This window comes from Quercus robur, chromosome 1 (genome assembly GCF_932294415.1).
Source record: "Quercus robur chromosome 1, dhQueRobu3.1, whole genome shotgun sequence".
Taxonomy (NCBI): Eukaryota; Viridiplantae; Streptophyta; class Magnoliopsida; order Fagales; family Fagaceae; genus Quercus; species Quercus robur.
Genome location: NC_065534.1, coordinates 49,782,929 through 49,855,017, shown reverse-complemented (window position 1 = coordinate 49,855,017; position 72,089 = coordinate 49,782,929). Strand labels below are relative to the sequence as shown.

The 72,089-nt window shown below is 37.4% G+C and overlaps 1 protein-coding gene and 1 long non-coding RNA gene across 2 annotated transcripts; both read left to right on the top strand.

The window, feature by feature from the left end:
- The first annotated feature begins 6,152 nt into the window (after positions 1 to 6,152).
- On the top strand, positions 6,153 to 6,941 carry LOC126691194 (uncharacterized). Its single transcript, XR_007644791.1, has 2 exons — positions 6,153 to 6,648; positions 6,682 to 6,941. It is a non-coding gene; the product is annotated as an uncharacterized LOC126691194 (long non-coding RNA).
- A 36,146-nt stretch (positions 6,942 to 43,087) lies between these two features.
- Positions 43,088 to 44,961, top strand: LOC126691187 (photosystem I reaction center subunit XI, chloroplastic). Its single transcript, XM_050386251.1, has 2 exons — positions 43,088 to 43,335; positions 44,351 to 44,961. Exons 1-2 carry the CDS (start codon positions 43,174 to 43,176, stop codon positions 44,840 to 44,842), a joined length of 654 nt encoding a protein of 217 aa, XP_050242208.1. The 5' UTR covers positions 43,088 to 43,173; the 3' UTR covers positions 44,843 to 44,961.
- Positions 44,962 to 72,089: the final 27,128 nt, after the last annotated feature.

The window sequence follows — 72,089 nt, the reverse complement described above, 5'->3', positions numbered from 1 at the left end:
CTATTTAAAAACTAGAGACATGCGGATACAACTTATATCATGCCTTCTCGATTCCAACAGAAACTTGATGGGAGAATTCATCCGGGTGAGCGGAAATTGGCTTGTCGATGAGCTCCCTTGCCCACTTTCACCGCGTGATGTTGGTCAGTACCGAGTACCTTTACTTGTTTTAAATTCGACACTTATGCTCGGTTTACTCACATATGTACTAACCAGTCTTTTTATTGATTTTTTGCAGAAGGAAGAAGATTTAAATCGGATCTTAGAGTTGTGCATGTGAGGGACCTCAATTTTGTACTTAGGTCAGAGATTTTTGTGCACACGGACAGGCATTTCCAAGCATCCCATCTAATACTTGGCTGCAAACCCGTGTACCCCACCTGGCAGTCATTTAGCTATGCTTTGCTAGTGGACAGCCCATTTCTGTCATACATCGATGTTCGGCACGCCAACATCCTTCCGTCCTCCTTGACCGTCGGCGAAGCTTGGGACCTCAGCCCCAAATATACCACTGCAAAGGACCTTGAACTGGTGAGAGACGAATCAGCTAAATGCATATCTCAAAGCCGTAAGGTCCACATACCTATTGAAGAGCCCGAAGCTCAAGCTTGAACTGCTGAGCCAGAAGTAGCCGAGGCTGATCAAGATGTAGAGATGGTGAGCAGGCAAAAAATGACCGTTGACTGGTTCTTGCCCGGCACTAGTCCTACGGCTCAACCTTAGCAGCCTCAGGGCAAGGACCGTACTCCTCCTCCTCCCCCTATCGGCCATGCTAAAAAGAAGTAGCGCGTTAGAGATCAGCCGCCTAGGGTTCCAAGTGATGCCCCTTCGAAGACCCCTCCCCGGGCATCAGGCGGGATCACAATCTGGGAGCCAGCGGGTGATTCTCAGCCAATTGCCCAGGTTGGCACCAACGTGGCATCTTCATCCTGGCTCGAGGTTAGTTGGTAGCCTACTTTCAAATTCGGCGACAGGCCTCTGCTAGCATTCGCTAGCATAAGGACCTGGGCCCAGGGCCAAGGGGGGCGGGTGGCCCAGAACTTGGTGCACGACCTCTTACTGCCCGAGGATGTCCAATTTTTCTTGGATGGGACCGAGGAATCACTGGCCAGGCAGTTACAGTGGCACACCATAGCGGTAACTTCTTCTCACTTTCCCATTTATTTTGAGGCATATGTATTCCCATTGCTTTCATGCTAACCACTATTGCATTAGCAGGCCACGCAGCTGACCCACATCCTTGACAAGAGGTTGAAGGAGCTCACCGTGGATGCTAAACGGGAAAAGACCCTTAAGGATGTCGCGGCTGCCACGACGAAGGAAAAGGGCTTTAAGGATGTTGTGGCTACCACGGCGAAGGAAAAGGGCAAGGCTGCTGAGGCTGCTAAAATGAGGGCACAGTCTGCCAATTGGTGGCAGAGAAAAAGTTGATCGAGGTGGAAGCCAAATTAGAGGGCACGAAGCTGAAACTGGCAGAGGCTGAAAGTCTAAACTTGGCTCAAGCTGACAAGGTCGCAGACTTTAAAGTGGCCCTTGATGCCTGCGAGAACAAATGGTACAACGAAGGCTTTGCGGACACCGAAAACTCCGTGGAGCCTATCGTCCACCAAGCACGGCATCATGGGTTCGGGGAGGGGTGGTTGGCGGCCCTGCAAGCGATGAAGGTAGCTGAGGATTCTCCACTAAGGAATCCAGAGCAAATTCCCTATCCGGCTCCCCCTCCCCCCGTCTAGAGTCAAGCCACTACCACTGATGAGGAGGACACCCCTAGCATGAGGTGGCTGGTGCAAGCAATTGATATGCACGTGGAGATGGTCGACCTTGAAGTCACCAGTAACCTCATTGCTGCCGTAGGCATACAAGCCTAGCAACTCCCCTCCGGTCAGCCAATCGAGGAGCCACCAACACAGCCTGCTAAGGATGCCGCTTTGTCACAGTCCCCCGATCCAGTTGCATAAGTTTGAAGAAGATTTTTGCCAATTGAATATTGCTTTTCTGTTCTGTTGTTTAATTTTCCTTTATCTGGTCATTACCTACAGTCACCGGGGTGTGGTGCCAAAATACTCTTTAAATTTTAACTTGCACTTAACTTTATCTTGCTGAGTTAGTCATTTAAGGTGGTAATTAGACATCTACTTATAAATAAAGTGTTACTTTGTTTGCCGAATTGCTTCTCATAGCTTTCGTAGTTGGAGGTAAATGCTAGGCTTATGCCTTATCGGCAATTATAGCCGAATAAAGTGCGCACTTGTTTTTAGCGAAAGTGTATGTTTTTTGCGAAAGTGTATGTTAACTTCTCATAACTTTCATTGTAAGGTTCCCTTATGTTCAGCGCTAATAAGGTCAAGCCGAGGATAGGTGCCCGTCCTTAGAATAATTTGGAGTAGGGTTTTCATCTGTTCGGTGATTAGGATCGAACCAAGAGTAGACTTCTATCCTTGAAATAACTGTGTAAGTTTTCCACCTATCCGTTGATGAAAATTGGACCAGGCATAGGTTTTTGTCCTTAGATAAAATCTGAGATTAGGATTCCACCTGTCTAGTTATGAAAATCAAATTGGGCACTGGTTTCTGTGTTTAGATAAGATAAGGTTTTCACCTTCCTGGTGATTGAGATCGAATCGAGAAGCAGGTTTCTGTCCTTAGAGTAATTTGATGTAAGGTTTCCACCTGTCCAGTGATTGAGATCGAACCTAGGAGCAGGTTTTTGTCCTTAGATTAATTTGATATAAGGTTTCCACCTATCCGGTGATTGAGATCGAACCGAGGAGCAGGTTTCTGTCCTTAGATTAATTTGATATAAGGTTTCCATTTGTCTAGTGATTGAGATCGAACTAAGAAGCAGATTTCTGTCCTTAGACTAATTTGATATAAGGTTTCCACCTGTCTGGTGATTGAGATCGAACCGAAGAGCAGGTTTCTGTCCTTAGATTAATTTGATATAAGGTTTCCACTTGTCTAGTGATTGAAATCGAATCGAGGAGTAGGTTTCTGTCCTTAGATTAATTTGATATAAGGTTTCCACCTGTCTAGTGATTGAGATCGAACTGAGGAGCAGATTTCTATCCTTAGATTAATTTGATATAAAGTTTCCATCTATTCGATGATTGAGATCAAACCGAGGAGCAGGTTTCTGTCCTCAGATAAAATATGATATGAAGTTCCCTCGCGTTTGTTGACCGGGGCTAATGAGTTAACAACGATTGAATGATAAGTACAAATACACCTGCATGGATAAACATCACTATCATATTAATTAATAATATGCACATATAACATTACACTCAATCCGTACCCCCGCGTATTGATAATCAATGGTAAAATTTCTTCAAATTGTGGGCATTCCATGTCCGGGGGAGTGGTCTTTCATCCCAATCTTCCAAGTAATACGCCTCTGCGCCCGCAATGGGGGTGACTCTATAGGGTCCTTCCCAGGTCGGTGCTAACTTCCCTGCGTTGACATCTCCCATATTCCTTACTACCATTCGAAGTACCAGATCTCCAGCTCCAAATTCCCTCCTCCTTACGTCCCTGTTGTATCTTCGGGTAAGTTTTTATTGATATTCTGCTAGTCGTTTAGTTGTTGATTCTCGGCATTCTTCCAACAAGTTCAACTATTTCAGTATTATTCTTGATTCGGTCCACAATCCTGTGCACCAGTTCCTTGAAAGCTACATTCATTTCCTTCATCGGTGGCCCTGGCTCTTGAATCCTCAAATCCTTTCGGGGTCTTGACTGTAAAGCGCTTTGCCGAGGATGATTTACAACCGGGGCCTTACCTCTACTCTACAACTGATCATCCTCCAACTATTTATATTCCTCAATACACCTCATCAACTACCTCATATCCTTCAGAGGCCTCCTCGTCAATAAGTCTCGTAATTTGGAACCCTCGGGCAATCCCATCTGAAAAGTACTCGTCGCGATTTTCTCGTTACCTCCGCCAATCTCGTTGTATAGCTCCTAGTACCGGCTAGCGTAGCTATAAAGGGTTTCCCCAGCCCCCATTTTCATTGATAGCAATGCATCCACAGGTTACGAAACTCGATTGTAGGTCATGAACCGAACACCAAACTCTTGAATCAACTTGGAAAAACCATGGATCGGGCCTTTCCTTAATCCATTAAACCACCTCAAAGCAGTGGGACCAAGACTCGATGGAAATACCTTACACATCAGTGCATCATTATGAGTGTGTAAAGACATCATCTGAATGTAATGGCTTACAAATTCTACCGGGTCCGTCTTTCCATTGTAAGAGTTGAACGGTGGTCGTGTAAATTTACTCGGCATAGGGGCCCATTCAATGTCCCTTGAGAATGGTGATCGGGCAGCTCTTTGTAATGCGCGGCTCATAGTGTCCATGATAGCATTTTGAGGTCGTCGCTCCTTCGGGGAAATTAACTCTCGGTCCACATATTCCCGTGAGCGATCCCAGTGCCGATGAGATCCCGATTGATGGGACTCTGCTCCATGGCGACCCCCAACAGTAGCCAACCCTTCTCTTCACTCCTCACGGTCCCTTCCCCGATGCCTGCCTCTTGCTTCCAACTCTAATTCCCTCACCAGCCTACGTAGACACTCAAGTTCCTCATCCCTCCGCTCAAGCTCTTCATCCCTTTTGTCGATACGATTGTGCCCCGAAGCACCAGACATTGTCTGGTATGTTTGAAACAACCCTTCTCCAAGGCCAGACTGCCCTTGCTCCTTATACTCCCTATCTTCGCATCCCTTCTGCCTTCTTTCCTGCCAGGTGGATCCCCGAGAAGATCTCCCAGAGCCACTTTTAGCATAGCTCACTGATTGTCCTTTAGACATTTTCTCGCGTGCACCCTAGTAGAACCACAGCTTCGTAGGAGATTCCCACAGACGGCGCCAATTGTGCGTACCCAAAATATGGTTCTAGGGCTCAATCTTGACTTGGGCTCACAATCTATTTGTGTGGTGGGCTTTGGGTTTCCTACTATAGGTGGCTCTATGCTCAGCGACCCAAACACACTCTTGTTTCCTTGAACCCTTCTCTTTACCTTATAGAGTCACTCATTTTTCTCTCTTGGTTTAGTCCCTCTTTTCTCCTTCGTTCTCTCCTAGAACTTCCAACCCCCACTTTCTCATTCTATTCTCTTATTTATAGCCTAAGATGAGTGGATGTGTTATGATTATTCCTAATTATTAGTGGAAATTGGGGTCCAATTCCAACGTTTCTAAGTGGCCTTAGTGGATGTTCTGTTGGGAATGGTGGTAATGGCATCGAAACTGGCTCCTGCCACCAAAAGGTCGTTCGGTAGTGGCACTCCCTAAGGCAGTATCGGGATGCTGGGACCTTGTATCCTCGAGCAATATTACTCCTAGGAAGGACTCATTTTCACCATTCAAAACATAGTAGCCCCAATATGGTTTTTTGTGGTTCAAACCAGGCGTCGAGGTGCGTTCGAATTGAGGCCATTAATCCAAGAGGGGTTGGGTCAGGTGTTGTATTGCAAGGCTAGGGCCCATGGTCGAACGGGCTTGGGGCCCTAACCCCACTTTACCACGAGGTTGGGGTTCAAGGTCCAATGGGCCCAGGTCCTTGCCCCGTATAATGTCATGTACGTTTCCATGAGACTGGGGTCCAGGGTCCAATGGGTCTGGGGCCTTACCCCATACAGGCGAAAATACACTTTTAGTACCTACATTTTGGGTTGATTCCCATTTTGGTCCCTATTTTGATTTTGCTACTATTCCATTCCCTAAAAACAGAAAATCAATTCTATTTTGGTCCCTACCGTTAACCAACTAACAAAAAACTCATACGTGGCGGACAGAGTGCATATGTATCATGTTAGATGTTGACGTGGAAAATAAAATAATATTAAAAAAAAATTTATTTGGATTTTAGAAAATGACACATCAACATTTAATTAATAAAAAAAATTCAATTTAAACTGAAAAAATTCGAAAAGGGAAAAAAATTCAATTTTAAAGATTGAGAAAAAACTTTATATCAATTATTTCAATTTTTCTTGAACTTTCTTAAGAAAACACTCCTTCTCACTCTATGTTGGTGTTTCTGTGTTTGTGTTTGTGTTTGTTTCTATTGCATTCTATTATTTCTTTTAAGATAAACCAAAAAAGTAAAATCAAAACAAAAATAAATTAATAAATAAATCTTATCTCTCTCTCTTAGTCTTTGTGTTTTGCATCTGTTTCTTTTTCTTCTTTCTTTTCAAATGCAGGTCCATAACTGGCTCTCAGCAGCAACTTGCTATTCCGGCGAGAAGCGCCGAAGCTATGCTCCCTATAACGATGGTGCATCCAAGCCTCTCAACTTCAAGACAAAGTCTTTCCTTCATATCGTGATCCTTCACGATATGGATCTTGAATGGAATTTGCGCCTCCACGAACGGCTGAGCCAGATCATTCGCTTGTTTATGTTTGTATCTTTCTTTGTTCAATCTCTGAATTTCTCTCTCTCTCTCTCTCTAAACCTGAATACCTCTTTCTCTATCTTGTTTGATCAATGATGATGGTGTGGGTTTGGTGGCTTTGTTGGCGTGGGTTTGTTGACTGATTAGTGGGTTTAGTGATTGGTTCAGTGGGTTTGGTGATTGATCGGTGGGGTGGATCGTTGGTTTGGTGATTGATCGGTGGTAGCGGTGGTGATTTGTGGTTTGATTTGTTCATGTGGATTTTGGATTGGAGGGTTGGTTGGTTTGATTGGCGATCGTTGGTTGGGTTTGTTGTTAGTGTGGGTTTCATACTTGCTTAAGGTGGGTTTGCTGGGTTCAACTTGCTTGAGATGGTTTTTTCTAGGTTTGAGATTTTTTTTTTTTTTTTTTTTTGGGTTGACTGTGTTGTATTTTTGGATTGATTTGGTATTTTGGGGCTTTGGGATTTGATGATTTTGCTGGGGTTTGAGAAAATGGTGGCTTTAAGATTTATGATTTTGTTTTTGAGCTGAATTTTTGGATTTTTTGTGTGTGTTTGTTTCCTGAGAAAATTTTTGGGTTTGCTAGTTTGTTTGTTGGGGAAGAACATGAAGTTCATGTTTTGGGAAAGAAGAAATGTTCTTACGAAAAAAAAGTAAAAAAAAAAAAAAGATTAATGTTTATTTTTAATTTTCTGATCTATCCTTTTTTAATTAATTTTTTATTAATTATCTTACGTGGCATTAAAAAAATGTCAAATAATTTTTTTTAATAATATTTTAATGGCCACATTAGTGCCACATTAGCAAGTAGGGCATTCCGTTTGTCACATAGAAGTTTTTTTGTCAATGGGTTGATAGTAGGGACCAAAATAAAATTGATTTTTTGTTTTTAGGGCTTGAAATATTAGCAAAATCAAAATAAGGACCAAAATAAGAATTGGTCCGAAATGTGGGGACCAAAAGTATATTTTTGCCAATAACATAATATTTTGGCAACTTTTGATCGTTCATATATTGACATACATATATTTTATTGGGTACTTGGGAAAAATAAATTGACATACACAATCATAAAGTTATAAGCTATTACACGAGTTCATAGAGTAAGAGCAAGAGTGAGAGGCAGAGCTTATAAGAGTGACTATTTTAAATAGAAAACCTATATATTTTTTTTTAATATGTTTATGAATTTAATCCCTAAGGCTTATCCCCTTAAAAATTTATTGTTGTTAAAAAAATGTTATTATGTGTATTTTTAAAAAGGAACATCTTATTAAAAAAACTCTTTTTCTTATTTAATGAATATAATCAATCACTTCTGGAGTTGAAACAGTTGCAACTTGAAAAAAAGTTTCTCTCGCCGCTTAGTGTTTCTCTGCTAGGGTTTATCTCTTGGTAGGGCCCCTGTGAGGCGTGTAGAATTTTCGTCCCTAGTTCTCTGTAGGTTTCCCTTTACCCTTTAGCACTCTAGGCTAGTAGGATGGACGTGGATTGCTTGTATCCTCTGGTTTTTTGGTTGCGTGATTCTCGGCTTCTCGGTTTAGGGAAAAAATTGCCAAACAGACTATTTGTGGGAAAAAATTAGGCGCGTGGCACGTTTTCAAAGTTATTTAGTAAGTTAGACTGTTTTTGAAAGTCGAGTTTGGCAAACTCGACTTTGGGCTGGAATACAGACACAATAGTGGCGTTTTTTTTAGTGGCGTTTGTCAAAAACGCCACTATAGGTTTCCTATAGCGGCGTTTTCTATAAACGCTGCTATAGCCACTAAAAAAACGCCACTATAGTGTTCGTTTTTCAGCCCAAAGTCGAGTTTGCCAAACTCGACTTTCAAAAACAGTCTAACTAACTAAATAAGTTTGAACGCATGCTGTCCGGCTAAAATTTTTCAGAATTTTCACTGTTTGGCAAATTTTGCCTCGGTTTAGTCTCCTTTATTTCAACCAATAGGTATGGCTCATATTGATGATATTTGGGCTCGCTTCTTTATCACGTATGAGGAAGAATAGGGCGCTGATGTGCCCAAGCACGGTGAGCCTTGCCTATATCATTTAGTGGAAAGTTTTTTTACTAAACATGTTGTGAATGTGAAGGCTGTTGCTCGCACATTCAAACCTCTTTGGAAACTTTTTGGGGAACTCAAAATTCGAGACATTGGGGGGATCTTGTTGCTGTTCGAATTTGATGATGCTATGGATTTAGAAAGAGTTTTGGAGTTTGAACCTTGGACTTACGATAAAAGTTTGGTTGTATTCCAACGCGTTGTTGATGCCGAATTTGCTCCGTTGTTGGCTTTCAATTCAATCCAATTCTAGGTGCAGCTTCACAACATCCCTGTCACTAGTATAATTCAGGAAATTGTTGAGGCGATGGGAAATTCAATTGGCACCATTGTCCAAGTGGCCGATCCAGAAGATGATGGAGTAGGAGGTGATGTACTATGTGTTGGAAAAACATATGCTTGTATCGCATACAAAACATACGCAGCGGAAAATTAACAGATCTACTTCATTTGCAATTGATAACATGTACAATGTAAATTTTAGAATACAAGAACAAGAGAGTGTACCTTGGTGAGGTGAAATTCAAAACCAAATATTAGAAGTACTTGGGAACACTTTTAATCTTCACTCCAATTCCACTTGTGCCCAAGAAGTGTGGTTTCTCAATTAGTTTATATATATGTGTTCAAGGGAGAACAAGTGAGTGTCTTACACTCATATACAAACCATTTTATTCTCTTACAAAATTCTGTATGTTTCTCTCCTTATAACTGATTATCTAATTGGACTAGCCTTTTGGGCCATTCCAATTGGGCTTTAGTATGTGGCTTGGAGTGGGACTAAAAGGGAACAAATAAGATACTAGCTCCAATGGGTTTTGGGATTTTTTGTCAACTCTTAACAAGCCCAAAATTATCATTAATTATATTTAATACCACTATATAATATAATTGCACTCTAGGTCTTATTAATAAATTATATCCCAAAACTTTATTATACATACAACCCCTTCATAAAATATTCGTAGTAATACAAAGTCACGAATGTTGACTGCCACTTTGAAGATTACTACAACTTAATCCTTAAGTACCCGGTTTAATCCTTTAAGTTATTTATCATATATTTATGAAATCCAATTTTATAAATATATACTTTAGTAACTCCTTACTAAAGTGGTTAGGCCTAACACTCTGAATAACTGAATCCATTAAATTTATCTCAAGGGAATATTTTATATCTCCGTTAAGAGATTATGAATTCTATCTTGAGAATATATGTTCATTCAATACTAAATGTGGCTGCCCAACATACTGAGGTTTTGATCATGACTTTAGATCTCACTCATGATATATCAAAGTAACCTACACCTCATGATCAGGTTCATTATTCTTTCAGGATTAAGAGTTGATGTAAATAGAAGTCGTGAGATTTATTAATCATTTGACAGTCATTAGTAGAATAATAAATCTCACAGCGGTCCAGTTCAATATGTCTTAACACTTAAAACATATCAACATATCAACTAGAAGTCTCCACTTCCATGATCAAGACAAATCATCTTAATTGATATGTTATAATCTTTGCAGATGAAATGCCCAATTTCATCACCGACTACAAACTAAAATTTTGAGTTTACAAAGAACTTGTGACTTATATCTTCTGTGACTAAATCACATAAATCACATACTATGCATTTCATGGACTATATGATAATGTCCAAATATTCATGTTACCATTATTTTAGATAATAATAATAAAACAACTTTATTAATCACAACATAATGTCATACATAGCATCATACAATAGGATTTAAGGGCATATATCCTAACACTATGAATTAGGGTGGTTATGGACATTACAAAAGCTCTTCCTTGAAGTTGCAAGTTGTGGGCCGAGGGAGAGAAATTGGGTGGGCGTTACTTAAATATGAACGTCTTCAAAACTTTTGTTACTGGTGTGAAAGGTTGAATCATATGGAAAAGGATTGCAAGGTTTGGTTGAAAGGAAAAGGATCACTCAGAAAAGAAAACCAGCAATATGGTGAGTGGTTATGTGCAGAACTGTTTAGGTAAAATAGAAAATCAGTGGTTGTGGTGACTGGAAGTAATTGGGGTCTGCCTGCTTGGAAAAAGGGACGGGCAAAACCACACAATTAGTACCTGCAACTAGTGAAGTGCTTGAAAAAGGAACAATGATTGTTGTTGAGGAGGATGGGGAGTTGATGATGGAAGATGTTGACAACCATGTGTTTGCACTAGCAGGTAAGGATACTTCAGCGAATTTTGGGTTAACTGCCAATGTCAATATTGGGGTTGATCAGACCATAGAAAGGGTGTCTGACGATATAGATATGTTGGGAAGGGAGTTCCTTGGTCTGCCCAATGACAGTGATCTCTTAATTCAACCTGGGAAAGGTAATTAGGTAGTTGGTCAGTTTCCTAGTTTCAGTTTTATTGCAAATAAACCATGCTTGGCTGATATCTCAAATAGTGTAGATGTTAATTTACTTGTGAGTGGGAGTTTAAAGACTTGGGAAAAATTAGCATGAGGTGAAGGCATTAACAGTATCTAACCTAGTCCAATTCATTAGGGGAGTCGTCGACCTAAGTTGGATGAATTTGAGATTACTAGGTCGAAATGGAGGTGCATGTCAATAGGAGGGTGTGACGACAAGGAGAATTTTCAGATGGTTGCTGGTACCTAGCACCATTGCTCCCAATGAATTGCTTAAGCTGGAACTATCATGGGCTTGGGAACCCACAGACAGAAGGAAAACTTGCTGCCTTAATTGGCAAAAAAGATCCCAAATTGATTTTCTTGATGGAAACTAAGGTTGATAGAGATGGTATAGCTCGTATTTGTCGTAAGTTGTAGAGTTCTAATTTCTTTGTGGTACCCTGGCTGTCCAGGGGTGGTGGTCTAGCTCTTTTATGGAAGAATGATATGAATGTTACTATTTTTAACTCCTCTGATCATTATATTGATGTTGTTGTTGACTACGGAATAAATAACGTTTGGCGTTTCATGGGTTTCTACGAAGATTCAAACACCAGCCGGGAAAATTCCTAGTCTTTACTGAAGTCTTTAAGCCATAGTATGTCCCTCCCATTGGTTTGTGTGGGGGACTTTAATGAAATTCTTTTTGCAGATGAGAAACAGGGTTGGCTGGATCAACCTGAGAGGCAAATGCAAGGCTTTTAGGATGCCTTAGATTACTGTGGTTTAAAGGATCTTGGCTTTTTTGGTTACCCTTTTACATGGTGCAATAGGAGACAAGGTGATTAGAATGTTTGGGTGAGGCTTGACTGTGGAGTTGCCACAGTGGAATAGGTTCTTTGGTTTTCCACTTCTTGAATTCACCATCTGGAAGCTTTCCATTCGAATCACATACCTATTATTCTCATCTCAGATTTTGAGCAAAAGAGGTTATACAAGAAGGGGAGGCCATTCAGATTTGAAGCTATGTGGTTGAGGGACAACACTTGTGAGGAGGTGGTTGTGAATTCTTGGGTAGAGGTGCATGACCCAAATCCGATTAGTGTTTTATCAAAAAAAATATCCACATGCCAAGACAATTTCAGAACTTGGAATTGTGAAACTTTTGGGCATATACGGATCTCACTGGCAAAAAAATTGAGGGAGTTGAGGAGGGCTGAGGAAGTTGGTTTGTATAGGTCCAATCTAGCTCTTATCAACAAATTGGGAGAGGAAATTCAAGGGCTTAAGTCTAAAGAAGAAATAATGTGGAAGCAAAGGTCTTGTGTTGATTGGCTGAGAGAAGGTGACCGAAACACTAGGTATTTCCATTGCAGGGAAAATTAGTGGAACAAGCACAATTATATATTGTGGCTTGAGGATGATAATGGTATTTGGACTGAGGATGAAAGCTGTATTGGGGGGGGGGGGGGGTTGGTTGGGGCCTATTTCACCAATATTTTCACCACTTCGAATCCTTTTGGATTTGTTGATGTTCATAATGGTGTGCCCCCAATTGTAACTGTAGAGATGGACTCAGGATTGCTACGACCTTACACAGCCGAGGAAGTTCAAAAAGTCCTCACTCAGATGGCTCCTCTCACTTAAGGGTGGCAAAATTGGACATGACTTGTGAACCTAACATGACATGAAATTAGCAGGTTTTGGGTTGGGGCTTAATGAGTTCGTGTCATATTCAAGTTGACACAACAGACCCATTTGATAAATGGGTTGGGTTAGGGTTCAACCTATGGAACCCGTTTGACTCGTTTAATTAAATGAAAATTTACCAATATATCCTTCAAACCCTATTTATATAAACTTATTAGTTGTTGTGCTTCAAACCCTATTTAGTTTTGAATGATTATTTGTGATACAGTTATTCATTAGTTTTGAATTTTATATTTAAAATATTTATTTGCTAGTTTTTTCATAAATGTTTTTCTTCATTTTGATAAAATCAAATAAACAGGTCGACACAACTGACTCGTTTAATAAATGGGTTGTGTTAGGGTTGGGGAGTCTTGACCCATTTAATAAACATGTCGGGTTAGTGTTGACCCATGTAATCGGATACGCATGAGTTGACACGACACGAACCCGACACGCGAACATGAATTGCTACCCCTACTTTCATTGCTCCAGGTTCCAATGGTATGTCACCTATTTTCTATAAATCCTTTTGGCACATTGTTGGGAGTGATGTTACCAAAGCTTTCTTAACTGATTTGTGCCTGAATCTTTAAACCACACCTTTATTGCTCTTATACAAAAAATCAAGGATCCTAAAAGGGTCTTTGATTTTCGTCCTATTAGCCTGTGCAATATGGTTTATAAACTTATTGCTAAAGTATTAGCTAACCATTTGAAATTGATTTTTCCACATGTAGTTTCAGATTCTCAAAGTGCATTCTTATCAGAGAGACTAATAACTGATAATGTTTTGGTGGCTTTTGAAACATTGCATTATCTAAAACAAAAAACCCAGGGCAAATTGGGGTTCATGGCCCTAAAACTGGATATGAGCAATACTTATGATAGAGTTGAGTGGGAATTTTTGAGGAGAGCTTTGTTGCATTTGGGTTTTGCCGATAGATTTGTTAGTATGATAATGTCCTGTATAACATCGATGTCCTTCTTTGTTCTTCTTAATGGGGAGCCAGTTAGTAATATAAAGCCCAGCAGAGGGCTTCAATAAGGCGACCCGTTATCTCCATATTTGTTTTTGGTGTGTGCCATAGGGCTTCAAGGACTTTTGCACAAAGCTGAAAGTGAAGGGCTCATCGGGGGGGGGGGGGGGGGTTTAAATTTGTAGAAATGGGCCTCAGGTTTCCCACTTATTTTTTGTTGATGATAGTGTATTTCTCCATAGAGCAAAAGAATCAGAGTGTCAGGTAATCCTTGACATTTTATCAGTCTATGAGAAGGGGTTGGGCCAGAAGATTAACAGAGATAAAACCAATATTTTTTTTAGCTCCAATACTCAACTTGATCTTCAAACTTGCATCCAATAGATTTTGGGGGTGCCTTTAATTAGACAGTATGAAAAATATCTGGCCTACCTACCTTTTTGAGGCAAGCAAAGAAGCAAACCTTTATATATATCCAAGAGTGTGTCTAGAAAAAACTACAGGGTTGGAAAGAGAAGATTCTATCTCGGCAAGCAGAGATGTCCTTATAAAATCAATGATCCAAGCAATCCCAACTTATTCAATGAGTTGCTTTAGACTTCCCGAAGGGTTGATTAAGGATATTGAAGTCATGATCTGCAAGTTTTGGTGGGGTTACAGTGGTGATTCCAGGAAGATTCATTGGGTGAAGTGGGATCGTTTGTGTGACTCCAAGAAGGATGGGGGTATGGGTTTCAAGGAAATTGAAAAGTTCAATGAAGCTTTGTTGGCTAAACAAGTGTTGTGTATGATGAACAACCCAGATTCTTTGTGTTATAAAGTCTTTAAGGCTAGATTTTTTTTCCCCAAATTGTTCAATTCTAGAGGCAAATGAGTCGAAAGTAGCTCCTATGCATGGAAAAGCATTCTTACTGCTAGAGAAGTAGTGAAGAAAGGGATGGTATGGTGCATTGGTGATGGTAACTCAGTGTGTATTAGAGAAGATAAATGGCTCCCAGACCAATGTTATAGAAAGGTCACCTCTCCCCTCCTTTCCATTCCACCCAATTCAAAGGTGAGTTGCCTCATCAACACAAATACTCGTGAATGGAATTCTGACACGATCCAATAGGTGTTCTTGCCACAAGAAGCTGAAAAAATTTGAGCATCCCATTGAGTACCAGATTACCCTCTGACCGATTGATTTGGTCCATAACTCCTCCCAGTAAATTTATTACCAGAAGCGTCTATAGCTTGTTGGCTTCTAATGCTTCAGTCGATAATCCAAGTAGCTCAAATCTGGGCCCCTGGAAATCTTTTTGGAGAGGTCTATGGAAGCTACGAATCCTAAACAAAGTCAAGCATTTTGCCTAGAGAGCTTGTAATGAGGCCCTACTCACGATAGTCAACCTTGCCCGACAACAGGTGGTGAACAATGATCTGTGCAGTAGCCGTAAATCCTTTCTGGAAGATACAGTTCATGCAGTGTGGAGTTGCAAGGAAGTGGAAGGGGTCTGGCAGAATCTTAGCTGGACAAATTCCTCTGTGCATGCCCAACTGGGCGATTTTACTAACCTGTTTGCTAGTTTTTTGCCAGTTGAAGAGGATTATAGGGCCGAAGTCTTTATTCTCACTACCTGGGATCTGTGGAATCGAAGAAATGCAGCACATTTGAATCACCCAACACATCCTCTGGATCAAATCCTCTTGGTGGCAGGTGGTTTGCCCCAGGACTTCATTAACACTCAAATAGGTTCGTCCATCCAGCTGCCTATCACGCACCAATGGCACCCACCAGACCAGCTGCCTATCACGCATCAATGGCACCCACCAAACCAACCTCAGTTTAAAGCTAACTTCGATGGAGCCGTGTTGAGTAACATCAATGTGGCTGGAATTGGAGTGGTGATCCGAGACTTTAAAGGTGACGTCATTAGTGTCCTTTCAAGACGCATACCGCTCCCACGAACGATGGAGGAAGTGGAAGCTCTTGCATGCCATCAAGTAGTCCAATTTGCATGTGAGATTGGTATCCACGAGGTAATCTTTAAAGGCAATTCATCGATTGTCGTCCAAGCTGTCAAACACGGCCAAGCTGATCAGTCCGTGTAGGGCATATCCTTGATGATGTCATTCAACACACATCCCAGTTACGTTTTTGTGATTTCTGTCATGTTCCCCGGACTTGTAATAAGGTAGCAGATTTTCTTGCTAAAAAGGATAGAGCAGGTTTAATATTTCAAGTTTGGTTAGAAGCCTTCCCCAGGGAGCTTATTTCCTTGGTTTTTGCTGATACTGTTTAAGTTAATTTTGTTGGAATAAAAGCCTTGTCTGGACTTCCAGGCTGGATTCTCAAAAATAAATAAATAAATAGATAAAATCAATCACTTCTTGTTTTTCTTCTTATGTTTAACAATGAATATTGATGAAGCATGATTTTGCCTCATCACTATGTTCCTCATCGGTACGATTGACGACCTGAGATATTGTGTAAGAGAAAACACTAAATGGATAATGACACCGGTTTGAGGCTTGCCAAAAACCCTCCAATGCTTAAGTTAGCTTACACTCTTTAAAAATCTGTAATCTGTAGAGCAATTTTGTGTGTGTATATTCCCTTCTTACCTGTCTTTCCTGACATTATATAGCTTTATGTTGAGTTAATGCTTAGTGTAACGTTACATTGTAGCTGGATGATTTAATGCTTAATGATGGCCATTTAATCCCAATGTTTGCTGTCAATAATGGAGCTTTAATTGCACATTATTGGACGGAGATAATGGTTTAGTTCTTATTTATCACTCAATCATTGAATGTTGTCTGGAGTTAATGCATGCACTTATGCTCGTCCATACTCTTACTCGTCATTATTAAGGATGGTTTGCGAGTGACAGACGACCATTTATGTGCTACTTGTCAGTTGCCCCCTATATTCCTTTGTCATCCTTTGTTTGGACGAGCAAAGGAATATGGAAAGTCCTTCTTGGGCATGTTAGTTTATTTGTGCCCCGAGATTCTGGACTTATCACAATTATTATGGGGCGACGTTTTCGTCAAATGATTGCCACGTTTTCTTCCCATGTTGGTCGAACATGTGTTCTTTCCTTATGTTTCCTGTGCATTGATTTTGCTTCATTTTTTAGCAAAAAACTCCTCATATCCTCATTCTTCTTCATTATACGTTGCACTTGAAGTCTGAAACAAAAAGAGAGCTTCTGCACCCTTTGTACTGTAAGACTCCTTTTCCTTTAGATTCCATTAATGGTTGATTTTTCTTACATTAGGCAGGAAGCTCCCTCTGTTTCATTCTTCTTTGCTAGGCTAGGGGTATTTCTTGAGTCCTCTGGTGGGCATCGTCCCCAAGTTGGTTTGTTTTTACCTCGAGATTATGGGGCCTTTAGACTTGTTTTGACTAGCCTTTTTCCTTTGATTCATCACTCTTTGATTCCTCATCACCTTGAGATGACTACTATAGAGTATAGGGATAGTGACATTAGGTCTAGCAAGCTAGAAACTGGTCTGTCATCGAGTAGTGAGTCTACTGATAAAGATTTTGAAATCGTGATGTCGAAACCCTCGTCATCTTCAAAACCCTCTTCATCTTCGTCTTCAATCCTTTTCTATGCTCTCTCCGAGTCTTGCCTTTTAGAGTAGAGACACCTGAAATTTGTACGAAAGAGGTTCCAATTCCTTGGAGGGGTCATTACAAGACTACCTAGTTCTAACAAAAAAGCCTATTCCTTTGCTCATGGTGAAGTGAGTTTTTACGAAGCTACCTTTTCATGTGGCCTTCGTTTTCCTGTTCATCCTTTCATTATGCAACTTCTTTTTGCTCTCAATGTTGCACTTGGCCAGCTCGTCCCTAATGTATGGAGGACGATTATTGGCTATATGTTGATTTGAGTACCTATCCATGATGGGGACATGATAAACTTAAATGAATTTCTTCACTTATATTGTCTGAAACCTTCTACCTACTATGGGTATTTTGAACTCTTGCCTTGGAATAAGGAGTCTAGGATTGTCCATAGCTTTCCTACTTCCTTTTGTGAATAGAAGTCACGATATTTTTCCATTTCTGGATTCAGATGGGAAACCATGACTGATGACTTGTGGGGTGAGGTCCCATGGTTGCTACGGAAATGGGAAATTCCCTCTATTGGTGCATCTCTCTACCTTTTTGTTAAACCAGCTGTTTTAACTTTATCATTCTCTTATTTTTCCTTGTTAACTTATCTTGCAATTTCTGATCATCCTGCATTGGAAGAGCGTTATCAAGGACGAGTTTAAGCTATTCTTGAGTTTGCCCTTACTATTGACAATTTCGACGACCTAGTAGATCCTTATCATTTATATGAGTATTGCCTTGGACCTAAATCTTCTGCATTTGTCTTAAAGAAGATTTCTCGGGAAGAAAAAGGTAGGTTTAACTTACCCTTCTTTCTTATTTCCTCTTTTATTATTATTATTATTATTATTATTATTATTATTATTATTATTATTATTATTATTATTATTATTATTATTATAAGAGCTTAGCTTTCTAACCTTCTATTTTGCAGAACTAGCTACCAGGTATAGAAAAGATAAGTATGATCGTGTGAAGAGTTTGAAGAACGAGCCTTTGTCCCTGCTTACTCTTGGATCGAAAAAGTGCAAGTTGGATGAGGGTAAAGATGAAACCCTTGCCTCCTTATCTCTCTTTGGTACCCCATCTTCTCCTATGCCTTCACTTGAGATGATGACCTTCACTCCTTCAACCACTCACTCCAAAGATAAGAGTAAGGTTGGCAAGAGTGTATGGGAAGATCCTGCCACAGCCTTTGGACGAGCTCATAACGTCGTTGCTGATGACAAGCTTAGAGGTCTCTTGTCCATCCCTTCTCATGAGTTGGTCAGCTGCCATATTCATAAATTGGTGCAAGTATTTTACTTAGCTACCTGTTAAAAGCTTTGACCCTTCTCTCATTTTCCAGGTTCTTGGTGAATATTTGCATTTCACGATTGATTACCTGGGCATCGAAGAGAAGGTGGTGGTGGCAAATTCCAAGGTAGAGGCCGAGAGCTCGAAGTTAAGGAAGGATCTGATTGAGACAATGGACCAGGCGATGAAGGCCAAGGAAAAGGTGAAGGAACTTAAGGACACGCTGAAAGTGGAAAAGAGGGTCGTCATTCAAAAGGATAAGGAAGTTCAAGCTGCCCTTTTGAAGACAAACGAGGAGCATAAGAAGGTGATCTCTAAGTTTCTTGAGTCTGATCACTTCCCTGATCTTTAGTTCATCCAGTACTTCAAGGGCTCCGAGCTTTTTCATAGGTGGATGATGAAGCATCACAGCCAAGTAGCAGACTTTGCAAACCTTTATTTCGAAGCTATTGATACTGAAATCCTTGTTGACGAGACCAAAGAGAAAGAAGATGAAACTATTATCGATGCTGCTAAAAGGGATGGAACTATTGCAGGTGGAGTTGCAGATGAGGCTCATATGGACGAGGGCCATATTGAAGAGATTGTCAATGCTCCTTGAAAGAAATTTTTTTTTTTAAAACCTTCTTTCTTTTTTAAGACTTTGGTTGCCTTGTGTTTTGAGGCTTTAACTTAAAGACAATAGCTGCCTCCTATTTTGAGGCTTTACTTTAGAAACAATGGATGTTTTGGATGCCTTTTGTTTTAAGGCTTTTGCTTTTATAAACAATGCATTCGTTTAGCCCCCCCCCCCCCCCCCCCTTTTTTTTTTACTTATTCAACCTTTGCTCAAGAAATTTTGTTATGGCTTAAACCTCAAAGTTCTTGTCTTAATATCGGACTTCGTTATTTGAGGTTCTTTTGACTATTACATAGTACTCCTTTGGGAATACATGATGAGAACTTGAAGTTCTCGTCATTAATGGCGTACTTATGATTTATACTTGTTATTTGAGTTTTTACCATGCTTATCATTTAAACTCACTATTTGAGCCTTTACCATATTTTGTGATGTATACTTATCATTTGATTTATCACCACATTTATGATTTAAACTCGTCATTTGAGTTTTTACAAAATTTGTGGTTTGAACTCATTATCTGAGTCTTTCTCACGTTTGATTTAAACTCGTCATTTGAGTTTTTACCAAATTTGTGGTTTAAGCTCATTATTTGAGTTTTCACCATGTTTTTGATTTAAACTTGTCATTATCTGAGTTTTTACCACGTTCGTCATTTGGTTGTGGATATCCCCTTCTAGTCTTAACCTTAAAGCTTTGTCAAATTTATTGAAAAAGGGATGGCTTATAGAGCCTTATTATTTCATGCATCCTCATGTACGAGGGGATTACGAGGAAATTACTGAAAATAACTTGATTAGAATACTTGAAGGGAAAAAAATACTTAAAGGAAAAAACAATGAAATCTCGCTTATCTGATGCATCATCAGGCGAGGTGCTCCTATAGACGGAGCTTATTAAACCAAGTACTTCTTATTGATAGTACTTCTTGAGATATTCCACATTCCAGGGATGTGGCAGTGGATTGCCATTGAGGTCCTTTAGGTAGTAGCTTCCTCTTCTAGAGCAACGGACGACCTTATATGGACCTTCCCAAGTAGGGCCTAACTTCCCCTAAGCTAGTTCCTTAGTAGCTTGTGAGACTTTTCGTAGTACCATGTCGTTGGGGTTATGTTGGAAATATGAATGTACGCAGTGGAAAATTAACATATCAACTTCATTCACAATTGTTAACATGTACTATGTAAGTTTCAGAATTTAGGAATAAGAGAGTGTACCTTAGTGTGGTGAATTTCAAAATCGAAGATTAGAAGTTTTTTAGAACACTTTTAATCTTCACTCCAATTCCACTTATTGCCCAATTCCATCATTTCATGTTCTTAAAAATTTTGTATGTTTCTCTCCATATAACTGGTTATCTAATTGGGTTAGCCTTTTGGTCCTTTCTAATTGGGCTTTAGTGTGTGGCTTGGAGTGGGACCAAAAGGGAACAAATAAGACTCTAGCTCCAATGGGCCTTGGGCTTTTCTGTTAACTCTTGACAAGTCCAAAGTTACCATTAATTATATTTAATACCACTATATAAATATAATTGCACTCTAGGCCTTATTAACAAATTATATCCCAAGACTTTATTATACATGCAACCCCTTCATAAAATATTCGTAGTAATACAAAGTCATGAATGTAGACTACCACTTTGTAAATCACTACATCTTAATCCTTGAGTACCCGGTTTAATCTTTTTAAGTTATTCATCATATATTTATGAAATCCAATTTCATAAATATATACTTTAGTAATTTCTTACCAAAATGGTTAGGTCTAACTCTTTGAATAACCGAACCCATTAAACTTATCTCAAGGGAATATTTTATATCTCCGTTAAGAGACTATGAATTCCATCTTAAGAATATATGTTCCACTAACACTAAATGTGGCTACCCAACATACTGAGGTTTTGACTGTTACATTAGATCTCACTCCTAATATATCAAAGCAACCTACACTTTATGATCAGGTCCATTATTCTCTCAGGATTAAGAGTTCATGTAAATATAAGTCGTGAGATTTATTATTCATTTGACAGTCGTTAGAAGAATAATAAATCTCACAGTGGTCCATTTCAATATGTTTTAACTCTTAAAACATATCAACACATCAACTAGAAGTCTCCACTTCCATGATCAAGACAAATCATCGTAGTTGATATTTTATAGTCTTTGCAGATGAAATGCCCAATTTCATCACTGACTACGAACTAAAATTCTGAGTTTACAAAGAACCTGTGACTTATATCTTCTGTGACTAAATCACATAAATCATATACTATGCATCTCATGGACTATATGATAATGCGTTAGAATATTCATGCTACCATTATTTCAAATAATAATAAAACAACTTTATTAATCACAACATTAAGTCATACATAATGTCATACATAATGTTAGTCTCTTTCGAAATAGGTTCATAAGTTTCTCCCAAACCTATAAATCTTATAGGAGGCCGAACAATTCTCCCACTACGACGAGGCACCTATGTACTAGTCATCTCATGAGTAGTATCTTGTGGTGTATCCAATACAGCCACATCATCCCTAGTTTCATCCATTGGTTGTTCATTTACAGGTTCATTCATTTCAGCCAAAACAACTTTATTTCTAGGATTATAATTATTCATATAATCATCCTCCCAAAATTTGGCATGTGCTCTAACAAACACTTTGTTATCTTTATGATTATAGAATAAATAACCCTTTGTTTCCTTTGAATACCCTAAAATCGTGCAAACTTCGATTTTAGCTTCCAACTTATCAGACTTCCTTTTCAGCACATGTGCTGGACATCCCCAACTTTGGAGATATGTCATACTAGAATTAAGCTCAATCCACAATTCCTTAGGTGTGTTGGGAATAGATTTTGATGGAACTAAATTCAAAATATGCATTGCAGTTTTTAGTGAATATCCCCAAAAGAAAACTGGTAAAGTTGAGTAACTCATCATGGACCTAACCATTTCCAAAAGAGTCCTATTCCTTCTTTCTACTACACCATTCTGTTGGGGAGTTCTAGGTGCAGTCAATTGGGATACAATCCCATTTTGAGTTAAGTAATCCTTGAAATCCCCAAGAAGGTATTCGCCACCACAATCAGATCGAATGGCTTTTATGCGTTTTCCTAATTGATTTTCAACTTCAACCCTAAACTCTTTGAACTTTTCAAAGGCTTTGGACTTCCGTCTCATTAGGTACACATAACCATATCTTGAGTAATCATCGGTAAAAGTGATGAAATATTCATAACCTCCTTTTGCTAGGGTTGACATAGGACCACATACATTTGTATGAACTAATTCAAGCAACTCTTGGGCTTTTCTACCTTTTGCATTAAAAGGTCGTTTGGTCATTTTGCCCTCTAAACAAGATTCACAAATTGGAAATTCATCAAAGTCCATGGGCTCTAAGAGTCCATCTTTGATCTGTCTTTGAATTCTGTTTGAATTAATATGACCCAAACGCAAGTGCCAAAGATATGCATCATTAGTAGAAGGAAACTTTCTCTTTAATGATTTTACATGAGAGTCATTATCTAATTCAGAATTATATAATTCATGCTTATTAGGAGTTAAAATATAAAGACCATCCACAATATTGCCAGAATAGATAAATACTTTACCCTTCTTTATTACAACATTGTCTTTAAGGATAACACAATATCCATGTTTACCTAAATAAGTTGCAGAAATTAAATTCCTATGAACATTAAGTACATATAGACAGTCTTCCAATATTAAAACCCTAGACTCAAAGCATAAATTAAACACTCCAACAGCTATAAACCGAAATTTTGCTCCCATCAGCCAAAGTAAGAAACAATTCCCCTTCTTTAAGCTTTCTGGTCTCCTGGAACCCCTACAAAGAATTGCAGATATGATTAGGACAACCTGAATCCACACACCAGGAATCTGTCGGATTTTGTACTAAACATATTTCAAGGAGGAATGAACTTTTCATGCCTTTATTCTTGGTAGCCTTGAATTTTGGACAATTCCTCTTCCAATGTCCTTTCTCACCACAATGGAAACATTTTCCTTTGATCTTCTTTCCTTTGTCAGCAACCCCTAAAGCAATTTGTTTACCATCTTGCTTGGTGAAGTCCTTCTTCTTCTTCTTCTTCTTCTTCTTACTCTTGCCTTTCGACTTAGGTTGAGAAGTAGAAGCTTCAGCCATATTAGCATCAACACTAGAAGTACTAAGAATGCCTTCCGCCACTACCAATTCATTCATTAATTCAGACAAAGAATAAATCTTTTTTTTCATATTATAATTGAGTCTGAATTCCTTGAATGATTCTGGTAGTGACTGGAGTATCATATCCACTTGGGATTCTCCATCAATATCGGCACCTAAAACTTCCAATGTATTTAGATTAGAGATCATTGTAAGACAATGCTCCCTAACTGAACTTCCTTCAGTTATTTTGGTATTATAAATTTGCCTCATGGTTTCTTGCCCAGTAAAACGGCCTTGCTCACCAAACATCTCCTTCAAACTTGGCATAATGTTCGAAGCTAGTTCTACATCCTGCATTTGATGCTGCAGAACATTTGACATAGATGCTAGGATGTAGCACTTTGCCGTATCATTAGATTTCTGCCAACGATCATATCGTTGTTTTTCCTCGGGAGGAGCATCTAATGAAGGAAAGCTAGGACATGGTTGAGTAAGCACATATTTGTGCTCTTCAGCTGTAAGAACAATGTCCAAATTCCTTTTCCAGTCAACATAATTGGATCTAGTTAGTTTGTTTTGATTAAGAATAGTAACAAGTGGGCTAAAAGATGCCATGATCAAATCTGAAAACAATAAACATGAATATAATAAGTAAAATGGACATTACCAATTTAGCATATAATATGAAACCTTAATAAAACAATAAAATAATATATGCAATGACAACCCAATCCATGTATATAATTCCTTGGTAGCAAGTTTATTATAAACACATTAATTGATTGAGAACTATTCTTATTATTAGTGCTATCATGATAACTCTTATCATACACTAATAATATGCTATATTATCTTTAGCCTCTAAGTAATAATGACATAGCTCATTTGGGAGGTTAACATTACATATAGTCTAGTGTACACCATTATCTAGAATCAAGTGTAGCCACATTTCATCTCCTTTATAACGTTTAAACTTGTGGTACCATGGAACAAAACACTCTCCTTTGGGATCGCGAGGCATATACGCCAAGACGAGGTGCTTGTCCACACTACTTTAAACATGTAAGTTCAATCTTGTAGTACTATGAAGTAAACACCCTCCTTTAGGATCGCGAGGCATATACGCCAAGATGAGGTGCTTACCCACACTACTATGAACTGATAATGGAGGCCGTGAGATCCAACCCTTGTATCTCTCTCCCACTAGATGTTTTAAAATAAAGGTTTTTATTTTGTAAACATGTGTAAACTAATCACACACAGCCTTGCATTTTATACATTTGAAAACACTTAGAAAAAATTCAAAATTCCCTTCAGTGGCATTTTCACGAGAATCTCGCGACTAAGCTCTTCTAGCGAAAATGAGTTAAGGCAAAATAGTGAAAACACAAAATTCACACAGAAACTTCCGCAACTGTCTTGCGATTGTTTCGCTAGTAAAGCTTACCCGCGAAAAGTTTTGTGAAAACACAAAATTCAAACAGAAACTTTTGCTACTGTCTCGTGACTGTTTTGCTAGTAAAGCTTACCCACGAAAGGTTTTGTGCTTCAGAGGCATTTTTCGCGAGTAACTTCGCGAGAAGCTAACTCGCAAAAAACCCGAGTTTTCAATTTTTTGAAGGGAAAATCTTGAACAGTTTTCAACGGTTTTCATGAATAAACAAACACCATATGAACATGATAGATAGAATTTGATATCAAAACATCATAACATCAATATCAGTTTTCATCAAATCATAGTTTCAACAACCATGTAGAAAATTAAATACATAATCTTCTCACATCATGAAACTATTATTCCTAATTCCAAAACTCACAAAACATGTTATACAGATTGGAAATTGAAGACCGCTCTGATACCAATTGTTGGAAATATGAATGTACGCAGCGGAAAATTAACGAATCTACTTCATTCACAATTGTTAACATGTACTATGTAAGTTTCAGAATTTAGGAATAAGAGAGTGTACCTTGGTGTGGTGAATTTCAAAACCAAAGATCAGAAGTTCTTGAGAACACTTTTAATCTTTACTCCAATTCCACTTATTGCTCAAGAAGTGTGGTCTCTCAATCAGTTTGTTCTAGGAGAATGAAAAAGAGTCTTACACCAACATACACACCATTTCATGTTCCTAAAAATTATGTATGTTTCTCTCCACATAACTGATTATTTAATTGGGCTAGCCTTTTGGGCCTTTCCAATTGGGCTTTAGTGTATGGCTTGGAGTGGGACCAAAAGGGAACAAATAAGACTCTAGCTCCAATGGGCCTTGGGCTTTTCTGTCAACTCTTGACAAGTCCAAAGTTACCATTAATTATATTTAATACTACTATATAAATATAATTGCACTTTAGGCCTTATTAACAAATTATATCCCAAGACTTTATTATAAATACAACCCCTTCATACAATATTCGTAGTAATACAAAGTCATGAATGTAGACTGCCACTTTGTAAATTACTATATCTTAATCCTTGAGTACCCGATTTAATCTTTTTAAGTTTTTCATCATATATTTATGAAATCCAATTTCATAAATATATACTTTAGTAATTTCTTACCATAATGGTTAGACCTAACTCTCTAAATAACCGAACCCATTAAACTTATCTCAAGAGAATATTTTACATCTCCATTAAGAGACTATGAATTCCATCTTGATAATATATGTTCCATTAACACTAAATGTGGCTGCCCAACATACTGAGGTTTTGATCGTTACATTAGATCTCACTCTTGATACATCAAAGCAACCTACACTTTATGATCAGGTCCATTATTCTCTCAGGATTAAGAGTTCATGTAAATATAAGTCGTGAGATTTATTATTCATTTGACAGTCGTTAGAAGAATAATAAATTTCACAGTGGTCCAGTTCAATATGTCTTAACTCTTAAAACGTATCAACACATGAACTAGAAGTCTCCATTTCCATGAACAAGACAAATCATCTTAGGTTTCTTCGCAGATGAAATTCCCAATTTCATCACCGACTATGAACTAAAATTCTGAATTTACAAAGAACTTGTGACTTATATCTTCTGTGACTAAATCACATAAATCACATACTATGCATCTCATGGACTATATGATAGTGTCCGTCTATTCATGTTACCATTATTTCAAATTATAATAAAAACAACTTTATTAATCACAACATTAAGTCATACATAATGTCATACAATAGGATTTTAGGGCACTAATCCTAACAGGTTGAACCTTCTAAGCTTCACCCTTTGATTGTGGTACTTTGCCATCTTCTATTGATACCAAGCCATTCTTAGGGTTTCCTCGTCTCTGACTTTGAGTAAACAATCCAAGTTGAGTCTCAGCTCGTCATTGTTTGTGCCTTTGTCATAACGAGCTCGCCTAAGGCTAGATACTCCTACTTCAATGGGAATGATTTCTTCTATACCGAAGGCCAACTTGAATGGAGTTTCCCCTGTTAGTGTTCTTGAAGTCGTCCAATAAGCCCATAGCACCCTAGGTAACTTTTCTGGCCATGCACCTTTTGCCCCCTCAAGTAGTGCTTTGATAAGTTTGAGCAAAGTACGATTTGTTACCTCTGTCTACCCATTTGCCTGTGGGTGCCCAGGTGATGAATAGTGGTTCTTTATCCCTAGTTCTGCACAAAATTCCCTGAACTTTTGACTATCAAACTGTCAACCATTATCAGAGATGATTTGTCATGCCCCAAACCTGAAAGATTTTGTTCCTTTCGACAATTCAATCCAAATAAAATCATATCAAGTACCAATATCAAGAATTATCATAATAATTCCATTAAATATACTCCCAAAGTAAGTCAGAGCTCTATGCAATAAATACAATGACCATTGGTCACAAAAGAATGGAGGTCTAAATAAATAATTAAATATCATCAACTTGTCCCATTATTGGAAATGAAGACATAACCACTATTAGATACAAAAGAATTGGGTCAGGCCTACTCTAAATTATACATCATCAATTATCTCCATCACAAAAGTCATCCTCCATCAGCAGTTAGTCTAACTACTGCTAGCCACCAAAAAACTGTCTCAAAACGATAGTTGCCTACTTTGAAAAAGTTTGTAAAATAATGGAATGAGATAGAGTCCAGTAAGTAGCATAATTAATGGGAGTGGGGGAAATGCAAGTTTCATGATGATAACAATTTACAAATCATATTTTAATTTGGGAATTTCCAAATAATTTCTACAAAACCATTTCCAAAAATAATATGACAAGACTGAATAAAATGACATGGCATAAAGCTTTTCAAAATGCTCTCATGAAACTACATACTATAATTTGTGAGCAATAACAATACAATTCCAAACCGAAGGCCACATGATAATGCCGTCACAAAGATGGAACTAATTTGCCGTCATAAAGACGAAACTCATCACCGACACACAGTTGGAGCTAAATATGCCGTCACAAAGACGGAACTCATCACCGTCACAAAGATGGAACTAATATGCCATCACAAAGACAGAACTCATCACCATCACAAAGACAGAACTCAATAACCATCACAAAGACGGGTGCTAAGATACCAATGTCACACAGGCTATAGTATCTAGCTAGGTAATCACCGGGTAATCACAAGTCACAGCACATGGGTAGAACATAAAGAGCTCACAAATTACCTTTAATTCAAAATACATAATTCACTTCTAAGTAGTTTCATAAAATATTTGAATGCCCAAGATATTCACAAGGTTCTTAAAGCCCTCAGCTCATTTCTTGTCAAAATGATTTTGTATGAACTTCCTAAATAACATAGGTCAAGATAAAGCATCTTTATATTTTTCAAATGTTGCACTAAATCCATAAAACTCACTCTCATGAATTTAATCAAAATGCTAGTTTTTTCCACGCTAACAAATCATGCAATTCCCCATATGCAATAAGAATATGCACTTTCATATATAATCATAAATAGTAGGGTCACAACACAACACTTTTTAGAAAAACATAGTTCCACCATTAATTTTCCAAAATGTGTTTGACCCAAAAATAATGTTTATGCAACATGGTTATTTTCCAAAAATCCCATTAAAAGCTACTTACCTCACAACCCACAAAAGCCTAATTTTCCAAGCTCCAAATGAAATTAGCTAGAACCTAAACAATATCAAGCAAACCTATCAAAATAAGCATAAAGCTTGAAATTGTATCTAGCTACCAATTAGAAATTGCTAACTAAGAAATTAATTAGGCAAGCCTAGCATTTAACCTCACAAATAATTTATTCCACTTCCAAAGTTTCTCAACAATTTCATTACAAGGCATTGACTCCAACTTATCATCGTATCATTCCAAGCTTCACCTTTACCATAAGTGATCTTAACACTTTATGAATTTCTTCCTCAATATACATGTCATTTTCAAGAGACCTACAAAACAACAACATATATAACAATACCCACCATTACAAACCCCAAAAGTAAATCCTCCACTAGCTCCAAATACATAATAAAAATTAGATTCATCAACTATTTCACATTAGAAAGCCAAAACTCCCAAATCCTCACCACTTAGATAACCACCATTGGTACAAACCATAAACCTACTCATCAAATAATTCCACCAATACAAAACCCATACATATAAACACATAAATATCACTTTCAATGCTCACATGAGTATCATCATTAAAGCTTAGATAAAAACAACCTCAAGAAAAAGTGTAAAACCCACCAAAAAGATTAGAAACTTTTACCTTAAATAAAAGAGATGAAGATGCTTAAAGGTTGCTAAGGGTTTTCTGGTGACCTTGCCGGAAAAAGATGGTGGAAAGGGTGGTGTGGAATGTACCGGTGGGAGAGGATGAGAGAGTGAAAGAAGAGTGTTATGTGAAAAGAAAATAAAAGAGAGCAAAGTCAGAGGTAGAGAGATGGCCGGCCAAAGTGTGAGGGAGATATTTTGTAAGGATGTGTGGTGGGGAACAAATGGGTAAGTGGGGCACGTGTGACCATAAAGTCTGATCCCTATTTTTTTTTAACTTCAACTGGGACATTACATGATCATCCTTGGGATTCCAAACCTGCAGACAATTTTCTTCTAGATGAAGCTCTGTATTTTGCCTTCTGTGATTATTGCTAATCGTTTTTCTTCGACCCATTTGGTGAAGTAATCAATGGCAACAAGTAGGAACTTCACTTGCTTCTTCCCCCGAGGGAGTGGGCCAACGATGTCGATCCCCCATATAGAGGATGGCAAAGGTGAGGAGATGTTTGTCAGTAATTCCCCAGGTATATGTTGCACATTTCTAAACCGTTGACACTTATCACATTTCTTGACAAGTTCAATCATGTCTTTCTACGTAGTTGGCCAAAAGTAACCTGCCCTAATCGTCTTTCCCACCAAGGAACGAGGTCTTGAATGGTTTCCACATACGCCTTCATGGATTTCTCGCAACACATATGTTGCTTCCTTAGGAGTCAGGCATTTCAGGTATGGCAGTGAAAATCCTCTTTTGTAAAGTTCACCATTCATGATAGTGAATCTGGTTGCCCTGACTTTAACCTTCTTTGCTTTTGACAGGTCAGATGGGAGTTAGCCGTCTTTGATATCAGAAAGGATTGGGTCCATCCAAGTGCTAGGTTGCTAGATTGAGAGGGTCAGCAACCCATCGATACTAGGGCTTGTCTGGACTTCCATGAGCAACTCTATTGTTGCTGAGGCATCTTCAGTTGAAGCCAGTCTAGCGACCTCATCAGCAGCTGAGTTATTCTTCCTTGGGATTTGTTCAAACTTGACGTCATCAAATTCGTCAATAAGTTGAGTTGTTAGCTTGAGGTACTTGTTCATTCTCTCTTCCTTTGCTTCATATTCGTTGGTTATTTGCCCAAAAATTAGCTTAGAATTAATCCTTAATTTCAAATTCTTGTTTTTTAAAGCTTTTGCAATTCTCAGGCTAGCAAGGACTGCTTCATACTCTGCTTTGTTGTTTGTTGTTGGAAATTGGAGTTGAACTCCATACCTAAGGACATCCTTTTTAGGTGATGTCACAATGATACCGACGCCTCTGAGCTCTGCAATAGACAAGCCATCTGTGCAGATTGTCCAATACTCTACTTCTTGATTTGTGTCTAGAAGAGTAAATTCTACAATAAAATCTGCCAAAGCTTGAGCTTTGATTGTTTTTCTTGGCCTATACTTAATATCAAACTGGCTTAGCTCGATGACCCATTAAATCATGCACCCTGCAGCATCTGGTTTGCTCATTGCTTTTCAGATCGGCTAGTCCATCATTACCATCATGGTATGAGCTTGGAAGTATGGATGAAGCTTCCTTGAAGCCATGATTAACGAGAAGGCCATCTTTTCTATTTATAGGTACTTTGCTTTGACTCTTTGAAAAGCCTGGCTTGTGTAGTACACAGGTTGTTGTACCTTGGATTCTTCACAGATCAACACCGAGTTGACGGCTATTTGTGACACAACTAGATACAAAAACAGCTCTTCTACTTCTACTGATGGACTTAGCAATAGAGGCTTGGCTAGGTACTTTTTGAGGCTTTGAAAGGCTGCCTCACATTCGTCCGTCCAATGGAAGGCCTGTTTAAGAGTTTTAAAGAAGGGAAGACACTTAGTGGAATTCGAGACAAACCTGTTTAGCACTGCCACTCGCCCTATCAGCCTTTGAACCTCCTTGACTGTCTTTGGGGAAGTCATGTCAAGTATGGTTCTAACCTTCTCTAGATTTGCCTCAATTTCTCGCTGAGATACCATGAAGCCTAGGAATTTTCCTAATAAGAACCAGAAAACACACTTCGCAAGGTTGAGCTTCATTTTATACCTTCTCATAGTATTAAATGTCTTTTGGAGGTCTTCTAGGTGGGTTTTGGCTTCCTTGCTTTTTACGAGCATGTCATCCACATTGACCTCCATATTCCTGCCTATTTGTCTACTAAACATTTGGTTCACCAATCTCTAATATGTGGCACCTACATTCTTCAGTCCAAACAGCATAACTTTATAACAATACAGGCCCTGGCTAGTGATGAACGCAGTTTTGTCTTGATCTTCCTTTTTCATTAGGATCTGGTTATAACCTGAAAAGGCATCCATGAAGGTTAGTAATTCATGACCAGCTGTCGAATCCATGAGCTGGTCAATTCTGGGAAGGGGAAATCTATCTTTAGGGTGTGCATTATTTAAGTTTGTGAAGTCTATACACATTCTCCACTTTTCATTGGACTTTTTTACCATGACAACTTTGGCAAGCCACTCGATTAATAAACCTCTTAAATGAATCCAGTGGCTATGAACTTTTCCATCTCTTCCATAACTGCTTTGTTTCATTCTAGGGTGAATACTCGTCTCTTCTGTTGGATGGGTTTCTTTGTTAGGTTGACATTGAGACTGTGCTTTATTACTTGTTCGTTAATCCCTGACATATCTTCATGGCTCCATGCAAAGACATCCAGGTTCTCTTTCAAGAACTTCACTAGCTCGTCATTTAAGGACTGCTAGAGCTCCTTTCCTACCTTGGTGGTTTTGGATGGGTCTCCTTCCACCAGCCCTATGTTTTCCACTTCCTCCGTGGGCTTGGGTGGTTCCTCCTCTACCATCCAGGTGTGATTTTCTCTGGATGCCAAGAATGCTTGGTAACATTCCTTGGTTAGAAGTTGGTCATCACATATTTCTCTAATCCCGTGGGGGGTTGGGAATTTTACTTTCAAGCAGTATGTAGAAGTTGCAGCCTTAAGGCGGTTAAGGGTTGGTCATCCAAGAATCACATTATAAGATGAAGGGCAATTATCAATCAGAAAGTCTACCACCCTTGTCACCTGAGCGGGGTAAGTCCCTACTATAATTTGCAATGAAATGATGCCCTTTGGATAAACACGGTCTTTACTGAAATTGACCAATGGGGATCTGAAGGGTCTGAGGCATTTTGGATCCAACTTCATCTATTGGAAAGTCGTCATGTACATTACATTTGTCGAGCTTCCATTATTCACTAACATTCTTCAGGTGTTGTACCCTTTAATGGTTAGCATAATCACAAGGCTGTCATCGTGTGGTTGCTTGATCCCTTTCACATCTCTCTTGGAAAAAACCAATGTCGTCATTCCCATTACAATGATGTTTTGCTATTGGGTGTTTGATATGAACACTGTTTACTTGCCTTTGGACTGCCTTTCTCAGGGACTTGTATGATCCCCCAACAATTGGCCTTCCGATGATCGTCCTTATTTCTCATACGATCTGCTTAGGATTGTCCCTATCTTCTTCCTTATGGTCATCAATGGTCTTCTCTTCTGTCCGCTGGTGAGCTTGATAATCTTTCTTGACAAATTTTTGAAGTTTTCCCCTCTGGATCAACTCCTCTATCTGCTCTTTCAAATCTTGGCACTCATTAGTATAATGACCATGGTCCTTGTGGAAGCGGCAGTATTTCTTTATATCTCTTCGTTTTGAGTACGAAATTAATGGTTTGGGCCATTTTAGTGTTGGGTCATCCTTTATTTACATAAGGATTTTGTCCATTGGCATCAGCAAAGGTGTGAAATTCAGCTTTTTCTTTGATGATGTCTTTAGACCACTTTTGCTGGCCTTGGCTTTTGTGAGATTATCTTTGCGATCCCTCTTGTTACCTTTGGACTCAACGCTTTCTTCCTTCTTTCACTTACTCTTCAGTCCCTTTGCAGTCAGTGCATCTTCCCCATTCATGTATTTTTGCGCTTTGAACAATAGATTTGTCATTGCAGTTGGAGAAGTCTTCCTTAAAAAGAAGATGAGGTCAAGATTGTTCAACTTTGCTTAGAAGGTTGTCATTATCAACTGATTCTCTGCTTTGTCAATTTCCAGAATTGCTTTGTTGAAATGTTTCACATACTCTCTCAAGGTTTTTCCTTCTTGTTGCTTCACAGTTTACAGATAGAAGTTGGGCCTCTTATGGTGTTGGCCCCCAATGAAATGACAGACAAAGGAGATGCTCAGCTGGTCAAAATTTGCAATAGACACCATCGGCAGTTTACTGAATTACACCTTTGTTGCTTCCCTAAGGGTTGCCGGGAATGTCTTGTAAATGACTTCATCTGGGGTCTGCTGGAGGTCTAGAATTGTTTTGAATGTCCCTATATGATTCAGGAGATCCTTAGTGTCGTCGAAAACTCCCAACTGAGGGAGACGAAATTTGGGAGGTAAGGGGCACTCTAAAACGCTAGTAGTGAAGGGTAAGTTTGTCATTTTGATCATGCCATCAAGGTTTACTGCTGACTTACCATTCATGGCGTTTTTGACTTCATCTAACTCCTTCCTCATGTTCTTCATCATTTTATCACTACCGCGAGTTGACTACATAGTGTGTTTTGAAGTTTCCCTTCTGCTATTCCCTGGGCTCTGGGCTTCATCGTCATTGTCATTACGGTTACGTCAAGACTGCGACATACTCCTGCCCTTGGGGATGTCCAGCACATGTGTTGAAAGGGAAGTCTAATAAGTTGGAAGCAAAAATAGAAGTATGCATGTTTTTAGGGTATTCAAAGGAAACTAAGTTTATTTATTCTATAATCATAAAGATAACAAAGTGTTTGTAAGCACCAATGCCAAATTTTTGGAAGATGATTATGTGAATAATTTTAATCCTAGAAGTAAAGTTGTTTTGGCTGAAATGAATGAACCTGTAGTTGAACAATCAATGGATGAAACTAGGAATGATGTGGTTGTATCAGATACACCATAAGATTCTACACATGAGATGACTAGTACACAGGAGCCTTGTTGTAGTGGGAGGATTATTAGGGCAACTGTAAGATTAATAGGTCTGGGAGAAACTTATGAAGCTATCCAAGAAGAGGTTGAATCTGGTCCTTACACTTATGAAGAGACAATGAAAGATATAGATGCACATCATTGGGTCAAAGCTATGAAATCTGAATTGGATTATATGTATTCCAATCAAATTTGGGATCTTGTAAAGGTGCCTAACGGCATTAAACCTGTTGGTTACAAATAGGTTTACAAGAGGAAGAGAGGGATAGATGGAATGGTTGAAACCTTTAAAGCAAGGCTAGTGGTGAAAGGGTATACACAAAAAGAAGGTATTGATTATGAAGAATCCTTTTCACCAATAGCAATGCTTAAATCTATCAAAATTCTCTTATCCATTGCTGCTCCTTATGATTATGAGATTTGGCAAATGGATGTCAAGACTGCGTTTCTTAATGGCAATCTTGAAGAAGAAATCTATATGATGCAATAGGAAGGTTTCGTAGCAAAGAACTAAGAGCATATGGTATGCAAGTTGAAAAGGTCCATTTATGGACTTAAGCAAGCATCTAGATCATGGAAAATTAGATTTGATCAACCAATCAAGTCATTTGGTTTTAAACAAAATCTAGATGAACCATGTGTGTACAAATGACACCAAGATAAAGTAGTAATGTTCCTAGTACTTTATGTTGATGATATTCTACTAATTGGAAATGATGTAGAGGTAATGTCATCAGTAAAGATTTGGTTGTCAAGCCAATTTGATATAAAGGACTTGGGCGAATCTAACTTTATTCTAGGGATCAAGGTTTGGCGAGATCGCAAGAATAGGATATTAAGCTTATCTCAAGCAGGGTATATAGATAAGGTTCTAGAACGGTTTAGCATGCAAAATTCCAAAAGTGGATTACTCCCTTTCAGATATGGACTTTGAAAGTTCAAATAGTGTATAAAACACCCTTGAACGTTTAGACCCCAATAACAAAAATATCAATTCAAGTTTAATGTCAAATAATAAATGTGCGGAACATGAGCATAAGCTAATAATCGAATCGATAAACAATCTAAATCATAAATAATCACCATCACAGCAGTAATTAGATGGTAAAGATAAAAGGAAGAGAGATACAAACACAAGGACAACACTCGATGTGTTATTGAAGAGGAAACCGAAGCCCTCGGCGTAAAACCTCTCCGCCGCCCTCCAAGCGGTAAGTAATCCACTAGAAAATGTAGTTGGGATACATGAACAGCAATAGACCCTCTAAGCCTAATCTACCCAGTGTACCTAAGCCCTCCAAGTTTCTTGCTCCAATGAGGTTGCGCCGAACCCATTTCTTTTCTAGCTTCCCGGATTCCGCTACTTGACCATAGCATCAACCAATGTAGATTGGTTCCTTCTTAACTGCTTCCCAAAATACCAAACAACCCTCTCACAGTAATGGATATGGTGAGAAAAGGTTTTGGTAAAAGACCTCTCAAGGGTTTAACAATGGAGAGGAAGAGAGTTAAGGAATTTGAAGAGTCTCTTATGTGAAGATTGTAGATGAATCAATCTTGTATAACTCTAGGGTTTCTCTCTCAAAATTCTCTCTGGAAGCTCTCTTTCTTTCGTGGGTATAAGAGGTATTTATACTGGGGTGAGAATGGAATGTGAACAGTCAGGTTTTTCAAAACAGAGCTGGCTTGTGGCTTGGCCTCGTGGCTTGACTAAGTCGCGAGATCCAGCCGTGAGATAACAGAACGGCCAGTTGTCCTATTTTGTCCTGTAGTGCTCTAGCTAGCATGACGCTTCAACTTCTGGCATGCCTGGCACGTGTGCATCTTCTGGCGGCTTGCAGCCGCGAGTCACCCGCGAGATCCAGTCGCGAGTCTTTGTTTTCTTACACACTATCTCACTTACTACCCTTACAACAATCCTACCTAAATACAGGGTTACCAATTGCTGAAATACAAGCAAATTCGGCACGGAATAAAGCCAACAAGATGGTTGATTAAATTCAACCTTAAAGATTTCCTCTGTTTGATGACCAAACGCCTAAGACTCTTGAAGAGGAAAAGACAATGAGACAAGTTCCTTATGCTTCTCTAGTGGGAAGTCTTATGTATGCCCCTCTTTGTACTAGACCAGATATCTGTTATTTAGTTGGCATGGTTAGGTAATATCAATCAAATCCAAGACTTAAACGTTGGAAAGCTGTAAAGCATATTCTCAAGTATTTAAGGAGAACGAGAGATAAATGCTTGTTTACCATAGTAAGGATTTGATTCCCATTGGTTATACAGATTCTAATTTTCAGTCAGATCTTGATTTTAGCAAATCCACTTCAGGTTGTGTGTTCACCTTAGGAGGTGCGGCCATAAGTTGGAGGAGTGTTAAGCAATATGGCATTGGTGACTCCACCATGGAAGCTGAATATGTTGCTGTTTGTAAAGCGACAAAGGAAGCTGTTTGGCTCAAGAAATTCCTTTCTGATCTTGGTGTTGTGAGAATGGAGCAAGTTCCTATCACATTGTTCTGTGATAATAGTGTAGCAGTTGCATAATCCAAGGATCCAAGAAATCACAAGAGAGGAAAGCGTATTAAAAGAAGGTACCACATCATTTAAGACATTGTTGCTCGTGGAGATGTAATAGTAGCAAAGATTGATAGTGCAAATAATCTAGCAGATCCCTTTACCAAAGCCTTGCCCAAAGGACTTTTGAGTTACATTTAGAGGGAATAGGAGTTAGAATAGTGCACAATAGTCTTTAGGGAAAGTGGGAGATTGTTAGGATATGTGCCTTTAAATCCTATTGTATGATGCTATGTATGACATTATATATGATATTATTTTGTGATTAAAAAAATTGTTTTATTATTATCTGAAATAATGGTAACATGAATATTTGGATATTATCATATAGTCTATGAGATGCATATTATGTGATTTAGTCACAGAAGATATAAATCACAAGTTCTTTGTAAACTCAGAATTTTAGTTCGTAGTCAATAATGAAATTGAGCATTTCATCTGTGAAGACTATAACATATCAACTAAGATGATTTGTCTTGATCATGGAAATAGAGATTTCTAGTTGATATGTTTTAAGTGTTAAGACATATTGAACTGGACCACTGTGATATTTATTATTCTACTAATGACTGTCAAATGAATAATAAATCTAACGACTTCTATTTACATGAACTCTTAATCCTAATAGAATAATGAACTTGATCATGAAGTGTAGGTTGCTTTGATATATCAGGAGTGAGATCTAAAGTCATGGTCAAAACCTCAATATGTTGGGCAGCCACATTTAATGTTGAAGGAACATATATTCTCAAGATGGAATTCATAATCTCTTAACGAAAATATAAAACATTCCCTTGAGATAAGTTTAATGAGTTTGGTTATTTAGAGTGTTAGGCCTAATCACTTTAGTAAGAAGTTACTTAAGTATATATTTATGAAATTGGATTTCATAAATATATGATGAACAACTTAAAGGATTAAACCGGTACTCAAGGATTAAGATGTAGCAATCTTCAAAGTGGCAGTCAACATTCATGACTTTGTATTACTACGAATATTTTAATGAAGGGGTTGAATGTATAATAAAGTCTAGGGAAATAATTTATTAATAAGGCCTAGAGTGCAATTATACTTATATTGTGGTATTAAATATAATTGATGGTAATTTTGGGCTTGTCAACAGTTGATAGAAAGGCCGAAAACCCATTAGAGCCGGTGTCTTATTTGTCACTTTTGGTCCCACTCCAAACCACATACTAAGGTCCAATTGGAATGGCCCAAAAAGCTAGCCCAATTAGACAATCAGTTATATATAAGGAGAGAAACATACAAAATTTAGTAATGGTATGAGAATGGTGTGTATGTGAATGTAAGCCACTTTCTTATTCTCCCTTGAATACATACATATAAACTAATTGATAGACCACACTTCTTGGGCATAAGTGGAATTGGAGTGAAGATTAAAAGTGTTCCTAAGTATTTCTAATCTTTGATTTTGAATTTTACAACACCAAGGTATGTTCTCTTTTTCTTAAATTATGAAATTTACATAGTACATGTTATCAATTACAAATGAAATAGATCCGTTAATTTTTCGTTACGTATGTTTTGTATACAATACAAACTATGTTTTTCCCATAAATTGAAGTTATTTTGATAGTTTAGACCTAATCAAAACTCAAAAGTGTTCAAATTACTTTGAAAACGATAATGAAAAATGACATTTGCTCATTGTTTTGATCATAAATTTTGAACTGCAAAGAATATTTGAGTGAAGTTAGTTCATTGGAAATTACACTTCCTGTGGTTCAATTTGAACATAAATTTTGCCAAATTTGGATTTCTATTAAGTGAGTTATTTCCATTTGAAGTTAGGGCATCTGATTAGTCAAAACTCGAGTATGCGCACACATGCTTCGTGTATGCATGTGCACACTACATTCCAAAACCTCAAAAATTCATTTTTTTAGGGCCCAAAGCTTCCCTCTTTGATGGGACCCGGCCCCTAGACCCTTAGGAATGCCCGAAACCCTTTAAATGAGTCTGAAGACCCTAGTTTAAACATATAAATACAACCTTGTACCTCCAAACTCAAATCCTAGCTAGAGAGAGTGGATTTTTTTACCTAAACTCTTCCAAAGACTCTTTCTTTTTTCTGCATCTTCTGCACTCATAGATTATGAACATTTTTGGTTCTTAAAAACCTTTCTCTATTACTCATTAGGGCAGAAACTATTGATCCTATTCCAAGAAATGTTTTTCAAACATTCTTTCTAAAGCTTTTTCTAGAAAATATTTTTATTTTGAGTTGTGATTACCAATAAACTATTGAATCCTTTGAATCTTGTTGTGTAGGCACTGAGGGGCTGGTTAAATATCAACCAAGTTGTGTTCCATACGTAAGGGAGTCTCTCTTCATGGCTCTTCCTTAATTTGGATTTTTTAGAACTTGTGTTCTTATTTGATTTATTTGTAATTTATGTTTAGAAATATAATTTGATTTTTTTTTTTTTTTTTTGGTTTGTTGTGCCTCACCATGTTTTGAATGAAGAGTTGGATTAATTTATTAGAAGCATGCCAGGTTTTGTTTGATTGTTATTTGTTGCTTGCTTCAAAACTGTGTTTCTAGGTGTGTATGTGTGCACATGCTTTATGCATGCTTATGCATACTTCACGTATGCACATGCATACTCATGCCTAGAAATGTAAATTTAGGTTTCTTGCTATTTTGTCTGTTTAGATTAGTTTTAATCATATGTTTAGGTCTTGTTGAGTCTAGTTTTCACATGTTTAGTATTAGGGTGAGTAGAATAACTTATTTTACATGATTGGATTAATGGATTAATGATTAGAGTTTAGGCTTTAATGAACCACATGAACATTCATGAGAACTTGACCATGCATTGATGTATAGGTGCTGAGGTGTTATGGTACAGTGAGGTAAGTAAAGGTAAATCATGCATATGAATATGAACATGCATCTTTGAATATGATGATTGGTCTCCTTTTTTGATAAATACCATGATGCTATGTTTAAATGATTGAATATGCTTGATTAAATGCCTTGTTGATGCTACTACCTTGGATATGCTTGCTGCCCTTGGATATATTTTGCTAGATGAATGGTAGGGTTTTAATACTATGGATGAGTGTGGAACATTTGTCATTTTTGAATGTTAGATGCATGTTAGTGTGTATGATTTTAGAATAACATATTAGAGGACCATTTGATGGACTAGGATTTGGAACACAATGATTGTAGGCCGACCAACTGGTTGGGTAGGATTGGGTGCCTAACACCTTCCCATCCCCATACCTAAACTCTAGACATATGCTCTGGTAAAGATCAGTTCTTCCACAAACACCATCTGCCATGGTCCACCCTAGACCAAGGCCTACTTCCCACGGACTTGGGGAAATCGAAACTCGTCGTGAGCGCTTGCGCCCACACCCATACAGTCCTTTTATGCATAAAATGATAAGAAATGGAGATAAGGGATTGCCTTATCTGATGCCTCTGCGTAAATTAGCCCCTTTGGTTTGCCATTAACTATAATTGATTAGGTAATAGTTTTAACACATATCATGATGAGGTCGATCAACCTCTCATCAAACCCCATCTTTCTTATCAAAACTTTCGGAAAAGACCACTCCACCCTGTCACATGCCTTGGTCATATTCAATTTGAGTGCCATAAATCTTGAGTTCCCTGATTTGTGATATTTCATGCAGTGCAAAGTCTCGAAAGTGAAAAAAATATTATCTAAAATCAAACAATCCTTAACAAAAGCTTATTGATGTTTAGTAATAATACTTGGAAGCAATTTTTTTAATCTGTTTGCAAGAACTTTTGAAAAAAAGTTTATACAATACATTACATAAACTGATTGGACGATAATCGTGAACATGCTCAAGATTTGATGTTTTGGGAATAAGAGTGAGGAAGGTATGGCTAACCGGTTCAGGGAGAGTACATGTATTTAACCACAAGAGGACAACCTAGGTAACATCAGAATCAACAATATTCCAAAAATGTTGATAGAATAGCAGTGGCATCCAACTTGGTCCAGAAGTTTTAAGGGGGGCATGTCCTTAAGTGCAACTTCCACTTCCCACTCATGAAATTCAGCACATAATTCTTGATTCATCTCATCTATAATACTCAGAGGGACATGGGATAGGACCCCAGTAGCAAGGTTTGGATCAGAGGTGGAAAACAAACCTTGATAATAGCTAGTCAGAACCGAAGCTATATCATCTGGATCATCACACCATTGGTTGTCTCATCTTGAATTCCCCTAATTGTATTTTTCTGGTGTCTTTTGGTGGCTCGGCTGTGAAAATATTTTGTATAGCTATCACCTTTGCTAGCCCATATAACCAGAGACCTTTGGCTCCATATTCGTGCCTCTCTCTCTAAAAGAATATTTATTTTAGCTTTCAACTCTCTAACATGATGATTACACCCACTCCTTTGTGCCTAGACCTCAGCTTGGGAAAGAAGAATTTTTTTTTTCTTTTCCAGTTCTCTTCGTACGTTCCTAAAGCAGTTTTGTTTCCACCAATCCAAATATTTTCCACATTTTTCAACTTTTGAAAGGAGTGTGTTACCCAAGATGCCTCCACTATTTCCCCACATCTATAATCAGACAGCCACATTTACTCAAAGCAAAATTTTTTTTCCCCTTGTAGGAGTGTCTAACCCTAAGAGATTAATAAGAAAGGGAGAGTGATCTGATGCATCACAGTGGGGATGATGAACTCGGGTATCGGGGAATTTCAAGAAGAACAAATTTGTTGCCAAACCTTTGTCTAATCTTTCCTAAATAAACTGTCCATCCTAAAAGTGTTTACTCCAGATGAAGAAAGAACCAATGAACCCCAAATCTATAAATCCACATTTGTCAATTACTTCCCTAAATATTTGCATCTAATTATGATTTCGTAAGGCTCCACCTAACTTTTCTCCTTGTTTTGTAATTTTGTTAAAATCCCCTGCATAAATCCAGGGAATATTTGAATGATGGATGAGACCTCAAAGATCATTCCAGGCTTCACAACACTTCGCTGTTTCTGGTTCACCATAAAACCCAGTAAAACACCAAGCATTCTTAGAATTTTTATTGATGTAGAAATCAATGAAATACTTCGAAGAGCCCTCCACAGAAAGGTTGACTGATGATTTCTAGAAAAGTACCAGACAACCTCCTCTTCCATTACCCATCTATTCTCAAAATCTATATCTCGTTGTACTCGATCAAGCCTTACTTCATTTGTCCATGTTTCGGCTATAAACACAATAGATGGATCTTTTGCCTATATGATTTCTACAAGCTCCTTTCCTGTACATAGGTTCCCAAGCCCACGACAATTCCAAACAAAGCAATTCATCACGATTGGCAGGGTTGAACCTTAGCCTTCACCAAATCCAAAGGTATAACTTCATCATTCTTCAAAACTTGTTGATGTTTACAGGGTAAATTAGAATGAGTTTCAATCTGTCCTAGACTAATCAAATCAATGTTAATTTGATACATTAAATACATAATTTGATGAATAATACAAACTAAACCAATGTTAATTTCATATAGAGAATTGAATATCATAGTTAAACCATAAATATTAATAAAAAGAAATAAAAATATATTACACTTTAAAAATATACCTTATTATGGATATATGACGATGCACATCTAAGTAAGGTTGTAATCTAATTTTTAATTTTATATCTTGTTTTAAGAGAGAGAGAGAGAGAGATTATTTGGTTTATGGTTTTGTAGGATATTAGTTTACAAATATTAAAGGCTCAAACTATCAGGGGAGATTAATCTATAATTGATAATTTAACGCATTTGTAACATTTTTTGAAACATTTTAGGGTTTCAATTGAATTAGGATTCTATTGATCTTGTACTTTGAAAGTCTAAATAAAAATGAAAAGAAAAAATACGCTGAAAGCACTATAAAAATATTCATAATATGATGTGACATTAACTCATTGATGAACTTCATTAATTTAACTAATGAATGTTTAAATAGCCTTTTTGTGATTGGAAACATGCTAATTTGTAAGCCACTATTAAAATTTACGATATCCTTAACATCATTAAAAAACCAAAAAAAAAAAAAAATGCACAAACTTTAAAAAAATAAATATAATTTTATAAAAATTTGAACATTTACAATTGAGGTGATTTGAGAGGGGGGGTGGGGTTTCCTGAGGGATTTTTTTTTTTTTTTTTTCTTCTTCTTTGGTGGTGAGGCCTTAGGCCTAGGCCTTGGGCCAACCTTGAGAAAAAATAACTCTTGTTAAAATTTGACCCAATTTAATTTAATTTAATTTTTTATTTTTTACAATTGTTGACAAATCTTTACCGAATCTCATCTACATCAATCACTTGTATAAGCGGACATTTTCTTTAGAACCCAAATTGGGCTCAAATCCCAAAAGGAAAACAAATCCATAGCCATAGGCACCCCATTTCAACCAAATGAAACCCGACCCAGTTCGTTTCCTAACCACCTGGAAAGGATTGGATAAGGGATAAGGTTTTGTGCCACATCTCATCCAATGAAATGATACGGGCTTTAGCAACCACAGCCTCTTGAACACTTCAGACAATAATACATGGTCCCTCTAAAATCTCACTACTTCAAACTTTCTCATAGAACTAACTCTCTGCTACTCTTCAGTCTTTACACTTGTTTCTCTTCTGAAAGCAAAGCCATGGCCACTGCTTCCCCAATGGCCAGCCAGCTTAAGTCCAGTTTCACCTCACCAATCACAAGAGCTTTGGTCTCACCCAAAGGCCTCTCTGGCTCTCCCCTCAAAGTCTTGCCTTCTAGGAGACTCCATTCCCTCACCATCAAAGCCGTCCAATCTGAAAAGGTATCTTACTTATCTCTCTAGAATTAGATCATATGTATATGCATGTACATAAACACATACACATTGAAATAAAGCTCATGTGTCAATTATGATTGTGTGATGGTATTAACTAGTTCAGTTAGTAAAGTCTCGAACCATCTTTTCAAATCTTGCATCCATCCTAAAATAGAGATCATGAGTAAGGAAGGGCTATATCTTATGTAGTCCATGTACTAGAACAAAAACGAAGACAAATATGAATCTATTGTTGTTGTTGTGGTCTTATTATTATTGTTGTTGTTATCGTCGTTGTCGTCGATTGTTTGGATGAGAAATACCATATAATCCCAATCACCTCCTAAATGACTTGAAAGGAGTTAATTTTTGAGTTCGAGAATATATCTTATGTATCGGATATTTATAACAGCTGAGTTCAATTTTAATTGGAAGAAAGCTTTGTGGTGGTTTGGTATTTTTCCATTACGTCAAACGCGTTTTGCTTACCAATCCACTCCCTTCCCAAATTATAATCTCAATTTTAGGTGATAATATTATCACCTAGATATAATAAGATTTAAAATTAAGAGATACAAGCTACAACACTTTTGGATTTGTTGTTTTTTGTTTTTGTTTTTGTTTTTGTTTTGAGGTAAGTAAATAGTGGAGGAGTGGAAGTTGGGTTTTTAAGCATAGACATGAGACATTACCACTGCTTATCGCTTATTTAGATGTAAAACCTTTACAGAGATAATAATTAGGGCCTAGGACTAGATACTGATATGCAACTAGGAGAACTGGTCTTCTATTTATCATAACTAGTTTGCTTCTTTTTTTTTCTTTTCCGGATTCCACTCTTGGACAAGTACTCGAGTCTTTTAGGTCCAACTTAATTATTACTTTCGTACTCTCTTGAAAAAAAAAAAACCCTAATAGAACTTAGATAAAACCTGATTCTGTATAGATATAAGTTATAACCTAATGTTTCCTTTATAAGTCCTACTTAATCCTACTTAGATATAACTTCTTTTTTTGGCAGCCAACTTTCCAAGTTATTCAGCCCATCAATGGTGACCCATTCATTGGAAGCCTAGAGACTCCAGTAACATCAAGCCCATTGATTGCATGGTACCTCTCCAACCTTCCGGCCTATCGGACTGCAGTCAGCCCACTTCTAAGGGGAATTGAAGTTGGCCTTGCTCATGGGTTTCTCCTTGTTGGACCCTTTGTCAAAACTGGGCCTCTGAGAAACACCCCCTATGCTGGGGGAGCCGGGTCTCTGGCTGCTGCTGGACTTGTTGTTATACTTAGCCTTTGCTTGACAATGTATGGCATTGCATCCTTTAATGAAGGAGAGCCATCCACTGCCCCCTCATTAACCCTAACTGGCCGGAAGAAGGAGCCCGACCAGTTGCAAACTGCAGACGGATGGGCCAAGTTCACTGGCGGATTCTTCTTCGGTGGCATTTCCGGCGTCACTTGGGCCTACTTCCTCCTCTATGTCCTGAACCTTCCTTACTACTTCAAGTGATTTTTTGTTAATCTATGTTTTCTCCTAATGTATGGTCCTATTGGGAAGCAAATGTAGAATTGTATATTGGATGATCAACTTTTGTCACATTTGTTGTATTTAAAATTTGGACTTCCTAATTGTGGACTTGTACATTTTATTTTTCAAAAATTTGCAATTATGTGTCTGAAGTTTCAACTTAGCCTCACAATTAATATATAGTTTCAAGAAGCTAACCAATTTTCAGCACAATTAATTAATAAACAAAACTTATGTACAGTATCTTAAGTATTGTTTCTTAAGTTCCCTTCTTAAGATTCTGTTATATTGCTACTTAACAAAAAAATATAGTTTTATTCTATGGGCAAAAAGTCACATGACAAAATTTTAAGAGATAAACCTAAGGAATAACACCTAAGTACTATACTTAAGTCTTTCCCTTAATTAATTTTAATAGAAGTGATTTGTTAGTTGATATTTATATTCAGTTATTCTACTATCACAATTTTTAACTTAAGAATTTGGTTAGATTAAGTTTGGCTCCCTGAATAAAATCATTGGCTTCGCCACTGACTGTTAGGAGATGGTGGTCAAAAAAATATCTCTCTCCTTGCCTCCATGAAGTTTTGGAAAGTAAAGCTAGCAACTTGCTTTTTGTGAGATCTTAACCTATTTGATCTGAATCTCTCAAATTTTGGTAAGGGGTTGTTCTTTCTTCATCCCTTACCTTAATATCCTTTCTTTTCTTTATTCCTACAATTTTCTTTCATACCACCATTCATCCATTCCTAAGTTGCATGAACACTAACAGGAGTATGAGTACAATATGGGTATAGGTACGTGGGTATAGGTACGTGGGTACTATAGACACCTTATTTTGTACCTAGTTAATAAACTTTAGTCTCCAGTCCCAATAATGAGTTTGACATGTTTACAAAAGGTAATTGAAGTTATTTTGATAGTTTGGAAGTAATCACAACTTAAAAGTGCTCAAATCGTTTTGAAAATGATGCTGAAAAATGATTTTTGCTCATTGTTTTAACCATAACTTTTGATCCATAAAGAATTTGTGAGTTTTATTTATTTAATTGGAAAGTAGACATCCTAAGCTTTAATTTAAACATAAAAATTTCCTATTTAGATTTATATTGAGTGGGTTATGGCCATTTGAAGTCGAGATATTAGAGTTGTTAAAATTAGGGTTTTTGGGAAAGCATGCGTATGCATGCCCTGATCATGCGTATGTAGGGTCATTTCTAGAGCCTTGAACTTCATTTTATAGGGCCCAAAGCCTCCCTCTTTGATGGGTCTTGGCCCCTAGACCCTTGGGAACATCTAAAACCCTCTATATGAGTCTAAAAACCCTAGTTTTAACATATAAATACAACCTTATGCCCCCAAACAAAAACCCTAGCTAGAGAGAGTTGATTTTTGACCTAAACTCATCCAAGAACACTCTCATCTCTGAATTTTCTGCACTCACAGCCACCAAGCATGTTTTTAATTCTTCGAAACCTCTCTTTATTACTTATTAGGGCAAAACCTATTGATCTCATTCCAAAAAACGTTTTTCAATCTTTCTTTCTAAAGCTTTTTAAAGGACATCTTTTTTATTTTGAGTTGTAATTGCCTATAAACTATTGAATCATTTGATTTCCTTGATATCTAATTGTGTAGGCATTGAATGGCTGGTTAAATTTCAACCAAGATGTGTTCCATAAGAAAGGCGAGTCTCTCTTCATGGCTCTTCCTTAATTTGGATCTTTTATAACTTGAGTTCTTGCTATTCTTGATTAATTTATATGTTGTGTTTCACCATGTTTTGAATGAAGAGTTGGATTAGTATATTAAAAGCACACTAGGTTTCATTTGATTGTTGTTTGGTTGTGCTTTAAAACTGTGTTTCTTGGTGTGTATGCGTGCGCATGCTTTATGTATGCGTACGCATAGTCGGGGCATGTGTACGCATACTTCATGTATGTGCACACATACTCATGCCCAAAAACCCAAGTTTTTTGGGTTAATCACATGTTTAGGTCCTGTTAGGTCTATTTTTTATGTGTCTAGGTCTAGGGTTAGTAGAATAATATTTTTTACTTGTTTAATTGATATATTGATAATTAGGATTTATATCTTGGATGAACAATATGAACATGGACATGAACATGCATTGATGCATAGGTACGGTGATGCAATGAGCTAAGTGAGGTAGGTCACGCATGATTACATGAACATGCATTTGATTTGGATGATGAGCATGATATGGTTGATGAACATGATGAATATGCTTGGTTGATATCATGACGTTTATGTTTGAATGATTGAATATGCTTGATTAAATGCCATATTGATTCTCCTGCCTTGGATATGTATACTGCCCTTGGATATATTTTGCTAGATGAATGGTAGGGTTTTTATGCTATGGATGAGTGTGGGACATTTGTCGTGTTTGGATGTTAGATGCATGTTGGTGTGTGTGAGTATAGAATAATAGATTAGAAGATCCTTTGATGGGATTAGGATTTGGAACATAATGAGTGGAAGCCGGCCTACGAGTCGAGTGGGGTTAGGTGCCTAACACCTCCCCATCTCCTACCTAAACTCCGGACATGTGCTCTAGTATAGATCAATCCTTACATATGGGTGCTACATTTATGGTCCTAGACCTAATCTAGGTGGCAACTCCATTTACACGCTTTGGCATGATCCACCCTAGGCCAAGGCGTACTTCCCACGGATTTGGCGAAACACAAAACCCGTTGCGGGTGCTTGCACCCACAGGTACGACATTTCTTGAAAAACTAGGTCATGATACATTTGGAGTATGACAATTAATTAATTAAATTTTATATTTAGGTATATTTTAAATATTTTTATACATAATTTATGTTTATTTTAAGTTTTAAAATGAAGTAACAACAAAAAATGCTTGAAAACATATATAAAATTAAAGGTAAATTACAAAGTTAGTCCCTATTTTTTGCACTATATTTCAATTTGGTCCATAAACTTTTAATTTTGTCCCTTACCTTTTCATTGTTATGTTGATTTAATTTCTGCTGTTATCTCATGGATGAAAAAAGTTGATATGTCAAACAGAACAATAAAAAATTGTTTTTCATGCCACATCATTTGTCAACTCATATTATTAAAAAGAAAAACCAAATTAAAATATGCACGATTGATTAGAGTACCTAAGGCCAAGACAAAGAACTCAAAATATATGAAGAAAATCCACAATTTTCGAACATACAGTTTGCTCAAATCTGCAAAATTTTCAAATATCTGAAACCCAAAAAAAAAAAAGAAAAAAAAAAAAGGATTTTGGGAAAAACAATAAAATTTTAATAGTGGTTGCTAATCTGCTCGTCTTTTCAATAGATCTGATGTGGTTGAGGTGAAGATAACACAAAAGAGACTAAGCTACAAAGGTTGTCCCTGAGATTAACGCTGATATGCTCTTTGGGATAATTATCGTCGGTGGTGGTTCACAGTGGCTCGGTTTGGAAAATGGGGTTTTGGGTTGGTTGTAGATTCGTGGGTTTGGTCAATGGTGTGTTGATTTGAGTTTTAGATGTGTAGTTTCATAAGTAGATTGTGGTTGCTAGCAATTTTTAGATGTGTTTGGCAGCCCATAACTGAAAGGAAAAAAAAATATTACAACCTGATTTTTTTTGGGTAAGAAGATGGAGATTAAACATTAATAATTTAATAGACCATAAAAATTCATAGGGTATAGAATGAGAGCCCATCATTTATGGGACTTATGACTGCCAGCTTCAAAAACATCGGACTCAAACAAGGCCAAATCGATGGTCTTGAAGAAGCTATTGGTGAGCTTAACTTTATATTCCTTATTTGAATCCCTTCAAGCTTCAGCAAAACCAATTACCTCTTGCAAAGGCCTCAATATCTTCATTGTAGATACAATCCTAGAACCAAGCTTTATCTCAAATAGGAAGGTGATGGCAGGAAAAGTGAGGAAACCTTTGTATTTGGAAGCTTTTCAAAAATAAAAGAAGAAGAAGAAGAAAAGGTTCATGTTCCCACTCATGAATGGGGCATACTCATCTTCCCACTCATCACCAACCGAGGTGAAAGATGCAAAAGAACCAAGTGAATTGTGTGCAAACAAATATTGAACAAGCCTTTATCAAGATTAAGAAATAAGACACACTAGAATCAAACTCTCTATCCCTAGTGAAGTCGACATTGTGGGCGCAATGGAAGAGAGAGTACGCCTCAGGTGAGTGAACTAGGGCGGAGAAAAGATGGAGTCGTCACCTAGATTAGGTCTAGGAACCATAAATATAGCACCCTTTGTGGAAGGACTAATCTTTTACTAGAGCACGTGTCCGGAGTTTAGGTATGGGGATGGGAAGGTGTTAGGCACCCAACCCCACCCGACTCGTAGATTGGCTTCTACTCATTGTATCTTACATCTTAGTCTCATTAAAGGCACATTCAATATTGTCATTCTAGACTTGCACACACACACACACACACACTAGCATACATCTAGCAATCAACATGGCATTTTCATCCCAAAACCCTAACATACATCTATCATGGCATATCACATCACAAACCTAGCATACATCTATCACGCATTTCATATCAAACCATGTCCAAGGCAACAGACAAAAGAGCATATATCATCAAGATAGGAACATAAGCATGGTATTAAACAAACATGTGATAGGTATCCAAGCATTCAACCAAGCATGTTCATACTTATTATTAAGGTACACCTGAATGCATGTCCATGTGAATGCATGTCTTACCTCACTTATCTTACTGCACCACAGCGCCTATGTATCAATGCATGGTCATATCATATGCATGTTCATGGCATATCAACCAAAGAGGAGAGAAGAAACCCTAATCTAACATGTGATGGCAAACAATAAGAAAACATGGAAGGTAGAGACTTATAGGCATGAAAAAAAGGCAAAACAAAAGCATATTGTGTAAATAGAATAAAGAAACAAAAGCAAAAAGGGTTGGATTAGGGTTTTTGGGCACGAGCATTCGTACGCATACACGCCCTAACCTTAAACCAGAAAGCAAGAACAAAACAAAGCAGAAACTAAAAACTAACAACCTAACATGCTTAAAACAATAAAATAAAGAAAACCTAAACTTAAAAAACATGTTATAACATAACTAAACAAGGAAAATAGAAAGATGAAAGAAATAAAAGAAAGGAAAAAGACTTAGAACATATACCTCAAAACACAAACCTCCTTAGCTTGATTTTGACTGTTCCCCTTAGTTAAATCTATTCACAATCAAACAAAAAAGTGATTAGTAATCTTAAAACTCCAAGATCAAGGCCAGAAAAGGCCTCAGTCAAAAAAATATTAACTTGAGGGTGTTTTGTGAAAAACTCCCTCTTTGATTCACTATTTCTAATGAATATTATGTTTTCCCTTAGAATTTTCAGTGTGTTTTGAAAAGCTACTATGTATGGCCTTTTATAGTTCAAAAATGGGGGTTTGGAATGGCTCTCAGACGATGTGAGATTCGTTCCAAAACCCAAACTTTAATGCAGAAAAATTGCATTTCATAGTTTCTGGAACCCTAACATGCGTACACATGCCTATGTATGCGTATCCATGCATGAAGCATGCATATGTAGAGCTTGAACATGCATGCATATACACGTGAATGCATATGTATGCCGTAAGGTTTTTATAGTCCTTACTTTCCAAAAATAGCTTATCTAATTTATAAAAAGAGTTATATTTTCCAAAAATACTTTCCTCAATTCAATTTCAATCTGATTGGGTCTTAAACCAACCTTAGACTTTGGGATTTTAATATCATTAGGGAACGGGAGCCCAAGTTGTAAATGGTACAAAATGCGGTGTCTACACTAGTGACTAACAAGAGAGGGGAATTTTAGTGAGACGATACTAATGCTGACATGTTAGCTTTTTCCATTTAAAATATAATGGCAAGGAATAAATTAACACATCACTAAAAATGTTAGGGATCAAATTGGTACAATTAAAAGATTAAGGAACAAATTGAAATATAGTGTAAAGGATAGGGACTAATTTAGAAATTTACCCTATATTAATTATTTAAGGAGTTTTGGGGTATTTTTCTAAATATTTATGTGCTCCTAATCTCTCTTTTTTCTTAGTTAAGAAATTTTTATTTTGGGCTCGGGCATTTTTATTTAGTAGATTTCATTTTGGGTTTAAAGTTTAGCTACCAACCCAACCTATTCATACTAAAGCCAAGATTGAAATTTGACCAAACTTAAGCCAAGACCACTACAAAAATATACCCCTACACCATCTTAATGTTTAAACCCAAAAATTAATCTAGATCTCTCTCAACTCTCTCTCTCTCATGTAGACATCATATTTTATCCGCCTCGATTTGTGTGCTAGACCTCAAAAATTCTAGAAATGTTATTTTCTCTCCATGGGGCTGCGGAAACATCTAAATCAATATGGCACAATCCATTTGGGCATTGGAGCACTTAAAGTGCCTTTTTCGGCCAAAATGACCAAAATCCCCTAGTCAACCCTAGGTTGACCAAAAGTCAAACGAGGTCAAAATCCTCCCAAAACAATATTTTTCGTGGTTTCACATCAAACTCGAGCTACTCGAAGACTTTTGTCAACTTCCACCAAGTTTGACCCGAAGTTGATCCTTGGTGGGCCCCAAAAACCCTAATTTTGATCTGACCATCAAAACGGGGTTATACCACCACCATTGTGGAGATTATCAAAATCCCTTTCCGATGACTATTCATGAGTCGAAATCAGAGTTAAAACAGTTGAGATATATAAAAAACTACGCAAAGCGTGTCAATACGCTTCTCGAGGCCATAACTTTTGATCCGACTGTTGGATTTTTAATTTCTTTGGTGTTAGGAAAATTAGACATCCAGAGATTTCTAGAGACACAAAGATCAGCTCAATCTGATTTCGAAAAGATCTTTAAATACGCGACCAAAGTCAAGATTGAAAAGCTGGAAAAAGATGAAACTACTGACGTCAACCGAACCCGACCCGGTGCAAATACAATGGCCACCAACTTGACCCGGCACACATACAGTGGCCGCCAGCCTGACCTGGAACACATACAGTGTCTGCCGGAAACCGAAGGGTCAGTTTTGGCCTATAAATACACCTAGACCCCTCATTTTGCACCCAAAAAAAAAAACATCAAACACATCCAAACACCTCCAAGAACACTACCTTGGGTTGCTGGATCATTTTCTGGGGATTTTTCTTTCTCTCTTTTCTCTATATTTCTCTTCCAAAAACACCTCCAAACACATCAAAACACCTTTGATTCTTCTCTTTTCACCAAAATTACAAGGTAGTGTTCTTGCACCCAATCTTTCTCTCCTTGGTTTCATACCTTGGATTTGAGGTTTAGGAGTGTGGATGTAGCTTTTTAGCTACAATCGACACCCCTTTCTTTACAAAGCTTCATCAAGCTTTTTTTTCTAGCTTTTCTTGCTTAAATAACATATTTTATTGCTTTCCTAGATTGGCTATTAGCTTTTTACCATGAATTATTTCTTTGATGTTGTCGGCCTAGGCTTCTTGGGCTAGAATATGTCTAAATACCATACTTATGTTTAGATCTACTTGTTTCTACGCTTGCTTCCATGCCTATGTTTAGACCTACATGTTTCCATGCTTGTTTCCATGTTTATGGCTAGATCTATGCTTTTATGTGCCCTTTGTCATGCCTATGCTTAGATCTATGCTTTTATGTGCTCTTTGTCATGCCTATGCTTGGATTTGTCTTTTTAGGTCCTGTATCTTGCCTATGTTTGGATCTACATATTTGGTTGCTATGCCATGTGCTATTGTAGCCCTTTTATCCTTAATATCTCTCTTTCTTGAGTTTTGGCCCATATTGGTGGTTTGTTGATCTAGATCCCGTGGTCTGGGCCTACATCTACCCACTTAGGCCTACATTAAAGGGTTTGGATCATTTCCCTATATGCATGTGTATGCTTATTTGCTTTTATGCTTTGTGTCCATGTTTGCCTCTCTAGTTCTAGGCTTTGCCATGCTTAGTGCCCTCCATGGGTTTGATCTTGTGTGGTTACATCCAACGCTAGTGTGGTTTTGTTCGGGTGTAACCACTTGTGAGCATCTTTGTGATGCCGGTTTACTCTATGCATATCCTTTCTCTGCTCCATGCGATGATATGCTTGCCTTGCTTGCTTGAGCCCCTGTTGGCTTTCTTTATTTCTATGCATCTTTGCATGCTTGCTTACATGTTCATGCATGATTCTTGCTTGCTTGTGTCATTAAGCCTAGTTCCTACTATCTCGTGCAGGTTCACAGCCGTCTTTGATACACAAGACCCTAAGTCCCTTCAGGAACTTTGCTTGATGGCATGCTTGTGTCGTCCATACTTCAACACAATGGAATTATGGACACTCGATCCAAAATTACATTTGTCCTCCTAGGACACCACCTTTTGTTTGATAACATGTTTGCTTGCCCCTCCGTGTGCTTAGCATGTTTGTTTGCCCCCATTTGACCCTTTTGTTAGTATGTTTTTTGCATGCTTTCTATCTTCTTTGCTTCTTTCTTGGCTTGTCCATTGGCTTGTTTCCGTGTTTCTTGCATGTACACGCATGGAGCAAAGGATGCTTGGAGCGAGGGCACGACCTCCTAGGTGCAAGCAAAAAGGGCAAAGCCGCAAGCATGAAGGCACAAGCCCAAAAAGGGCAATCTTCAGTAGATTAGAGGCCTAGCCTCCCCGAGCGGTTATATCTTTCTACCCCCCACTCTTAGCCTCTTCTCTAGAGCATTGTATTAGGCTTATCCTCTATTTACCATTCTTAGGCCGCATTCCTAGGGTATGGTAATATCTTATTTATCTTTCCAGCACCTTGTTGGGCCATACCCTAGGGATGTAGGCATGTATCTCTTATCTTTCCAACACCTTGCTTTGGGCCGTGTTCCTTGGGTGTGGCAATGTATGATTTACTTTTCCTATACCTTACTGGGCCACACCTAGGGGACATCAGCATATGCTTGCTTTACTTTTCTGCTCTACATGATAGCATTGTGCATGATTTATGTATATGTGTGTATGTGTATGTGTGTGTGTGTGTGTGTGTGTGTGTGTGGGTGATTGTGCGCTTTGTATGATGGACTCTTATAGTTACACGAGCGACCCTCACTGACCATGAGCACTCCTGACCTTGTAGTGTGGGTATGTGCTTAAGGTATTTGCTGTAGGTGCATATTTATGCTATATTGTGTGCACGGTCATCGTAGTGTGATTGTCCCAATTCATGTCACTTGAGTGACATTGGTTTCCCTGTGTATGCAACATGCATCAACATGCTTGATGCTTTGAAGGGCTTTGGCTCGTTTGGGTACGAGCATGTCAATGCACGTGGTATACACAAACACGAAACCTTGCAATGCACCATCGCACCAAATGTGAAACTCTACCAGATTTTCGCTGTGAAAATGGGACACCTCCATTGCCATATTCTCACAGCAAAAGCTTGGTGAGAATAGTGTTTTATGTGCTATGATGTGTTAGGACATATGTAATTCATGTTAGGAACATATGTCAACACTTTATGTAATTGGCTAATCCTTTGACAAAACGCACTTTACTTATATTTGGGTAGATCTAGGATGTGTTTAATACTTCAAGAAACATGTTGTTCAAGTCTAGTATTAAAGCCATGAAGATTGGACCAAGAAACAAGTGAAGAAAAGCTGTTCACTAAAGTTGGACAGATAGCTCAACAACTACGGACAGATAGCTCGACAGTTGCTTAATAGATAGCTATCTATCGAGGTTTAATGAGGCTTGACAGATACTATCTATCGAGGTATCTATCGAGAATTAGGAAATTCAGATTTCCAGATATGATTTTCGGCCCATGCTTATGTATTTGAGTAGGGTTTCTTTTCTCACAACCCTAGACATATATAAGGCTTATTTTAGAGGCTATCATATAAGAGAACACAAGGAGAACATATGCAAAAGGTGACCGATGCCTTAGTCTCTCTGAAAGAAGCTATTACATCTTTGCACCTTAAGGTTTTGTAACCAAGTGCTTCTTGATCTTCATTGTTGATGAAGAGAAGAACTTTGCAGCCAATATCTTCTTCAAGTTACTGTGTTAGTCACGTATTAGGAGTCGTGCATCATTGGTTAGTCACGTACTAGGATCCGTGCAAAAAGGGTGGCATTCATATATTGAAGAGTTCAAAGGTTCTAAAGCGGTAGAAGGTTTCTGCAGTAAGTTCATCTATGAGGATTGTAGAGTCTAGGGACAAAGGTTTTGTACTAGATCTGAAACTTCTTTTTACTATAGTGGATAGCTTTTCGGGAAGGTTTCCCCCCAGGTTTTTTACTATGAAACTAGTTTGTTTCATTGGTTTTCCTAGGTCATCATATCTTGTCTTATTTATTTTTCTGCTGCATGATTTTGACATGATATTGATGTTAGTGTGTTTTAACAAGGTTTATTCATAATAAATCTAATTAACAATTTGGGTTTAAAACTTGTTAATTCTATCAATCGGGGTCTAAATTTCCCAACATGATGCACCTAAGGCGAAGTGCCGCCAAATTTTCGCCATGAAAACAAGGCAAAATGCTACCGAATTTTCACCATGGAAATTTAGCACCAAATCCTGAATGCACTAGGAAAACATTGATTGGGACCACAATTATTTCTAAACCAAACCTCAAAGCCCAACGCGTTCAAAGCCCTTAAAGCTATTGTCAATGTCCTATTTTCAATTGCCAATCTCCAAAAATTAAGGTTTTACAAAAACAAAGGACTGTCCTTAGACAGGCATTATGGGGTGCCTAACACCTTCCCCACATGTAGCCAGACTTCCAAACTCAAGAATCAAGATTTTTTGCCCATTCATATTAGATTAGGAAAAACGACCTTTTTCTTAGCCTAGGATCAGTAATAAAATCAAATAGAGTCAGGTGACTAATCACACCTTAGAAAAACCCAATGATTGGTGGCGACTTTACTTACCTTTGGTAATCCCTTAAAATTTACCTAGATTCCAGTCAAGTACCAGGGGTAAAACAACCCTCTTTCACACAAAAAAGAAAGCACGCAAGCTCCCCAAGCCTACCTACAGGCTCGTATGAGCGTTGCTAAGATGGGTGGTTGAAAGGCATGCCACGAGGCGAGGCATGGCATCGACATCTCTCTCTCTTTCTCTACAAAGACCATACCAAAAAGGCAAAGAGTTTTGTGCTTTGCTACTCATCCAAATTCACCACCACCACCACAGGCAGTGGTTCTTTATTGCTTTTCCTTTCTCTCTCTCTCTCTCTCTCTCTCTCTCTCTCTACCACGACCAAAACTCAAAATCAATTCAAATATTAAAGCTTATTGGTAGAGCTTTGGCGATGGTCGAATGGCTTTGTTGGTCATTGATCTGCAAAAATCTACGGAGGAATGACTTTGTGAGAGGGAAAACTCATATAAGAACAAGAAGGAGGCTAAAAATCTGGTTTCCCCCCCCCCCCCTCATTTGTTGTGTCTAGGATGTACCCAGTGTGGCCTAACTATGTCCGGACCCTACCTGAAATAATTTTTTTTTCTCTTCTCTTTGATACGCGTTTGGTACTATTCTGGGCATGTCTTACTAGTACTTAAGCCTGACACGTATCCAACAAGGGGACTTGGCCAAATTTCATGTGTCCGTGCAACCCTAATCCATTCCTTCCCATTATCATTCCTACCTTTAACCTTTTATTTTTAAATGGATTCATCCATGGAAGAAATTTGGAATTGTTTTTGCCTTTCAAAGGAAGAAAAAGGTGTGATCGAAATCAAATCTCATGAAATGGCTCTTTCTAAAAAGCATGCCTAGGTTAGCATTCTCTTCAAATTGCAAACCAACAAAGAATTTAACAAAGAAGCTTTCAAATCCACCATTTATCAACTTTGGCACTATTCTCACAGTTTAACTATCAAAGAAGTTAGTGCCAATTTATTTTTGGCTATCTTTGTTACCAAAAAAAAAAAAAAGAAAGAAGGGAAATACTTAATAAAAGCCCCTGGACTTTTAACAAAAGACTAATCTTGATGAAGCATTTCATAGAGATCTTAGCCCATGTAAAATCACCTTTCAATACTCTCTGTTTTGGATTTAGATTTTCAATGTCCCTATTAAAATTATGAATAAGGAAGTTGGAGCTCGCATAGCCAATGAGATTAGTTCTCTTATTACAATTGATGCTTCAGAAAATGTTCTTGCTTGGGGTCATTTTCTTTGCCTTAAGATGGATATTGACATCACAAAGCCTTTTATGAGAGGTAAAATGATACATCTTGAAAATTTTGATGAATTTTGGGTATTTTTTAAATACGAGAGGCTGCCTATCTTTTGTTATCAATGTGGGATGCTTAGTCATATGATTGAGAATTGTGGCCACAAGTGCCCACGACATGGGTCATCCTTTCCTCGTGGGAAGTACATCTTAGCCTAGGGTGGACGATGACGAAGGGTGTAAAATGGAGTCCCCACCTAGTTTAGGTCTAGGAACCATAAATATAGCACCCTTTCGTGGAATGACTGATCTTTACCAAAGCACATGTTTAGAGTTTAGGTATGGGGATGGGAAGGTGTTAGGCACCTAACCCCACCTGACCCGTGGGTCGGCTTCCACACATTGTGTTCCAAATCTTGATCTTATTAAAGGCAAATTTAACATGTTATTCTAACTCACACACACACTCACACTCACACTCTCTAGCATGCATCTAAAGCAATCAACAATGCATAATCATTTCCAAACCTAGCATTCATCTATCACAGCATATAAGCATATATCTCCTAAGGCAAAATATCACAAGGAAAATCAGGATAAGCATGTTATAGCATCTAAACATCAAAACATGGGATTCAACTAAGTATAACATGTTCATCACCCATATCATATTCATCAACCAACTGCATTTTTATGTGACAATGCATGGCTTACCTCAGTTACCTCACTACATCACAACACCTATACATCAATGCATGATCATATTCATATGCATGTTCATGACACTAAAACAACCTAAAACCCGAATGAGCACAAAAGGAATAAAATAAAGCAAACAAAACAAAACAAAGAGACAGAGACTTAAGGATAGAAAAAATAGGTTAAACAAATAGAAAGTGAATTTGAGTTTCTGGGCAAGAGTATATGTGTGCATACATAGGGCATGCATACAAAACCCATATGTATGCGTATGCATGCAAGCAGCATGCGCACGCATCGACACCCAAGAACGCTAATCCAGAAACTGTAGAACAAAAACACAGAAAGAAGGAATCTAGCAACCTAACATGCTTTAAATACAAACATAAAGTAAACCTAGACTAAACAAACATATTATGAACACATAAACTCAAATAAAAATACAAAGAGACAAAGAAAACCAAAGAAAAGTGAAAAGCCAAAGTTAGAAACTTTATCTCAACACTAGAACTCTTCAAAGCTTAATTTTGACCTTTTCCCTCAGTCAATCTATTCACAACCAAATCAAAGATGAGTTAGTAAACTTCAAACTCAAAGATCAAGGTCAAAAAAGGTCCCAATAAAATAAAATTGACTTGAGGACGTTTTGTGAAAAACTCCCTCTTTGATTGACTATTTTCTAGTGAATCTTAGGTGTTTTACCACCAGAATCTGTCCTCTTTGAAAAAGAACCTTTTATGGCTTTATATAGTTGAAAAATGGGGGTTTGGGGCAACTCTCAGACCATGTGGGCTTCGTTCCAAACCAAGTTTTAAATGCAGAAAAATTGTCTTACATGCGTATTCATGCATGTGTACATGTACACATGCATGAAGCATACGTACATGGAGCTTGAGCATGTGTACACATATGTGTGTATGTGTGCACATGCCCTAGGGTGTCCATGGCCTTTGTTTTCCAAAAATAGTTTATTTGTTCCAAAAATAAGTTATATTTTCCATAAATACTTTTGTTAAGTCAAATTTTATTTGATTGGGCCCTAAACCAACCTTGAACTTTAGAATTATAACATCATTAGGGAACGGGGGCTTGAATCGTAAAGGGTAAAAAATGCGGTGTCTACAGATGCCCCTTTTTTTATTCGTGAGCTCCATTGTTAAAATCAAAAGAATAAGAGACAAAACATTTTGTTTCGACATACAGCTAGAGCCCAACCTATGCACATGGCAAATAACACGCATATATAGGGTGGGGTGCTACTCCGTAGAGTTGCATGGGATTCGTATGCCTGAAGTCCTATAGGTGTTACCTAGAAATGAGTAACGGTAGGTTTACTATCCAAGATCTTGGTTTGCCAATTGCAAGCAAAAGGCGAGTGACACACTATCCTAGAGTTACTAAAAAAGAGAAAATCAAACACGGCTAACAGATTCAACCATCAACCAATCAAACAAGGTGCTCTTACGTGCTAAAAAGATACATCTCTGAGGTGTCCATCTAGGGCTCTTGCCTTTGAGTAATTTTTGTTTGTATCTCAATCTCTTCTATTCTAGGTGGCCTTTGCCTCTATCTCAATTTCTTCTATTCTGGGTGGCTTGCACCTCAATTCTGATGTACATGTTCAATTCTAGGAAGGATATGTACTCAAGTTCTGTATTTTCTCTTCTTTTCTTGTTTGGGGGTTTGTGCCCGCATATTCAATTCCCACAGGATATGTGTACAAGTATGGTGGTGATCTTGGTGAATTTGACATGCAAGGGAGTTTTATTAATAGCTTTTGACTTACAAGGAAGTCCTTAATGGTATATAATCCACTGTGGATAATTCTTCTGGGGGATTTTGTCAATGATCCTAACTTTTTAGGGAGAATTCTTTTTCTCATAACTCACAAGGGAGTTGTCTCGATGCTTTGGACCTACGGGGAAATTCTTGAGGACTCTAACCTACTGGGGAAAAAAACCTTAATGGTAGTCTTTATATCTTAGACCTATGGGGAATTCCTTGATGGTTTTAACTCAGGATGGAGTTTCCTTGGTGACTTCTAATCTGCTGGAGAAAAATCTTAGGCCTTCCATTCCATTAGGGAGTGCTTTTAGGATTTTTATGTCTTTCAATCTACTAAGGGCGTTTTTGTCATTTCGGTGCGTCCTTGTAGTATTCTTGATATTTCCTGACCTATTGGGGATGTTTTTGGAAATTTTCTTGCATTTCCCATCTCCCTAGAGTCCATTGGGGATATTCTAATTTTTTTTTGCTAAACTACACGTAGTTTAGTGGGAGGCCTAAACTACATGTAATTTAGTCATCAAACATCTTCCTGCCTCTTTATTTTTCTTCAATGGTTACCAACTGTTACTTTTTTTTTTCTTATTCTTCTTCATCTTCCTCATCTCTTCACATTCTCTCTAACTCTTCAACTTCCCTTTTCTCTCTACAAAAGCTTTTTGCCTCTCTTCATTTCTTTATCCCTCACAGAATTAGAAAATCTCATTCTCTCCCAAACTCTCTCATCTTCTCCAATGACATCCAAGATCAAGAAAACCTCCTATATGATTTCTTGCGAAGTCTTTAATCTCACCCATTGGGATGAAGCCATAAGGCTAACGGAGTCCCCTCCATTGACTTTCAGGCCACAAAACCACCTTTCAAAGGGTGCACAAACTGGATTAGTAAGTTTTTCAAACTTTGCTGATTTTCAAGTTTGCTCTAATCATCTATTTTAATCCATTTTTGGACTTGTAAATGCTTGAGTTTTGTTGTGGGATGGGTCTAGATGAAAACCTGATGTCCTTGGAAGGGTAGGAACATGTTTAGGATGAGTTTTGATTCATGGTAGGTTAAAACTGTCAAAGAACCCATTCTTTCTATGTTCTTGCGTACACATACATCGTGCACGTGTGCGTGGCTAGGCTTCATGCGTACGCATCCACTCTTCATGCATACGCATCCATGTTCATTAGTTCATCCGAACGCATGTAGGGACCCTACATACATATACACAAGTTTTGCATACGCATGTTGGTACTCAAAAACTCCAATTTTGTCCAATTTAAAATTCTTTTCACTTTTTTCTCTTATCCAATATGATCCTCATGCTCCTGTTCTCATCTTTTGTAGGTCTTACTGCCTTTCACAGGTAGGGACAGTACTAGCCGTATCTTTTCATGGTATAAGGCCTTAACAAAAGATACGAAGGCCTTGGTGCACATGGCTAGCTTTGAGCCCATCATACCTTTGCTTCTGGAGGGTGCTACCAGTGGCATCCTAATGTAGGCACTAGCTGAGAGGTGGTGGGATACTACCCATACCTTCCATGTTGCTAAGAGGGAGATGACGGTGACTCTCCATGACTTCTACCAGATGACCGGCCTAAGATTCGATGGGCCCATAGTTGATTTGGAGGGTGAGTCGGGTATTCAGCTAGACATAGACCTACTGGGGCGTAGGTACTTGAGCGAGTGCGTTCGCTACTTCGACCTGGAGAAGGACTACAAACCTCTTTCTCAGGCAACGCCTGATGACTGTGCTTGGATAGCTAAGGCGTTCTTGTTGTTTTTGCTGAGGGCATTCCACTTGGCCAATGGAAGGCAGACGGTATCTTTGTGATGGCTCGCTCTCTTCCACAACTTTGAGTATGCACGGGAGGCAAATTGGGGCTCAGCTGGGGGACTCTACGCTAGCTAATGAGGCCTTTGAAGCCTCTTAGGGTTAAACTCTTTTCCTTTTCTCTTGTGATTTCATAAGTTGTACTTCATACTCTTGTAAACTATATTTATTCATATTCCATCTAAGTTTACCAAACTGCATTTCATGCTTTTTGCAAATTGTATCCATGCTCTATTTTGCAAACTGTATCGTGCTTTCTACTTGCAAACTGTCATCTTACAAACTGTTATTTGTATTCTTGCAAACTATCATCCTGCAAACTATTATATGTTATCTTGTAAAATATCATCTTGCAAACTGTTATGTATTCTTTTCCTTCTAGCATTGTGCCTTGAACTATGGCCTCATCGCTCGTAGTGTAGATGTAGACCTGATGGATTTGCCTTCAATTCAGGCTCACCTTAACAACCTCTCCTGTAATGATGTGAGTAAAAGTCTTCTCTCTTAGCAATCATCGCATGTCGCAAAAGTTTTCTTTATAACCATGAATGCTTTAAAAGATCACTTAAGGACTATAGGTAGGTATTCCTCTTGTCATTGACCCAGGTCTAGAGGCAGCCACCATCATGGATTCTCCTCCGTTCATGCTTTTTACACTCAAAATGACTAACGTTGAGTACCAACTATGGAGGACTAGTATCCCCTATTATGGACACAACGAGGAGTCACCACCTAGTTTTTGCAATGGTCTAGGAACCATATATATAGCGTCCTCTCGAGGAAAGACCTTTTTTGATCTTACTACTAGAGATATGGGTTTGGAGTTGAGATACAGTCTTAGGAAGGTGTTAAGCATCCAAAACTGCTCAACCCTAAGGTTGGCATCCTCTCATTGTGTCTTATGTCTTAACCATATTAAAGGCACACTCAATATTGTTATTCTAACTCATACACACACTAGCATTCATCTAACAATCAACATGACATCAAACATCCCTAACCATACATCTATCATTCTTATCATCACACCAAAACCCTAGCATACATCTATCATGGCATCTAACATTTATCTAGCATACATGTTAAACCAACCTAGCATACATCTCGCATGGCATAACATAAACCCTAGCATGTTACTATTTTCATGTTCATAAACCATATTATGCTTATCATCCCAATCAAATGCATGTTCTTAAACCATACTATACTAACCCTAGATCTAAACATGTGAAAACTAGACTCAGAAAGACTTAAATAGATGATTAAAACTAAGCAAAACAATCAAAATTGCAAGAACCCTAAATCTGCATTTCTGGGCATGAGTATGCGTATGCATACATATGTATGCGCACACATACACACCCATAAACACAGTTTTAAAGCAAGCAACAAAACAACAATCAAACCAAACCTAACGTGCTTCTGATATAAAACTAAACAACCTAAACAAACAACAAAAATATCAAAGACAAAAAAAATAAAATCTACTCCTAAACATGCATTAGATCTAACAACAAACAAGAAAAACATAAAAAACATGTTCATCAATGTATCAAATCATTCAACTCTCTAATAGAAACATGATGAGACACAACAAAACAAATTAAACAAAACAAAACATATATCTAAGAACATATAATATATAAATCAAATATGAACAACAAGAACACAAGTTATACAAAACCAAATTTAAGGAGGAGCCATGAAGAGTGACTCACCTTGCTTATGGAACACAACTTGTTTGATATTTAACCGGCTCCTCAGTGCCTACACAACAAAATTCAATGATAATCAAGGGAATCAAAATATTCAATAGTTCATAGGTAATCACAACTCAAAATAAAAGATGTTCTTGAAAAGATTGTTTGAAAAAGGTTTTTTTGATTTAGATTAGAAAATAGTTTCTGCAATAATGAGTAATAGAGAGAGGTTTTGAAAAGCCAAAAACGTGCTTAGTGCTTGATGTGAAGAAAAATAAAAGTTAGAAAAGAGTTTTGGAGAAGTTTAGGTGAAAAATCACCTTTCTCTTGCAAGCATTTTAGTTTGGAGGCATAAGAATGTATTTATAGGTTTAAACTAGGGTTTTCAGGCTTATTTTTAGGGTTTTGGACGTTCCAAAGGGTCTAGGGGCTAGGCCTCATTAAAGAGTGAGGCTTTGGGGCCAAAAAGCTGAAGTTTGGAGGTTTTCTAATGGGCCCTACATACCTAGGTTTGTGCATGCGTACGCATGCATCCCAAAAAACCCTAATTCTAATAGCTCTGATGGCTTGAATACAACAGTCACAGTTCTCTCAATTTAAGTCCAAATTAGGTAAAATATGCGTTCCAATTGAATTGAAGTATTAATACTTAGAAAAATGAACAGAAGTATAAATTTACCCAAAGTATGTGGTCCGAGAGACCAGGAATGACTAAGGTTCTGTTTAATACTTAGTGAAATGTGCTGAAATATTAATTTACCCAAAGTATGTGGTCCTAGAGGCCAGACATGACCAATATTTTGTTTAATACTTAGTGAAATGTGCTGAAGTATTAATTTACCCAAAGTAAGTGGTTCGAGAGATCAGGCATAACTAAGGTTCTGATTAATACATAGAAAAATGAATAGAAGTATTCATTTACCCAAAGTATGTGGTCCAAGTGGCTAGGCATGACTAAGGTTCTGTTTAACACTTAGTGAAATGTGCTGAAGTATTAATATACCCAAAGTATGTGGTCAAAGAGGCCAGGCATGACTAAAGTTTTGTTTAATACTAAGTGAAATGTGCTGAAGTATTAATTTACCCAAAATAAGTGGTCCTAGAGACCAGGCATGACTAAGGTTTTGTTTAATACTTAGTGAAATGTGCTAAAGTATTAATTTACCAAATGTAAGTGGTGCAAAAGACTAGGCATGTTTAAGGTTCTGTTTAATATTTAAAAAAACGAACTAAAGCATTAATTTACGCAAAGTATGTGGTCTAAGAGACCAGGTATGACTAAGATTCTGTTTAATATCTAGAAAAATGAGTAAAAGTATTAATTTACCCAAAATATGTGGTCCAAGAGACTAGGCATGACTAAGGTTATGTTTAATACTAAGCGAAATGTGCTAAAGTATTAATTTACCCAAAGTATGTGGTTCGAGAGGCTAGGCATGACTAAGGTTCTGTTTAATACTTTGTGAAATAAGTTGAAGTACTAATTTACCCAAAGTATGTGGTCCCAAAGGCCAGGCATGACTAAGGTTCCCTTTAATACTTAGTGAAATGTGTTGAAGTATTAATTTACCCAAATTAAGTGGTTCGAGAGACCAGGCATGACTAAGGTTCTGTTTAATATTCAAAAATATGAACAAAAGTATTAATTTACTTAAAGTATGTGGTCTGAGAGGCCAGGCATGACTAAGGTTCTGTTTAACACTTAGTGAAATGTGCTGAAGTATTAATTTACCCAAAGTAAGTGGTCCTAGAGACCAGGCATGACTCAGGTTCTGTTTAATACTTAGAAAAACTAACAGAAGTATTAATTTACCGAAAGTGTGTAGTCCGAGAGACTAGGCATGACTAAGGTTCAGTTTAATACTTAGTGAAATGTGCTGAAGTAGTAATTTACCTAAAATATGTGGTCCAAGAGGACAGACATGACAAAGGTTCTATTTTATACCTAGTGAAATGTGCTGAAGTATTAATTTACACAAAGTAGGGGGTCCGAGAGGACAGGTATGACTAAGGTTTTGTTTAATACATACTGAAATGTGCTGATGTAGTAATTTACTCGAAGTATGTGGTCCGAAAGGCCAGGCATGACAAAAGTTCTATTTAATACTTAGTGAAATTTGCTGAAATATCAATTTACCGAATGTATGTGGTCTGAGAGGTCAGGCATGACTAAGGTTCTGTTTAATACTTAGAAAAATGAACTGAAGTATTAATTTAGCCAAAGTATGTGGTCCGAGTGTCCAGGCATGACTAAGGTTCTGTTTAACACTTAATGAAATGTGCTGAAGTATTAATGTAAGTGGTTCGAGAGACTAGGCATGACTAAGGTTCTGTTTAATACTTAGTAAAATTTGCTAAAGTATTAATTTACCCAATGTAAGTGGTCCGAGAGACTAGGCATAACTAAGGTTCTGTTTAATATTTAGAAAAATGAACTGAAGCATTAATTTATCCAAAGAATGTGGTCCAAGAGACCAGGCATGACTAAGGTTCTATTTAATACCTAGAAAGATCACATTTAGAATTAATTTACACAAAGCACGTGGTCTGGGGAGCCAAGCATGACTATGGTACTGTTTAATAATTAGAAAAGTAACTTAATATATCAATTTACCAAAGGTACGTGGTCCGGGGAGCCAGGCATGACAAAGGTTCTGTTTGATACTTAGGAAAATGGGCTGAAGCATTAGTTTACCCGAAGTATGTGGTCCAAGAGACCAGGCATAACTAAGGTTCTGTTTAATGCTTATAAAAATGAAAAAAAAAAAGTATTAATTTAAACAAAGTATGTGGTCCAAGTGACTAGGCATGACTAGGGTTCTATTTAATACTAAGTGAAATGTGCTAAAGTATTAATTTACCCAAAGTATGTGGTCCGAGAGACCAGACATTACTAATGTTCTGTTTAATACTTAGTGAAATGTGCTGAAGTATAAATTTACCCAAAGTATGTGTTCCGAAAGGCCGGGCATGACTAAAGTTTTGTTTAATACTTAGTGAATTGTACTGAAGTATTAATTTACCCAAAGTAAGTGGTTCGAGAGACCAGCCATGACTTAGGTTCTGTTTAATACTCAGAAAAATGAACAGAAGTATTAATTTATATAAAGTATGTGGTCCGAGAGGCCAGACATGACTAAGGTTCTGTTTAACACTTAGTGAAATGTGCTGAAGTACTAATTGACCCAAAGTAAGTGGTCCTAGAGACCAAGCATGACTAATGTTCTATTTAATACTTAGAAAAATTAACAGAAGTATTAATTTACACAAAGTGTGTTGTCCAAGAGACCTGGCATGACTAAGGTTCAGTTTAATACTTAGTGAAATGTGTTGAAGTAGTAATTTACCCAAATTATATAGTCAGTGAGGACAAGCTTGACTAAGGTTCTGTTTAATATTTAGTGAAATGTGCTGAAGTATTAATTTACCCAAAGTAGATGGTCCGAGAGGCCGGGCATGACTAAGGTTCTGTTTAATACTTGGTGAAATGTGCTAAAATAGTAATTTACCCGAAGTATGCGGTCCGAGAGGCAGGCATTACGTAGGTTCTGTTTAATACTTAGTGAAATTTTCTGAAGTATTAATTTACCCAATGTATGTGGTCCGATAGACCAGGCATGACTAAGGTTTTGTTTAATACTTAGTGAAATGTGCTAAAGTATTAATTTACCCAAAGTAAGTGGTCTGAGAGACCAAGAATGACTATGGTTCTGTTTATTACTTAATGAAATTTGATGAAGTATTAAGTTACCCAAACCAAGTGGTCTGGGAGGCGAGGCATGACAAAGGTTCTGTTTACTACTTAGTGAAATATGCTAAAGTATTAATTAACCAAAGTTAGTGGTCCATGAGACCAGGCATCACTAAGGTTCTGTTTAATACTTAGAAAAATGAACATAAATATTAAATTACCCCAAGTGTGTTGTCCGAGTGACCAGGCATGACTAGTGTTCTGTTTAACACCTAGGGTAATGTACTAAAGTATTAATTTACACAAAGTAAGTGGTCCGAGAGACCAGGAATGACTAAGGTTCAGTTTAATACTTAGAAAAATGAATTGAAGTATTAATTTACCCAACGTATGTGGCCGAGAAACGAGGCATGACTATGGTTTTGTCTAATACCTAGAAAGATGTCATTAAGTATTAATTTACACAAAACGTATGGCTCGAGGAGCCAGGCACGAATATGGTTCTGTTTAATACTTAGCAAAGTAACTTAATAAATCAATTTACCAAAGGTATGTGGTTTGGGGAGCAAGGCATGACCAAGGTTCTGTTTGATACTTAGCTAAATGACCTAAAGTATTAGTTTACCCGAAGTGTGTGGTCCAAGGGACTAGGCATAACTAAGGTTCTGTTTAATTCTTAGAAAAATGAACTAAAGTATTAATTTACCCAAAGTATGTGGTCGAAGAGAGTACACATGACTAAGGTTCTTTTTAACACTAAGTGTAACGTGCTAAAGTATTAATTTACCCAAAGTAAGTGGTCCGAAAGGCCAGACATGACTAAGATTCTGTTTACTACTTAGTGAAATGTGCTGAAGTATTAATTTACCCAAAGTATGTGGTCCGAGAGATCAAGCATGACTAAGGTTCCGTTTAATACTTAGAAAAATGAAAATAAGTATTAATTTACCCAATGTATGTGGTCTGAGTGGCCAGGCATGACTAAGGTTCTGTTTAACACTTAGTGTAATGTGCTGAATTATTAATTTATGCAAAATATGTGGTTCGAGAGACCAGGAATAACTAAGGTTCTGTTTAATACTTAGAAAAATGAATTGAAGTATTAATTTCCCAAAGTATGTGGCCGAGAAACCAGGCATGACTATGGTTCTTTCTAATACCTAGGAAGATGTCATTATGTATTAATTTACACAAAGCTTGTGGTCCAGGGAGCCAGGCACGAATATGGCTCTGTTTAATACTGAGAAAAGTAACTTAATAAATCAATGTACCGAAGGTATGTGCTCTAGGGAGCAAGGCATGACCAAGGTTCAGTTTGCTACTTATGAAATTGAGCTGAATTATTAGTTTACCTGTAGTATGTGGTCTAAGGAACCAGACATAACAAAGGTTCTGTTTAATACTTAGAAAATTGAACTAAAGTATTAATTTACCTAAAGTATGTGGTCGAAGAGACTAGGCAAGACTAAGGTTTCGTTTAATACTATGTGAAATGTGGTGAAGAATTAATTTACCCATAGTAAGTTGTCCAAGAGACTAGGCTTCACTAAGGTTCTATTTAATACTTTGAAAAATAAACTAAATTGTTAATTAACCCAAAGTATGTGGTTCGGGAGACCAGGCATGACCAAGGTTCAGTTTAATACTTAGTGAAATGTGCAGAAGTTTTAATTTACCCAAAGTATGTGGTCTGATAAGCCAGTCATGGCTAAGGTTTTGTTTAATACATTGTGAAATGTGCTGAAGTATTAAATTACCCAAAGTAGGTGGTTCGAGAGGCCAGGCATGACTGAGGTTTAGTTTAATACTTAGTGAAATGTGCTAAATTTTTAATTTACTCAAAGTAAGTGGTTTGAGAGACTATGCATGACTAAGGTTCTGTTTAATACTTAGAAAAGTAACTTAATATATCTATTTACCTAAGGTATATGGTCCGGAGAGCCAAGCAAGACCAAGGTTCTGTTTGATACTTAAGAAAATGAGCTGAACTATTAGTTTACTTGAATTATGTGGTCCAAGAGATCAGGCACAACTAAGGTTCTGTTTAATACTTATAAAAATGAACTAAAGTATTAATTTACCTAAAGTATGTGGCCCGAGAGACCAGGCATGACTAACGTTATATTTAATACTTAGTGTAATGTGTTGAAGTATTAATTTACCCAAAGTATGTGATTCGAGAAACCAAGCAGGACTAAGGATCTGTCTAATACTTAGAAAAATTAACTCATTTATTAATTTACCCAAAGTATGTGGTCCGAGAGACCAGGCATGACTGAGGTTCAGTTTAATACTTAGTGAAATGTACTGAAGTTATAATTTATGCAAAGTATGTGGTTCGAGAGGCCAGGCATGACTAAGGTTTTGTTTTATACTTAGTGAACTGCGCTGAAGTATTAATTTACCTAAAGTAGGTGGTCTGAGAGGCCAGGCATGACTAAGGTTCTGTTTAATACTTAGTGAATTTTATAAGGTTATCTTGGAATCAGTTGTGATGTTAGATTGTTCAGAAGTTTGATTTTGGTCCTAAAATTCTACTTATATTGTACGGTTAGATTGCCGCTGTGTACCCATGAACAAAGGCATGACTTCTACGTTTTCATTAGGATATATATATATATATATATATATATATATAAAATTAATTAATAAGTCAACAATTGCTGCCACCGTTTTCCTTGCCGTTGGGATTATGCTATTAAACCATGAATAAGGTTGCATAGTGTTCACACTAGCTTGCTCACATTTTGTCAAAGTTCAAGTTTCTCTGATGGATAAAGTGATGGCCTTGGTAGCCTTTGCCTAGACTTTGACTACAATGAACCATTAGAGATCAACATGTTTTCAATTCTTTCAAAGGTTAATGGCAGACTTATTCTTTTACCCAAATTCTATTTTTTATCTCAAATAATGCTTAGATATTTAATACATTAGGGCCAATGATATTAAGTCCATGAACAAGTCATATTAGTTTTGGCCCACGGTCTTCATTGGGGTTATATATTAAATCCTAGGTTTGCCCATAATGTGTATTTTAGAACAAGTTTCAGTTATAGAGCCTAAATTCATGTTTCAGGTTTTACTTTTGTTTAGGACATATATTAAATCCTAAAGTATTGGCTGCTGGCTCTGAGTTTTGATAATTCAAGGAAACATATTCTTGGGTAAAGATGTTTTGCAACAATGTTATCATTTAGTTCAGCACGTTTAATTTTAGTGAGTCAATTTGTTTAGGTCAATAAAATTTATATATTGTGGAGGATATTAAGTAATTTTCATGATTGATTCTAGGTCCCATCTAAGAGTACTTTGAGACTATTTGGAGGGTGTTTTAGCTGGACTTTCAGAGTGATTCAAGTGCTGTAAGTAATTATGCATAATATGTACAAGTTTTGTCCATTAGGTTCTTAGAAGTTAAAAGTTTTCAAAAGTGTGGTATTTCAAACTTATATTTTCTAAAGTTTGTCAAAAGTATTTGGTATCATTGAAAGAGAAATTTCGACTATTAAATAATGTTTTAAAGAGATACTCTGAATTTTAAATAAGTTTTGAATGTCCAAATCTCATTTAAAAGATGATTTCTAAACTAAACTATTTTCCGTAAATAATTGAGTTTCAATGTAAGTTTTCTAAAAAGGTTCTTGTTCTTTAAATTTGTTAAACCAAGTGATTTCAAAGTCATATTCCTATTCTCCAAAAGGTTTTTAAAATATTTCTTTTAGCAAATTGAATTTTCAGGTTTACTCAAGAATTGTAATATATTTATATAAACTCCTCAATTTCTATTCATTCCCCATGAGAGTCAAGCATCCTTTGATTTATGTTCTATTTGATATTGTGATCTTTGATATGCCTCTGTGTTTGGAATAATTGTTAACATCAAGTAAATTATTATATTTTGTAAAAACTTTGCTTTTGTGATATGTGACTCAAAATAAGTGTTTTTAGAATTGATCAAATAAATCAAATATATGTGTAAATCCGCTCACAGGATTGTATGTGAGAATATGTGTTGATCCCTCACCAGCAGGGGTTAGATGTTGATATCCGCTCACAGGATTGTATGTGAGAATATGTGATGTGTATATGTGAAACTGTGCTCTGATCAATTTTATGTATGTGATTTCAAATGATTTTAAGATGTGATTACATATGTATTAAGTGATTCATTATATGCTTTGTGGAATAATTATTTTTGATATCATTGAATGAGTTTGTGAAAAGGTAAAATACTCGTGCTTTGCTTGACTCTATTCCGTTGTGTATTCTGTATAATTACTTACTAGATGTGTGGCTCACCCCATCAATTAGTATTTTTTAGATTAAAGTATAGTTGGGAATGTAGAACCGTTGGGTCGCTTTGTAAGGTGCAAGGTAGAGCATGGAAGTTGTAGGCGACTTCAGTATGAATTGAAGACTTATAGAATTTAGTTACCTTTATTTTGTGATTCATGTTTTTTGTTATGGTGGAGATTAATCTCCCATTTGTGGAGTTTAGATTTTTGTAAGAGGTTTTTAAGAGTACTGTTTCCTTGGAGTATTCATTTATTTTGGTTTAATTATGTTTATGGATTTATATAAGTTTAGCAGGTTAGTCATGCATCTAAATTCATGTTTCATGGATTTGGGTCATGACATAAGTGGTCCGAGAGACCAGGCATGACTAAGGTTCTGTTTCACACGTAGTGTAATGTGCTGAAGTATTAATTTACCCAAAGTAAGTGGTCTAAGAGACCAGGAATGACTAAAGTTCTGTTTAATACTTAAAAAAACGAACTAAAGTATTAATTTACCCAAAGTATGTGGTCAAAGTGACTTGGCATGACTAAGGTTCTGTTTAATACTAAGTGAAATGTGCCGAAGTATTAATTTACACAAAGTATATGGTCCGAGAGGCCAGGCATGAAAAAGGTTCTGTTTACTACTTAGTGAAAAGGGCAGAAGTATTAATTTTCCCACAGTAAGTTGTCTGAGAGACCAGGCATGACTAAAGTTATGTTTAATACTTAGAAAAATGAACAGAAGTATTAACTTGCCAAAAGTACGTGGTCGGAGTGGCTAGGTATGACTAAGATTCTGTTTAATACTTAGTGAAATGTGCTGAAGTATTAATTTACCCAAAGTAAGTGGTCTAAGAGACCAGGCATGACTAAGGTTCTGTTTATTACTTAAGAATAATTAACTAAATTATTAATTTACCCAAAGTAAGTGGTCTGAGAGACTAGGCATGACTAAGGTTCAGTTTAATACTTAGTAAAATGTGCTAAAGTTTTAATTTACCCAAAGTATGTCGTCTAATAGAACA

Excerpts from the sequence above, each read along its gene's own strand:
- LOC126691187 (XM_050386251.1), top strand. The coding sequence starts at position 43,174 with ATGGCCACTGCTTCCCCAATGGCCAGCCAGCTTAAGTCCAGTTTCACC. Across the intron at positions 43,336-44,350 it reads AAGCCGTCCAATCTGAAAAG|CCAACTTTCCAAGTTATTCA; the intron begins GTATCTTACTTA and ends TTTTTTTGGCAG.